At 41.6% G+C, this 72,089-nt stretch overlaps 1 long non-coding RNA gene across 1 annotated transcript; it reads left to right on the forward strand.

The window, feature by feature from the left end:
- The first annotated feature begins 8,779 nt into the window (after positions 1 to 8,779).
- Positions 8,780 to 45,027, forward strand: LOC130680675 (uncharacterized). The gene is made up of 2 exons (XR_008993782.1): positions 8,780 to 8,917; positions 44,226 to 45,027. It is a non-coding gene; the product is annotated as an uncharacterized LOC130680675 (long non-coding RNA).
- Positions 45,028 to 72,089: the final 27,062 nt, after the last annotated feature.

A 72,089-nucleotide genomic window follows, 5' to 3' on the forward strand; every position in this document is an offset into this window, starting at 1 on the left:
CCCACTCCCTTCTGCTGTTGCAGCTCAAATTATCTTCCCAGTTTTGTCTCTCATGCCTTCACTCCGAAGCTTTAAGTAGCTCTCTCTTGTCTACTAAAAATTGACTTTATCCTTCAGTCTGCCTTTCAAAGTTTCTATTGTCCTTCTGAGGTTTATCGTGTTCTGCTCATCTCTCCTTCCTTCATTCAGCCTCCTCTACGTGCTCCATAAACATCCCGCTCTCCAACCCACTGGTTTACTCACTGTTGCTGCAGCACATTGATTTTGTACAGCTCCATACCTTTGCTCAAGCTGTTTCTCCTGTCTAGAACATCCTCCCCGACCATTGTAAATGTATGGAAATCTAACACTTAACAGTTCTCTCTGACTTCTCTTTGGATCCTTCATTTGTCATTTAATCTCCTTTTCCCATGATCCCACCATGAGTCCTTTGTTTGGATTGCCTTCACGACCCTTATCTCATTCTACTTTGAATCAGAGTTACTGGACTACATACACATCAGGAGTTTAGGAATGGCTGGCATGCAGCACCAATGTTTCTTTCATGCCTGAATCCCCAGAATTAATCAGCTGTACCACTAAAGGTAACCAGAAATGCCAAAACCCACCTCTACACCCAATGTGACCCTGACAAAATGTGCTCCCCTGAAAAATAAGTGCAATGACACAGAGTAATGGCAACATTGTCACTATCACAAAGCAAGTGACAAATAGAATATGCTACTTGTCAGCTATTTTTTAAAATGAAGAGGACTTAGAAACCCGACAGGCATTAGAAATTAAAACTGTCTGTTCATTGTTGCAGAATATTACTAATGGAAGTTGTGTAGTGACCCTAGTTTTCTCACTTCTATGCTTGTTTTTCACATATTGCGAAGTTAATTTATATCTAGTGCTTCTAAACTTTTATCTTGCTGGCTTTCAGTCTCCCAAATTAAAAAATATATATATATTGAATTGTTCCTGACACCTAGCTGGCTTGATCTGGAGTGCATGCATAATTTAAGCTGATTGAATATTTTGTCATATTTGAGTGGAAAATACCTGAATCCCAAAACAGTAAAAGAAAATGACAGGTTCAAATGCCACTTGGCATCACATTCCATTATTTCTACCAGGTAATTAAGGTCGTCTAAGGAGGCTGAAATGCAAATTTGCCTTTAGCTGTGGAGTCACTCATGAGCATTCAAGCCCACAGAGGTGACTCTGTCTTTTGTTTATGCAAAGTCTTCCTCAGAAGCAAGATAAAATAAACACATTCCTCAGATTCTTTGCTTTTCTCTTTTTTTTGAAAGATTTTTTTGAATTAATTTATTTTCTAACCAAAGAAAATGGGGTTTGGAAAACACTTTCGTTACTAGAATTTATTTCACTTTGAAATATACAAAAAAGACACTCCAACAACCCTCCATGTTTGTCAGAAAGAAACAGCTAAAGCAGCAGCGAAATCACTCCGATTATAGCTGCTCTTTTGGTTTCCCCAACCCTCTCCCAGCCTTCTGCCTCCTCTGACCCTGCGTTACTGTCCTACCCACTTGGCAAAAAAGTGCTTGCCCTCCCTCGGCTCCCCTAAGGGCATGAAGACAGTGACCTCCACTGTCACAGTGCAGCAACCTGACGATAGAATTAAGAGAGCTAAGGAGAAAATCTACTGGAAGATGGGATGATGTAAACTAGAAAATGAAGGTAGAGCGGTAAATGATAGTCCTCACTGCCAGGAGGGAGAGAAACCTAGGATCTGGGAGCCACCAGAATGCCAGCACCTGTGGGCCTGTGCTCTCTGTGTGATGCATTTCACCAGGCGTCGCCAAGCCAGGTGGTCCGTAGGGCTCTCCATTTCCTTTTGTTTACTTTCCACGCGCATCAATAACAGTTCCAGTCTTCCTTCTCGGATACTTTGACACTGGGAAGCAGGTGGAGGACATGAGTGTTCTGGTCCCTGGGAAGGGATGGCTCCACTCAGAAATATGTGTCCACTTGCTTTATTTAGCAGATTTGTTGCATGTCCACCAAGTGCCCTGTACTGGCTGAGTTCTGAGGATTAAGCAGGAAAATAAGAAGGCCGTGCTCTCACAGAGTTTATATTCTAGAAGAGACAAATGGAAAATAAACATATGAACAAGCAAACAAGTGAGATCTGTTTATATAATAATGACTGTTATAGAGTTTTACAGGGTGAATTCTTGAAGAGTGACTGGATGGAGTGGTGGGAAGGCTTCCGGGAGGAGATGTTATTTGAATTGAGACCTGAATGGCAAGAAGGGGGCAACTGTGTGAAGATCTGGGGATTTCAGGCAAAGGGAACAGAAAGAACTAAGACCCTGAGACAAGGATGAGTTTACGGACAGGAACAGAAAGGAGACTGTGCACCTGGAACACAGGAAATACAGGAATGATCAGTAAGAAGTAGGAATCAGAGAAATTCCAATCTGATTGCCTTTACAGAAACTAAGAAAATAGAATATGGGAACCTGAGAAGTGGGGAACCAGTCAGGCCTCAGACCAAAGCAGGTTAAGATGCATGTTTCCCTTAAGAATTTCATCCACCAGCCAGTCCTAGACAACAATCCCTCATTCACCATCTCTCTTTCCCCAAGAAAACCCTGAACTACTGTGGCAATTCTCCTAACACACTCTCTCTATTCATGCCCTGGGTTTTTGCACATACTGTTACTTTGCCTAGAATGATTTTCCTCTAGTTATTGCTTAAAGATTTCGCAAGTCCATCCTTCCAAATTCAGCTAAAATATCCTCTCTCTGGTACGTATCCCCGCAAAGGTGGTGAATGCACCTGCAGAAGTTTGCATAACTGTTATAATGTCTCTCACATTGTACTGGGTTTTTCTCTCTCTATGTCAAGGCCAGGATTTCCACAGAGGGCAGAAGGCATTCTTTTTTTTTTAATTTTTATTTTTGTATCATTAATCTACAATTACATGAAGGCCATTATGTTCACTAGGCTCCCACCCTCACCAAGTCCCTGGAAGAAGGCATTCTTACTCTCCTTTGATTCTCAGTGCCCAACAGACTGCTGGATACATGGTAGGTGCTCAGTAAATGCCTTGTAGGGAGTAAGAAAGGAAGAAGGGAGGAGAAGGATGGAGGGAAGGAGGGGACAAAGATTCTCTCGTTGACCAAACTCTTAACAGATTCCTCTGGATTCTCTTCTCAAGTAGACCCTGATTTTTAGTCTTCTGTGTTTGTTTTTACATTTTCCAATTTTAGCAAGAATCCTGATGACTTGTTTTAGCTAGAATCCCCCATCCTGTATATCTGTTCACTGTCCATATTTAATCTGGTTCCTCCCCCTCTGCTGTCCCCCAGGTGATGCCTGATCACCCTGGCCCGCCATCAGAATCCCCCTTTGCCCCTTATGTCTTCTGTTAGTAGTTTCCCTTCACTGCTTCTTGGGTGTAATTTCCCACTTTTCTTAGTTGTGTTGAATGTTGAGCCCAATCTATCTCCCCTACTGCAAAACCCCATTGCAGTGGTCCCCGCAACTATCGCAGTAGCCCTCCTTGTATTAAGTCAGCCTTATTATCTTAGCAGTGTCATGAATAATTTTTTTTCTTTAACAGGGAGAGGAAGGGCAGGGGAAGGGAGGAAGAAAGAAAGAAAGGAGGAAATGTAGAAGCGAGGGAAGGGAGAAAGGAAGGATTTAAATTTCAAAATCAAGCAAGTATCCCTTTCTGGGATATTTTTAGTAAACAGTTGGAAATAAGAGCACCAGAAAAGATATTTTGTAATAAAATAAAAGTTATCCTGATCTAGGAAATTCTTCTTTTGCCCGGCTGAGACCACCAAGGAATATAAAATCCTTTTTCAAACTTCTTTCCAAGGTACTTTCATATGAGTCACAATTCCTGCCAATCCCAAATTATAGATCTGTATGATAGCAATTACGGGTATGAAGAGCTAGAGGAGAAGAATGACAGCAGCTGAACTTTGGGGGAAACAGACAACCTCCACACAAGGGCTAAACTCTGACTAATAATAGAGAGACTGAGACTCTACAGGGCACTTCCAGGAAGGAGTCTTTCTGGGGCGGATCATCAGGGATGCGGAAATGGACATTGCAGACATGAGATGAAAAATAAAAGTGAAGCACAGGGCCTTAGAGTGGAAGATACTTGTCATCCTGAGGTTTTACTTCAGTGAGAAGAGTGGTAGCAGAAGGGGGCAAGGGGCCAAGCCTCTGGAAGGCTTCCCAGAGTTTAAGCAGACCCTGGGCGACGGTGGTGCAGCCAATCATAGCAGTTTTCAACCTAGGCATCCCATTAAAAATTATCCAGGAGCTTTTAGAAACTATAGTGTGTGTGGACCCAGATCACTTAAGTAACAATTAATGGAGCCACAGAATCAGAATTTTTTTTTAGAACTCTCCAAATGATTCTATCAGATACAAGTGATTAAAATTCTTTTACTCAGCCCCATTGCAAAAGCCTTTTCATATGCATTGGTTTATTTAATCTGGTTTATAAAGAAAGATAAAAGCAAAGGGGAGACAAGAAGAAAACTCAGTGTAGGTCATACAGCTAGTGGCAAGACTCAAACCTGGGCCTTCAGACCTTCAGACTCAAGTTCACCATGTCGTCAGTACATCAGGCTGGTTTGGGGAACTGCTGCTGGGGAATGTCTTGGTGTTCAAACTGGTCTGGAGTGATTCTGCTCTGCCTTTACCTGCTTTTCTCCTTGATTAACATCCCTCTTTTCTCTGCAGCTTTTCCTCCTACACTGCTCTCATTCCCTGGTGCCTGTTCCCATTCTCATTCCTGCTGGGATGATCTGAGGGTGACTAACGGCTCGGTGGGCATCAGTGCTGTGGGCGGCCTCCCTGGGGAAAAAGTTCTCTGTAAACAAACAGAGGGAAATGAGATAAAATGCAAACAACCCATGCGTCCGGGTGAAGACTATATGGGAGTTTCTTGTTCTAGTCTTGAAAATTTTCTGTAAATTCAAAATATCAAAATAAAAAGGAGAGGAGGGGGAGAGAGGAGGAGGCCTGGGAGGAGAAGACATTGGCAGCCCTTAGTACAGATTAAATGTCCTCGCTGATGAGCCCATGGCCTGAAGGGCTGGAGGCCTGAGTCTGCCTCTGACTCAGCCACTCTGCTCCAAGACCTTAGCCAAGCCACTCTTGTGTCCAGATTTTATATTCCTATTGGGGAAATTAGAGGGCTGGAGTAGATTATCCCCATTCTGTTTATTTGTTGCTGCAGAGAAAACCACCCCAAATCTTAGTGCCCTAAACCAAAAATTTCTTACTACCTTTCATGACTCTTTGGAGTGACCAGGCTCAGCTGGGTGATTCTCACCTGGGGGACTCTCAGGGGATATAGACTGATAGAAGTTGGGTTTGGCATTACCTGGCTCCAGTGGGCTGGACATCCACGGTGCTTTGCTCACATGGCCTGCTGTTGATTCTGGCTGTTTGCTGGGAGCCAGATGAGGCTGCTGCCCCCAAATACGTACCCTTTTGCTATTTTATTAAATAGACACAATGACACTTTCCTCAATTAAAGCAGGCATGCTTTTCCCCAAGGATGTGAGTCCTTCATAAGCTAGAAGCACTCACTTGTGCTGCTGTTTGCCTTGCACTGACCGTGGGTGTTCCCAGTGCCGACTGCCACCGGCCGTCACTGTGGGTGCTGCGCCTGATAGTCCCTGTCTGTTGGCAGTCGTCTAGTTCCCACCCATTCCCCTGAGACACAGCTACCTGAGAATCCCGGTGTAAGAGAAAATACTTTAAAAAAATTGTGTGGGGTTTGTAGTTCTAAAAACTGTGATTGTTCTCGGACACCAGTCACTGTCATATGGCCAGGTGGGTGCAGCCACATGCCCAACCACATCCTCACACTCTCCCTGCGATGGGTGATGAGCATGTGCTTTGCCTTAGGCTTGCCCGGAAGCCCTTCAGAGTCAGAGGAGAAGCCCACAGGCAGAGAGCTCTCAGGGCCCATTTGAGAAGTTGTGCTTTTTTAGTTTGTTTGTGTACTTATTTAATCAAAGTTACACACTAATATTTAAAGTCAATGATTCCATAAGACTTGTTTCAGAAAACAGCAAAACAGCAGCTCCTTCTCCCTCCCCACCCCCCGCATCTATAGTGCCCTCCTCAACTGCTTTCAACTCTTTCAGCTAGGGTTTGTTTTTTTTTAACTTTATTCCACATAATTCAGTTTTCTCTCTTGTCCATTATTACATATACACATCCCTCTGCTACCCACATCTTCTCAAGACAGTTACATCCTAATTTGGGCCAGGTCAGTGTTGCATGTTTATTGTTATGGCTCTGCACTCTTCCCAGATGAATGAATCATGCACTGTTTACTCATCCCTTTTCTTATCTAAATAACTTTTTGTTTTCATTAGAACAGTGATTGTCTTGTATTTTTCAAAAATTTGCTTATTTTTCTATGTAGATAACACTAACTCATCCAAACCTCTGCCAGCTACTCAGATCTCATCTCAGAATATTCAGAAACATCAGTTATTTAATCAATTATATCTTTTTGAAGAATTCTTTTTTCAGCCTGTTATACTACAATCTGCTGATTTTGACCTTTTTAGTGAAGGCATAGTAGCATCTTAGGACCTGCCTTTTCCATCATTATTAGGACTCCTTTTTTCTCTTCCAGTGTTGGACTCTCTGTTTCTATATCCTTATCTTCCTTTTTGATTTTTTATTTATTTGGTTCACTTTCTCCCTTGCTTAAAGGAAGTACAGAGCAGAGGAGAGCTCTCTGAAAAAGAGTATAGATAGCAGGTAAAATTTGAGAATTGCATCTCTGAAGATGCCTTTGTTTTCTTCTAACACCTGATTGATAGTTTGGTTGGGTATAACATTCTAAGTTAGGAATCATTTCATTCAGAATTTTGAAGGTCCTCCTCCATGATCTTCTAGCTTCTGGCATGGCTGTGAGAGAAACCTGAAATTGTCCCAACTCATGAGTCTTTGTATATTATTGAAATTTTTCCTCCCTCTCCTCCCCTCCCTTTCATGCTTCCTCTTTCTCTCTCTCCCCTTCCTCTCTCCCTTCCTCCCTCTATTGCTGTATTTTTATCCATTGTGCTGGGTACTTGTCAGGCCCTCTCAATCTGGAAACTGTTATTCAGTTCTGGGAGTTTTTCCTGAACTTAGTAACTTGTTAGTTTTTCTCCTTCCTGTACACTCTTTTCTGTTCTTTTGGAAACTCTGTTATTTAGACACAGGGCCTTGAGGACTGATTCTTTTATTTTATCACCATTCTGTCTTATTTTTCTATTTGCCACTTCATTCTATTTTATAATAGACACCTTCAACTTTAACTTATGTTTCTTCTACTGATATTTTATATATCTGCTTTCATATTTTAAATTTCCAAGTGCTCTTTACTTGTCTCTTAGTATGCTTTTTAATAGCATCCTCTTCCTTTCCCATGGACAAAATATCACCTCTTGACTCTTTGAAGATATGTTATATATATATTTTTTTTTCCAGGGTGTCTTCTCTCTGAATAGAATCTCTTTCTCTCAGCTGCTTATTGTGCTTGAATTAGTCTCTGTATTTCAAGTTAGAGATAAATGGTAATCCATGGCTCTGCAGAAAAACAAACTAGTCTAGATCACAAGTAAAGTTTCTTAGAAAGTCTGCACTCTTGCATGGGACTTGTTGACTGTAGGCTCTAATGGTGAGTTTGGGTCATTTTATATCAGTATCTGTAAACATTTCCTACTAGGCTGATGTGCTTCTGGGGAAGAATCCTCCAGTCTTGCACAGGAGGACACAATCTGGTTCCTGGAATCCTTGGAGCTGTGGTAGCAAAGTTGGCTGGAGACCTCACTATTCAGGAACATGCATTTTCTTATTGTCCTTGTTTTCAGAAAGGTTCCCTACTCCCCAGTGTGCCTGGTTTCCTCTAGTCCAGGGAGCAGCAGTTTTCATCCTATCCAGAGAATACCTTTCCAGTCTTCTACCAGAGTAGGGGTGGGGGTTCACCTGGCTGCAAGAATTGAGGAAAGGAATCTAACATTCTGTGCCACAAACAGACTTTTAAGCAAGCCAGTTTACTCCAAAGTCCATAGGTACTTGGTGTGAATTCATAAGTGTTTGAGGGTTTCTGCATGCAAATGTATTGTTTTTAGTCTTTCACCAGCTCTAACTTAAGATCTACTTTTACCTGGGATGTTAAGTTAGGTAGCACCTATTCATTTCCATTTCACCTTCTATAATTGTGTTGCTCATAAATTTTTCTCTTTTCACTTTCTCCTCTTGTGAACTTTTGCCTTTTAAATATTTCTCTTTATTGTTGTTTATATGAATTGTGGGAATGGAGCAAAGCAGTGTACACATTTTCAACCCACTATTTTAATCCCGGGGTTCCTTGAGGAAGATACTTTGAATTGGGAAGTTCAGGGGCAAAAACAGAATGATTCAGATCACAGTATTTCCTCAGACTTAAAGGGGTTGGATTTTGAGGGTCAAATCTGCATTTCAGTTTGCTCTCCCAATTTGTGTTTCTTGTGAAAGTATTGAGGACATCACATAATTATCATTCTCTCCCCTGTCAAGGTAACAAAAGCCATGATTCACTGAGTGGTTACTACATGTTACTGCTGAGCCAAACACTTTATAAACTCATGTAATCCTCGGCATAGGGTAGGGTGGTTTTATTACTCTCATTTTAAAGATAAGGTAAATAATACCTGGAGAGATTAAATAACTTTCCCAAAGTCATAAAGTTATAAATTGAAGGGATCAGGATTCAAACATAGGTCTCTCCAGCTCATTGCTGCTATATTATGAAGTTTCTGCTTATTGCAAGCTTTCTGCTGCTTCAACTTTCTACTACCATCAGCCCAGTCCCTACCCCCATGGCCACTGCTGTGTGTCTCCTGACAATATTAACTTCACAGAATGCACTGAATAAGTCTACCAGTAAGTAAATTTCAGAATGTGAGTGCAAACTCTCTATGTTTGGGAATGCTTCCTAGGAAGTTTGAGGGGCATAACATACCTTCAAGGAGAGCATACTCTATTTACAGAAATAGAAACAACCTAGTTCTGTGCTTTTCTGTTCTTTAAATACTTTCACTATTTCTTTGATGACCTAATTGTTCTTCCAAGACTTTCCATCTCTACTAGGGTACATTTTCATAAGTCATAATTTCTAGAAAATTACTTCATCAAAGTTTTCAAATCTATCTGCATAGACTTACAAATTTGTCTCATTGGTTTTAAAATTTCTTCGGTTTTTTTATCTTCCTTGTCATTTCTAAATTTATATATTTATAATTTACTTATTTGTAAAAAAAAATGGGTTAGTGAGTTTTTTAAACATTTTGTTGATTTTTCCCTTTTCACAGAGCCAGATTTTACCTTTATTTATTTCTACTGGCTATTTTCTACCATTGATTTTTCCTTTGACCCATATGAATTACTCCTTTTGGCTTACTTTCTTGTTCTTTTTCTAAATTCTTGAGTATTTAATTCACTTACTTTAATATTTAATTTTTATTCATATGAGCATTTAACACTATAAAATTTCCTCTGGTGGTATCTCTTTAGCTGTATTTCATAGTTTCTGAAGTGTGATGCGGTCACTTTAATTATTTTTCAAGGAATTCTGCAATTTTGTTTTGTATCTTTTTCTGAAGTGAGAATTGTTTAATAGCATTTCAAAAAAATGTCTGGGGGCGAAGGTCTTTTTTTTTTTAATGTGGTTAGAGAATACTGTTTCTATTTTTTTCTCTCCCTTGAAACTGAGGATTTCTTTGTAACCTAAGATATATTCAGCTTTCCTTACTGTTATTCATGCCCACTATATTTACCAACTAAAGACTTGACTTATTTTCTTCTTTTAGCTGATTTTAATTATTAGGGTACCATTTTCATTTGTTTTGTGGATGTGTTTTTTGGCATAACTGCATTGCCTATAGCAGGGGTTGGCATAATATGACCAGGCGAAACCAAGCCCATCACTTGTTTTTGTAAACAGTGTTTTATTGGAACACAGCCACACCTATTTGGTTACATATGTCTGTGGCTGATTTTGCTCTACACTGACATAATTGAATAATTTTATCAGAGACCAGATGATATATAAAGTCAAAATTTTTTACATCTAAGTAAAATATTTATTATTAACTATTTCAGGCTTGGAAAGTCTAAAATACTGTCTTTAGACAGGTAGTTTGCCAATCCCCTTTCTGTAGGTACATTACTTTGCTCCTTATTCTCTTTTATCTTTTAATAACTTTGTGTAGGATTCGACTACATTCCTTTTCTGCTACTTACATTACATGTTAGGTGGCCAGCACTGCCCAGTAGAACTTTCTGCAATGATGGAAATGCTCTGTACTGTATACTATAATAACCACAGTGGATAGACTGACTAAGGAACTAACATTTCAATTTTATTTCATTTTAAGTTAAAATTAAAATAGCTAGGTGTGGTTCATGGTTACTGAATTGGAAGTTATGTAACTATACCTTAGAAGGGAAAGATCTAGAAAGTCTTTGTAACTTCCTAGCTCTGGAGCACCTTCTTTCGTTTTTGGGAGAATGGGAAGTTTGAGCAGGAAATTGTTTTACAGTCTCTAAGATCTGCTGACTATCCCCCTCTTCCCATTTTAACTGAGCTTTCTCATTTCTTTGTCACCATTGTTCCTGTCCTGCTCAATTTGGATTCTGCCCTCAGTGGTTTCTCCTCAGTTCTGAGTTTTTGCCTGGAAGGGCTATTTGGTTGGCTAGTTTCAATAGTTTACAGGTCCAGACAACTCTGGCACTATCTGAGCTTTCCATGAGCTCCCGTACTCCCCTGCGAACTTGAGTCTACAAAGCTTCCTCCCAGTTTTAACTGTTGTCCTCAAATGGCCAGTCAAGCTTTCCAGTTAGTGGTTGTTGGCAATTTGGAGGTCCTCTGGTTCCATAGGTCCAGCCTATTAGAGGTTCCTTTGAATTCCCTTCATGTTCTCCCACACAGTTGTTGATACATTGTTTTTATTGGGGGTTTATGGGGACAGGGTATACGTGATTTCTGCTGGATTTCAGTTTTTTTATAGCAGTTATTTGCTACATCTCTTTTATGAGAATATTTAATAAGAACACAAAGCTGTACCATCTTCCCAAAATTCTCTTTTATGATCCTTGTATGTGATATATTTTATCCACCTTTCCATTTGAGAGTCACAGACCTAGTCCTACCATCTCAATTCACAAGAGAGAGAAATTGTAGCTTAGAGAAGAAAAGCAACTTGCCTCAGGTCACAGAGCCAGGTAAGTAAAAGCCAAAGCCAAAACTCATATCATCAGTCTTTCAGTCTAGCATTTTTCTCTTGCACTCTACAAGTAGAGTCTTTGTGAGCGGAACCATCTGACAGCCTGTCTTTCAATGTGGTCCCATAGTCAGTTCTCTGCTCTGAGAGTTGCCTCTCTCCATTCTTTCCTGGGTTGGTTCTGCCTCCTGTCTGGGGACTGTATGTGCTCCTGAGTCTCAAGGTGTCAGAATGGAGAAGGAGCACAAGCAGAGAGGTGACTACCTAGACTCAGTTCTGTGCTTGGAGATCATGGGAAAGGGATGGTTTTAAGAGTTTATGGGAATGTTCTGGTCTTTTCGCCTTACTGGCCATATAACTCTCAGAAAAATAACGGATTCCCTCTTGTATTTGCTTTGGAAAATGTATATGAAAGTGCCTAGGATAGAGTTGGCTCACAGACATTGCCTAATAAGCATTATCACTACCTCCTCCTTTTAATACCACCAGCTCATTCAGTGAATAAACAAGACAGGTTTCTGCAAAGTCGCTCTATTCCATAATAAAGATTGGACAATAAGCTAGAGCTTACCTCATAGCATGTCTACTGGAATCTTGAGATTGGGAAATGTTAGAATAATCAGAAAGGCAAGGAAATCCAATATCCTCTTTTTCCCTAAGTTTTTCAACTCAAACATTTGAATCAGGGGCTCCAGACTGGATCTATCCTAACTGCACAAGTGGTAAAACCCTAGAGGTCCTCAGGCTTGGTTACCTGGACAACATCCCCCTTACTGGGCTCAGTGCCTTCAAGGCCTCCTGGATACCAGGAGCCAGCATCACCCCCAGTCCCTGAAGTACAACCAAGTCCCTGAGAAGGAACATTCTTGGAAAAGGAAGAAGAAATCAGAGGAACATCATGGTTGTTTAGAAGGAGATGCAATATGGCACAAACACAGGAAGATCTTTCTATATCCTATTTTTCCTCCCTGAAGTACAATCTCAATTATCCCCACAGCATCCAACAACAAATTCATATTTTGCTCTGTGCATGCAGAGGCTGTGGTTGAGGGTATGCGTCTGGCTTGGGCAGTCAGCCATCGCTATGACAACATGCTTACTTATTTTTTTCTGAGTGAATGTTATAACTAACTGTCACATGAAATCAGACACAACAACTGACATCACTGTCAGGCCTTCTACCCCTAGCTGCTTAAGGTTTCTTGGTGGCAGGAAGCACTAATGGGAGTCTTGGCCAAGTGGGTGTCTCCAGCTCAGGGCCAGCAATTCAAGGAAGAGAGTCTTAATGAGAAGCAACTTCTCATTAAGGCGACCTAGCTCTAATTAGATCCTGCCTTACTTCTGTACACATAAGAGAAATCAGATTCATCTGCAGAAGGAACTGTGTTATTGAGAGGTGATTGACTCAGGAAAATATAAATGGTTTATTACTCCAGGCACGAGGACCCATCAAAGTGAGGTGGCACATGTATGTGTAGGCTAAATTTGGTATAAGGATGGGTATGCTGGTTAGACTTTATCTGAAGCCCACTCTGGAAAAGCAAAAGTAGGCTTGGGAAACCAACTTCCTGCCCTGTCTGCTTTGTGCCAGGCATTCTGCTAAACACCATTTGCAAATGCACTGTTCCTGCAAATCTCATCTGTAATGTAAGGTAAGGCAAAAGAAGCCTGCAATGGAGACTATAAGAAGTACAGATTATGTATCCTTATCTTAAAGATGATGAAACTGTGGTGTAGTGAAGACCAGGAATACTTTATAGCTGCCAACATACTCCAGAAATCCATGTCAAAATGCCAAAAAGGGGCAGAAAGAAATAGATAGGAATAATTGGGATTTCCCAATTTATGCAATTTCCACAAAGCTACTACTACCTCCTGGCCACCCAGTGGTCCATGCAGCAGTGGTTGGTGACGGTGAGACAGGGTATAGGAATCCTGGAGGGGAGGAACTCGAGCCAGGCCAGCTACTGCAATGATAAGATAGCTTATCACCCGTAGATTCACAGCAATGGCAAGACTGATGAGACATCAAGGTCATGTGCTCCTATCCTTCATTTTGCAGAGGAGAAAGCAGCCCTGTTGGTCGTGTTGCAAGAGTCACTTGCTGTTCACAGAACAAGTTACTAACAGAGGGAGAAAACAGATTTCAAAAGCCAGAATGCTTTTCCTAATAGGGGTGTTATATCAGGGTTTGTCATGTAAACTTTTTGCCCAAAGGAATGTATGACTGGATTCTCTCATCGTGGGATTTTGGGCAATGTTTTAGGTAAGAAATATTTATTCAGAGATGCTTTCCCTGCCCTTTTCCAGCAACACCAGACAGACAAACACTTAATCCATCTACACATATAATCTGTCTAACTTCACTGTGAGAACATAAGTATTCTATACCCCAACCAGGAGACAAAGTCATGATCACCATCCATTTCATCCTTTCCCAGTCCAGTTTCCCAGTCCAACAAATTGACTAAAGACCTGTGATATTATATCAATTTTCCTTGTCAACTGTCAGGACCAACAAATGCCTACAGACGCAGATATGATCATATAAGAATTGTACTTTGTCTTTTCTTAGAGTTGCATTCCATTTTGTTAGACTTTACAGATACACATTGGAAAGAAATGTTCTGTTCCCATAGTATTAGGATCCTTTTCCACTTTCTTTTTCTCTTACTTTTTACTGAGAAAGTTTGGAACGAAGACATTAAGTTATTTTTTTCTCAAAGTAAATTGATGAAGGGCAGACTGGATAGAGAGTAATAAAGCTTCATTTTATTCTGTCTCTATTCTTAGATTTACATATTTTCTTCAACTGAAAAGAGAAGCTAAGCTTGAACATCATTCCTGATGTTAATTCAACCCTGAGAAAGCTTCTGAACCTCTGTTTTTTAATCTGTTAGTTGAGGGTAATAAAACATACTCAGTGGTGGGGAGGTTAACAGGATTAAATTAAATCACATTTATAAAAGGGCATTGCAATATGTCAGATACACAGTAGATGATAAATATCTGCTTAATGTGGTGAAATGGGCTGAGTGACTAATGTGCCAGGCACTGTGATAGGTGTAATGGGGTTAGAAAAATTAATAAAGACATTAAAACAATAATTAATACTAATAACTACCATTCATTCAAGAAAACTCTTTAAGCACCCAACAATGTATCAGGTACTGTGCTAGCAATGGGTGATCCCTGCCCTAAAGTTGCAGAGCAGACAGAAGCAATGCGCATAGTTTTGACTGTGTTGGGTTAATCTGGGGACAAGTTCAGGTGGTCCAAGCTTGGTGGATGAAAAATGGATCATTTGCCTTGAAAAACTAATGATTCATTAGTTGTAATTCAATTGATTTGGGTAAATAAAAACCTTCAGCAAAGTCTCTTGGTTTAAAATACAGCATTTTCTCCTGATTTGAAATCACACCAGGTATAAGATATATAGAAAGACTACAGGCACAGTAAGGGATTCTTACCCCTCGTGTGTGAGTGTTGTGGTAGGGTAGTGGGGTATTTCCCAAACTCATGTGCCTTTGTTCATTTAATGATGAATGCTTCATTTTATGTCAGTATTTTTATTTTTAAATACAGGGAACCAGCTGCAGCTAATAAGAAGATGATGCAGGATTCCAAAATCCATAACCTTCCCATTTCTTGATTCTGCTGGCATTGCGCTGGGAGCCCAGAGATGGAACAATTTGACTAAGAGATAGTCAAGACTTCTCCAACTTAACAACTGATGATTCTTCCTTTCATTATTTGAGAACTGACAGCATCCAACAGCATAAATGTCACCTTGATAATAACTATTGGAGCCCATTAAATCCAGAAATGTACTTTTTTTATAGTCACTGCAGAATGAGGATGCAGGCAAATATGATCATTACTCAATGGCAATACGAAAATCAATAACCCATTACCTGTGTTAGCTGTAGTCCCGGACTGGGCGACCTCCTGAAGGAGAGCCTGATGAGTTACCTTTGGGGTGTGAGTCAGAACCTATATAAGTAGGCTGGAAGTAAATGAGGTAGATATACCCACAGACACTGGACCAAGCAACAAATGGTAGTAAATTCTGGCTTTTTATCTTCAAAGATAACTTTATTTTCCTCACATGAGTTCATACTGAGTCTTCAAGCTATTAATTAAGTAAACATTAGGTTTTCCCATTTGTATTCATCAGTAGTATGCAGAATTGCCAATTGGACCTTGATAATGTAACTGTGTTAATTTGATGTAATTCCTGGCAAAAGCAAAGAAAATCGTTATTTTAGATGGCTTTTGTGTTCTCATTACAGGTATATGCACAGCTTTTCTGGGCCTATTTATTTTTAAACCTTTTTTCATATATGTTGCATAGCTCATAATTGTCTTACTTGTCTTTATAATGGATAGAACGCATAAAGCAGATAAGAATCAAAAAGGACAACAGCCTGAAAGACTCCATTACTGCGTTTATGGTCTTGTAAGGATCTAACTTAGGTAAAATAGTAGCCTATATATCTCTCTAAAGACCTTTCTGACTCAAAAATGCCAAGAAAAAATTCTGTAGCTTTATGTTTTGTTTTGTTTCCAGGGAGAAATAATTGCCCTCCCTCCAGTATGATCTCCATTAGCTATCATAACAATTCCGCAAGGCTCTTTAATATTGCTGGTAATGAGGCATCCTTAGGTCCTAGCATTAGGTTCATTCAGTGTCTTGCTGGGAAGGCAGAGTGGTAAAAAAAAAAAAAATTAAATTAAATGCCTTCTCATTTCCACATCATGAATTGCAGCCAGAAGCAAAAAAAGGGGGGGGGGGATCCCTCAAAACTCCACATCCTGCTACCTAAGCATTTAAATAATTAGTTTCTTGAAGATTGGCCACCAGACTTGTCAACAGCTACAAAGGTCTTAATACTTATTTTACAACATTTCCCTAACTCACTGCAAACAGCCTATAGGTTGGCCATTAATTGGGTATATTTTATTTATTTATTTTCTTTGATTGAAGGAGGAAGTATGGAAAAGGAAAAAAGAGAAACTAAATTTGCAATTATTCTTTACTAAGCCCTTTTTAATGTTCTCTACAATGAGAAGAAAACTCTAGGAGTGGGTGTCTACACCAGCTCCCTCCTTGCAAAACTCTCGCTTAAGATGCTACTTTTCACTGCTTCTCCTAATGACCATATCATTTTGATTTTATTAGTTTGGCTTTTTTCTAACTTCCACTAATGGATGAGTTAACACATGACTCACATATTTATTTTGATGTTTGGGGATGCAGAGATGCTTTTAAAAAATTTCATCTATGTAAGTGTTTGGACCACTTTGCATTGAAGGCCATATTTTATTATCCATAAGAGAAAGTTGCTCTGCTGAGGAGACCAGTAATACTGGTAAATTGGTAGCTTTTTTGCCTTCCTAGGGGTCTGCAGGACATTGAATGGAGGAGTTGTATCCTCTGCTGAAGTTATTCCCAGGGAGAAAGTAGGGTGTCTGAAGTGGTGCAGCTGGGCATTTGGGTCACAGTTTCCTTTGGCTAGAGCAGTCTGATAGACCAATTTCTTAAAGATACGGTATTTAGAATAACTAAAAACCTATATCAATTAAGGACAAGGGCAGAAAAGTTGGAAATAAATTCAATTTTAACTTTTTAAAGCACATATTGTATGCCAAACTTGGCAATAGGGTGCCAGGGATAAACAGATCAATACCCACCCACATATATTTAGAATTTAACAGCATAGTATGTACATGTACACAGCAGTTGATATATAAATAGATGTACCCTTAGAGAAAAATGTTTTGGTTCATAAGATGAAGTGAGCACACACTTCCCTGTCTCTTCCTCTGGAAGCAGCTAACAGTTCTAGACACCATGCATGGAGCATCCCCCCAGGTCTCTGAGAAGGCCTAAGTGCTAGCAGGCAGTTGGGAGAACGGGCGGTACTATGGAACTGACAGTGCCTTTACAGCTCCAAAGTGAGATGCTGTATTGCAAGCCGGTGCAAACAGACAGCCCTCTTAGTGAAACCCTCTCTTTCTCGTCCAAGGAGCAGGAAACTGGGCCCCTGAAGGACAGAGGGAGTGTGTTAAGTTTCCTTTGGCTATGGTGGTGGTGTTGCTTGTTTTGTTGGTTTCCATCCTCTCCTTCCAGCCCCAAGGCCAACCCAAAGTGGCAGCAGTGGCAGCAACGGCTGTGCCAATAGCAGAAACGGTTGCAGATGCCTAAAATTCTGAGCCAAGAGACTGGGAAGAATTCCCATCATTTTTCCTTCCCCCTCTCAGTCTTCTCACCACTTAATTTGGGAGTACACAGCAGGGTAGGTAATTCAAAGCCTCAGCTTTCTAGCCAGAAGACAAGGCAGGGGAGTTCCTCAGAGCTGAAAAGCTCTCAGGAAATTGTGCAGTAGGGCAAGCTGGAGGAAAAGAATCTCATGTAGCTGTGTATCAACTCCTGGGCCTACCCTTAACCTACATATGCATTCATCTGAACTTAAACAGTATTCCACTGGCTTTGAGAACCGATCTATCAAGTAGAGCACTGCCCAGGCCCTGTACTGGTCACTGGGTGGTACATAGTAGGGTAGATATAAATAACATCATGATGGCTTTGAAAACTGAATTGACATTTGAACCACAGGCCCCAGAAAGCCAGTTGAAACTTGTGGCCTGAACCTAACTCAAACAACTGACTACTTAAAAAAATCAACATTCAATATTTTTTGTAGGACTTAAGACCAAGAGTCCCACAACATAATACTCAGTATGTCCAGGACACAATCCAAAATTACTCAACATATGAAGGACCAGAAAAATTTCAATGGCTTGCAAGGAAAAAGACCTAACTCGAGATGACACAGATGTTGAAATCATCAGACATTAAAGAAACTATTTTAACCATGCTCCAAGAACTGAGAGTGGTCACTGTTATAATAAATGGGAAGTGGAAAGAAAGCTGCAGCAGAGAAACAGAAGATATTAAAAGTAACCAAATGCAAATTTTAGAACAATACAAATAGAAATACAAGAACCAAAATAAAAAATATACTGGATATGTTCAATAGCAGAATAGAGATGGCAGAGGAAAGGTAGATCAATAGGTATTATATAATCTGAACAAAAGAAAAAGAAAGATTGGGAAAAAAATGAACAGAATCTCTGGGACCTGTACAACAATATCAAAAGGTGTGATAATCATATTATCAGAATCATAGAAGAGGAGGAAAAAGAATATGATACATCAAAATTTTTGGAGAAAGATGGTTGAAAACTGTACAATATTGGCAAATATATATATAGATTCAAAGAGTTCCAAGAAGTATATTGAACCCCAACAGGATAAACTTAAGGAAATTACATGCTCAGATACATTATAATAGAGTTGCTGAAAGCAGCCAGAGAAGAAACGGCACACTATAAATAGAAGACCAATAACTTGAATAACAGAAGAGTTCTCAGCAGAAACAATGGAAGTCAAAATGCAGTGGGATGACATTTTTTAAATAGTAAAAGAAATTTGCTGTGAACCAACTTTTTCATATTATATTATATAATATGAACAATTTTCCACTTCATTCAATACTTCTTAAATATTATGATTTGCAACAACATGAAACTTTGTTTTTAATACTTTATGTATTTAACCATTTTCTAATAGATGAGCATTTGTGTTGTTTTCAAACTTTTGCTCATAAATAGTGCTGTGATAAATATCATTGTACATAAATTATTATACATACTTCTGTTTATATTCCCTTTATGAAATCCTAGTAATATAGTTACTGGATCAAAGGATATAGTTAACCTTTGGGCACTTGATATGCATTCTCAAATTGCCCACCAGAAAGATTTTAATTAAATTATCACTAGTACTGTATGACAGTGTCTGACTATTATTAGTTTTCAAAATCCTCATGAATATAAAAATTGAAATTGTCATGCTATGGTTTCATTTAGCCCTTTTATGTTATATGCAATGTTAAATATTTTTCACATGTTTTTCAGAAGTTTGAACTTCTTCCCTTGTGGCTTATTTATTCATGACATTTACCTTATATTGATTGATTTTTTTCAATAATTTTAATCAGCTCAAACTCTGAACCAATAGTGTGAATGAAAGCCAATACATACTAACCAACCATTCCCCCAGCATGTTTTAACTGGCTCAATTTTTTTCTTCCTACTTAACAACTCTTTCTCTGGAGAATACACACTTCAAAAGATAATTTCAGTGCTCACCAACCCCAAGCCCCTCCTCTATAGTCTTTCCTCCTTCCCCACCTGTCCATAGTCCATACCATGTGCTTAAAAATCACTCACAGCTCTCTTTTCTTGTCTTTAAATTCATAAAAGATATCTGGAAAGTGTGTGTGTGTGTGTGTGTGTGAGAGAGAGAGAGAGAGAGAGAGAGAGAGAGAGAGAGAGATATGAGGGGCTCTTCCCACTTCATAAATACATTACATAAATGGTTCTTACAAGGCCCTATTATCAAAATATAATGGTAGTGATACATTATGTCTTTCCATCAGTTTTTGAGGAAGAATCTCCTTAATAAGGATATAATCCAGGTGACTTAGTATGAAGCTGAAAACATCCTAGAAAGATAATGTCAACTTATTTTTTAATGTTTTATGTTTGCCTTTATCTATAAATTACAAGGATTTTTAACAAGAAAATAAAGATGGTCTCTCAAGAGGTGTTACCAGATTTTATACTAGAATTCCAGGAGTATGTAGGGTTGGTTTATTTGGGGTTTTTTGGGGGTGGGGGGAAGTACTGTATCCTTCCTTTCTCCCTCCCTCCTTCTTTCCTTTTTTTATAGTTGGGTTTTGAAACATGAATTGGAGTTTTTCATATTAATGAAGAGAAAATCGGTCCAAACATCCACATCCACATGTGCCAAGGCATAGAAGCATGGCCCCTAGTGTGACTGGGAAAACACAAGCGGTTCATCAGGACCGGAGTGTACCCACGCAAGGCAGGCAGAACCCCGACCAGGGCTGAAGGGGACTCGCTCATTTCTGAAGCCTACATCTCTGTGATTCTTCCTTCATTAAATTAGGCACCCATCTTGAACATTTTCCCCACTGGAGTCCTTTCTCTGCCTTTTGCGTGTGAACCCTGTACTCTGAGGAGTCACCTCCCTTTGAACACTGCCCAGTCGTCACAAGTACTGTCCCTAGCAGATCCATCACCCACTCGCCCATGCAGTCTACCTTTGATCCACTTCACTCTCCCCTTGTTTGTCCAACTTCTTGCCTGCTTCAATCTTTCCAATTCATCATCCAATTTTGATCTATCTCACGAGTCTCCCATGTCCTTCTGCCGTGACCTGCCTCTTCATCCTTTGTAGTGCCTATGTAACTTTCTACTTCATGATTCATTTGACTGTTCCTATGAATAGATTTCTGGGAACAAGGATAATCTTCTTTGGCCTGCCCTCCCTACTTATTCATGAGTTACTGCCTAAAAGGAAGCACTGTTGGGTCCAGTCATGACCCTAGACTCTAAGCTCTCCAAATTTAGGGGAAGACAAGGACACGGCTTCCCAATCACCCAGGACATTTGCTTCCCAAGTCACTTCAGTCTTCTTTTGGCCTCCAAGCCTTCTGACACTGCAGATATGTCATTGGGTTGGTCTCCCATACCTCCACCTTCTAGCCCTCACGCCTAATATATCCTGCAGAGTTCTCTTTCTAAAAGGCAATTCTCCTGATGCCAGTTCTTAGTTTCTGCACTCCCTAAAGCTCCATATAACACTAGAACACAGAGTAACGCAGAGAAAGGCATTCAAGACCCTCTGCTGTCTGGCCTCAGTCTAACTTTATGGCTCTATATTCTATTATATGTACCACAAATTCTTCAGCCCACTCACTACCTGTTATTTCTCTAATACCGAAGGTACTTCTATGTCACAATGCCTTTGTTCAAGCTTTCCTCTCTACTGGAGGCCATTGCCTGTCCTGTAAAATAAGATTTTGCCTGTCAAAATCATTTTTATGAGTTAAGACCTAGCTCAAATTATATTTCCATGAACTCTTCCGAAAATGTATTCCTTCTGTCTACTGGAATTCATGTGCACACATGCATTTCTTCTGTATTAGATTTTCAAAATATATCAAGTTATAACATGTATTAGCTTTTTACGTGTTTGCTTGAATCCCACCCTAAATCTCTGACTAACCTTGAGAACTCATCTCTAGAAAATCTGCTTTACAGGAGTAAAGCTGTCTTGTCGTGAATACTGCTCTATTTTATTGGTTAAGAAATTCATTTATAAGGTGTTGGTGAACACAGAGATGAATGAGACAATCTCACTCTGTCTCATTCTAATTATAAGATTAAGAAGCCAGACAGGTACACACATAGTCTCAGAACTGTGATAAATGTCCCAGACATGCTCAGAAGGCTAAGGAAGCATACACAGAAGTGTGGCTGAGTGCCTGGAGAGCAGAGGGACACCTGGCCAGGAATGGCTCCAGAGGACTGCGAGCGCCTGGGTCCATCCTGCAGGATGGGACGGCAAAGGGAGACCAGGGCACTGCGGGCAGGGTGTGCCCATTAGGTCCCTTGTATTTGGTTACAGATACAGAGAGCAGGGAAAGGGTGACTTTTATAATGAGGAACACATTTTCAAAGGCTGGGATAGACTGGGTCTCAGAAATAAGCCAGTACCAAGACCCTGAAAACCACAAGGTATGTTTCCACACTGACTCCATTTTCTCTCTCACTACAGACTGACTGTGTCTGCTTCTGAGAACATGGGTAAAACAAGGCTTACATTTTTCTGGTCAAGGGTTGCATTAGTTATCTATTGAGACAGAAAAAATCACCTCAACACTTAGTGGCTTAAAATGACAAGCATTTATTATTTCACAGTTTCTGTTTGGTAAGGCCCATATCGTGGCTTAGCAGGGTATCTCTGGTCCAAGGTCTCTAGTGCAATTGCAGCCAAATTTTTGGCTGGGTCTGTGGTCTTATCTGAAGGTTCAGCCAATTGGGGATGGGGCACAGAATCTGCTTCCAAGTTTACTCACATGGCTGTTGGCAGGTTTCAGAAAGCCCAGTTCCAAATTCACTTCTGACTGTTAACAGGCTTCAGTTCCTCGTGGGCTGTTGGACTGAAAGCCCCAGTCCCTTGGTGAGCCACACTGGCCTCTTCCAGTGGTGCTCACAACAGGGCAACTTGCTTTCCCCAACATGAGTGATCAGGGCAGAGAGAGAGAACATGAGGCCCAGACAGGACTCACATAGTGGAAGCCACATTCTTTCTGTAACCTAATCGGGCAAGTTACATCTCATAACTTCAGCCACATGCTACCTTTTAGAAGTCACTAAATCAGGTCATACAGAAACTCAGGGACTACAGAGAGACATGAATACCAGGAAATGAGGTCGTTAGGGTCTGTCTTGGAGGCTGCCTATCACAGTGATCAAGTCAGGCCCAGGGAGGACTCTGGCTCTTCTGGGATAGGTGCTTATCTCTGTACCAATCAGCTGTGCCCACAGAGTCAGAGACATTTTTAAATATACCTGCTGAACACCTGACACTATCAACAGAGGTGGAAATTTTCAGGGAAAAGGGGCTGAACTGCTAATTCTGATTGGATGGAAGTTCTCACTGACCTCCCCCTTCTCTCTCCACATACACTTGAAAACATGCTCACAGATAAGCACACACATATATACACATTCAAACTCCTGACCACCCCCCTACCTTGTATCTGTTGTGCATATTAGGACTCAGAACTGCATTTGTTAAAGATTTTTAAACTTTGAGGCTTATATTTGAACAAATTGAGGTCCAGAAAGAGGCATGATTTGACCAGGATTGCAGAGCACGGCAGTGGCAGAGCAGGGCAGGAGGTATGGATTGGCAGAAGATTGTATTTCATCTGGTGGCTGAAGATGATGCCTGAGGCCTTAGGAGTGCACTTCAAGGAGGAGGAAGTGTTAAAGCCTTGTCTGTGGGGTTTACAAGGAAGAATGGAGGGAAAGTGCTGAAAGCATCAATAACTGATTTTAGTAAAGGAAAATAATGGTATGATGGTGCCAAGACTAGGTTAAGGGAAGGTCTGTCTGCAGTATTTGTTGGTTGATGAGACAGAGTGGGAGGAAATTTAGCGTTTGAGGGAGCAGAGGGTCAAGAGACAGTGTGAAGCCAAGTGCTGGGAGAGAGCTGGGAAGGGTGGGCCAGCCCTTCCCGTGCATATGGGAAGGAAGATAGGGCCCTTCTTCATCCAAAGGAATAAAAATGGAGAAAAGAATGGGAAAGAGTGAGAGATGTTCTGGCAAAGGCACAGGAAGGTGAGGAGCCTCAGGGCAGACAGGCTGCCTTTCCACGGGTCAAGAGACAAGCAGTGTCCTGGGAAGACTGTGGGAAACAGGGCTGACTTGGAGACTTAAGAGCGTGGAGGATCTGCACAGCTGCTGCAGGGAAGCCACTGGGAATGAAGAAACAGGAAACAAGGGACTAATAATGAATGGTGAGGTCTCAGCTAAGGTTGGACAAGGGGACTTTTCAGTAGGCTTATTTGTGTCCCTTTCCTAGAATTTCTCTGACCATCCAGAAACCACCCCCCAGCCTAACTCTGTGGAACTTTGGAGTACGTAGAAATTTACTGCTGCTTTTGCTTAGACCTGGGGAGGCTGAGAATTTACTTACTGGTGGTCAAATGGAGAGTATTATAAAGATGGGGACCAGTTGTTCTTCCTCTTCACTAAAGATAAAAAATAAGGGTGCAGAGACCGAAAATAAATGGAAGACAGTATAACAGAAAAATATTGTCCAGCTAGATTCAGGAAAACAATTCTTTCCCTATAATAACTGATCTATAGAACACCAATTAGGTTACAGGATGACATACTTAATTCTTCAGTTGGTTATTTCTGTTATGTGTTTAAGAATAAGTGAGCTTCAGCTGCAGCTTGAGCTATTTAACCAAATGTCAAGGAATGCATTTGTGGAGCTATTAAATGCAGGATGGCGTAATGGTTATTATTGTGGTTTTGGAGACACACTGTCTGGGTTTGAATCTTGCCTGGGCCACTTAATAACTGCATGACCCTGGTTGAGTTATGATCCTTTCACATTTTATTTTCTTCATCTCTTAAATAGTGATGACAACAGGACCTGTCTCGTGGGGTTGTTGTAAAAAGCCCTTGGCACAAAGCCTGATAAACAGCATTCGATAAATATTAATTAGCTGTTACCATGTTTTAAAAATCAGATTGCTAGTGAACGTCATAGAAGCACTGGCTCTCAGAGGGGAGATCTTCTGCAACCACTTGGTTTTCAAACTACTCCTCAGAGCCCTAGAGTGAAAGAGAGATGCTTCAGTGGCTCCTATGGGAGCAACGGGGTCCAGAGTGGCTGTGATCCCAGTCCCTGTCCCTGCTTCAATAAGAATAGCTCTGCTTCTATCAGTATAGTTGGTAGGCTTCTGCCTATATCAGAAAGAATCTTTCAACATTGAAACATGAAAACTTAACTTTATAAATAAGGAAACTGATGCTCAGAAGCAGAAATTATTTGCTTAAGGTTAAAGGCTAGGTTTTCAGTAGAGCAAGATCTAGTACCCAGAACTTGTGCCTCTGGTTCTGGGCTGTTCCTACCACAGCTTTCTATCCTTTGGACCCCATTGCAAAAAGGCATATGTGCTCTTCCCTCCCATGGAGGTGGCTCAGTCACACTTCCACACAAGAACCTTTCCTAGTTCTCCAGACAGTTGGTTATTTCTTCCTAGAGTTTCCCACTGTGCATCTTCCTGGAGTTTTAAATGTCCATTTTTCTGTGATGGATAAAATATGATCTTACTTTCAAATGGAATCACAGTTTATCCACGTTGGACTCCCCAGTGCCAAGCCCCGAGATGGGCACATAGTAGGTGCTGGGCAAATAATGGATGTGAATACCTGTTTTAAATCACAAGCTGATGTACAAATGTGATGAATAATATATGTTGCCATTTATTATGGTGAAGGAGCACCAGATATCCCAGCTACTGCCCCAAATGAGCTCATTGCTTAGTCTGCTAAGAACTTTTGCAAAATTTCTCTTTGAGAATAAAATGTGAGTCTAAAGTGCCACATTTGGTTTAGTTTTTGTCACATAAAATGTCTCTTCGGTTGGAGTGGGGGTGCAGGGAGAGTGGGAGGGACTGGTTAAGGGCAAGCAGTGTCTGAAAGAAAGTTTCAACAACACCCACCACTCTGCACATGTAGCCTAAGCCTTTCTTCGTTCTTACCTACATGGCCTGTGTGACTCCAAAGACCCTTCTTCCTGTAAGCACATTCCACAGCTGGCTCATTAGGGGAGACCTTTTAATGAAGGTATTAATAAAAGAAGCCCCAGTGCCAGAGGGGGGCCTGTACTAACGAGGAGAGTGTCCGTCAGAATACCCACACAGACAGCTCCTGCTGTTCTCCCCAAGGCAGGGTGCAGGCAGCTGCCAGTTGCTGCTGCCCCCCACCCCCTCTCCTCCCCACCCAGGGGTCTATTGTTAAATCTGCTTCCTACACAGCCAGCCCCGCTGAGAATGTGTGTGCTGGCCCCACGCTGGCCAGGACCTGGGGAGGTGGTACTGGTGAGCCACCTGGGACATTGTCTCCTGCAGACAGCATTGCAGCTGCACACAGCACCAGGGCAGATGGAGGCACAGCAGTGCTTGACCTTCCACTGTCAGTCGTCTGAGTTGAGCGGTGAAGATTCCCCCCTCCTCCCTTCCTTCTCTGTCTTTTATTAGAACCTTCCAAAGTAATCAACCATTGCCCCTACATCAGTCAGTGTTTTCCATACAACATATATGTATATACATATTTTTATGGAAAACACTGACTGACATATATATGTTATCTGGAAAACACTGACATATATATACATATGTGTGTATATATGTGTATATATATCATACATACACATGAATAAATGACATACATAATATACATATATATATGTCATACATACACATGAATAAATGACATACATAATATACATATATATATATGTGCAATTTATTTCAAGGAATTAGCTAATGTGATTGTGGGGGCTGGCAAGTCCAAAATTTATAGGGCAGGTCAGCAGGCTGAAAATTCTGTAGTAGTTGATGCTACAATCTTGAGACTGAATTTCTTCTTTTCCAGGAAACTTCTGTCTTTGTTTTGAAAGCTTTTCAACTGATTAGGTAAGACCCATTCACATTATTAAGAGTGTTTTCCTCTAAAGTCAATGGATTGAAGATGTTAACCCCATCTACAAATTACCTTCACAGAAGTGCCTAGATTAATATCCGAGCATGAAAGTCTAGCCAAGTGGGCACGTGAAACTATCATACCATCTTTTACCTCTTTGAATCTCCTGATATTTCTTTCAGCTAAGCAGGGAAGTTAGCAATATCCCCCTTCACAGATCTCAAAAACTGAGGCTTCTTGACATTATGTCTTACTCACTTTCACATAGCTAAGAAATGTTATTGCTGAATGTTGAAGTTAAACTGCAGTTTTCTGGTAAGCAGTCTTCAATCTTACATATGAGATCATACTGCCTTTCTCATATTCATTCCTTTATTTAATAATTATGTGTCAGTCCCATCTCCACCATGTGCTAAACACTGACTTAAACAGGACAGACATGGGGTCCTGACATTATGAGACTAACCCTCTGCTGAGTGAGATGGACACATCGAGACTAAAGACACACACACACACACACACACGCATGCATGTGCATGTGCAGAGGTGCTCACAACATTTAAAAGGCTTCCCTGAAATGATTGATCACCTCTGGAAGAGGCAGGATTGTCATCCATAACAAAGAAGCATGAGATTTAAAAGGCAGTTCAGAAAATGCGACAATTTTTTTCAAAGAGAACACAAGCTAAATAAACTCAATGTCAGTTTACTTTAGAAGAGTCTGAGACCCATGTCTGTGCTGGAGGGAAGCTGAGTCATCGGCCAGAAAAGAGTGTCTTGGTTTTTTCCTTTGGCGTGAGGGAGGCTGCAGGGGTGGGAAGCAGGTGGGAATGAACATGAGCAGAAGCAGAATGGTGGCTCCAGGACAGGCAGGTCAAGCAAGCTATTTCTGGCTTCTATCCCCAGGCTCTTTGTGATAAATCACATGAAGGGAAATAGAGACTACCTCTCCGGCTGACAAAAACATTTTGTTTACTTCATAAAATCACTCTAGTATTTTATGTGGTTTTCTGAAGATCCGGAACATATATCTTAATCCCCTTGTTAGGCATCCCTACCTCCTACCATCACCAAATCAGAAGTGGTCCCTCCTTCAAAAGTAATACTTGCATAGAATTTCACAGGTTACTAAATGCTTTAAAATATACTATCCCATTTAATCACTGAAAAAGCATGCAATATTAATGCTATGAAATTCTCATTTAACAGGAGAAATTGGGGCCCAGAGAGAGGTTAAATGACTTGACCAAGGCCTTTATAGCAATATTTGTCAGGGCATTAGAACTCCCAGTATTTCACCTGGTCCTTACTGCCCAGTCACCCAAATCAAACATGAGGAGTGTATCAGTTTATTAGGGCTGTGGGAGCAAAGGACCACAAACTGGGTGACGTGAACAACAGAAATATACTGTCTCACAGTTCCAGAAGCTAAAGGTTTAAGGTCAAGTGTTGACAGGGTTAGTTCTTTCTGAGGCTGTGAGGAAGACTGCTCCAGGCCTCTCTAGCTTCTGGAGGTTTCCTGGCGATCTCTGGGGGTCTGAGTTCTTTGGCACTTCACTCTGATCTTGCCTTCATGTTCACATGACATTCTTCTTGTGTGCATGTCTGTGCCCAAATTTCCCTTTTTCATAAGGTCCCAGTCATATCAGATTGGGGGCTCACTCTACTCCAGGATGACCTCATCTTAGCTAATTTCATCCACATCAACCCTGTTTGTAAATAAGGTCACATTCTGAGGTACTGAGGGTTAGAACTTCAACATATGAATTTGAGGGCGATACAATTCAATCCACAACAAAGAATGTTCCTTAAATCCATCATTTTACCACCTTGTGAAGAGGCAAAGCTGAGATTACCATACCTATTTAATGGATGAGATTTAGAGTCATCAAGGTAAGGTGAGCTGCTCAAGACAACCGAGTAACAAATCTGCTCCTCCCTATTGCTCAGTTTTCAAAGCTGGGCCTGCAAGCTGCATTAGGGCACAAGGACCCTCACTGATGTCCAAGGCATAGGTTCAGGGAGGATCGGGCTACAGATCGTGTATGCTCATAGCAACTGCTGGCTGAGAGAAAACAACTGAATTAATGAAATTTGTAGACTGTGAAGCACACTTGGAAAATGGAATTTTAACCTGAAAAGGAAAGAAAAATATTGCTGGGCCTGTTGTCAGCCTCCAGATACTGGGGAAATGGCACCAGATAGAGGTCATACAAGGTTAGCCAGATAATAAAAAGGTTAGCTGTACTCTTTGGGTACATCAACATTCCTTGTTGTCATACTACATAGAATTATCAACAGAATTTCTGTAATCCAAAATAGGATCAAGATATTTGAATGAGATTATCTTAGACCAGAAAGCCTTCCAAAATTACCTAGATTTTTCTAAAGGAAACAAGGAATCTTCAGCCTCATCATATAAACACAAATAACAGCATGCCTGGTAGACAACTGATTTGAGTCACAAAGCAAGATGAGTTTAGAGCATAAAGCAGAGCTTAGCCATCCATAAGGCAGTAGAGAAAGACTGTGGTTGTTGGTGGAAAACACAGATCCCCATCCATCCCCATTGGCTCCTTGCTCCATTACTTTCTGATTAGCTGAGAGGCAACATGATCAGTGGCACCAGTTAGGCCTTTTAGGTTACACAGATCTGTGTTGTATGTGTCACTCACTAGCTATGTCACCTTGGGAAGAAATTTAAGCTCTCTGAACCTTGGTCTCTCTATCTGTAAGACAGGTATAAAAACACCTACCTCAAAAGACATTAGGATTAAAGAAGATAATGCATATTAAATGCCTGGCACATAAGTACTCTTGATGTGAGTTGATTCATTTTTCTTCCTCTTTCTCTCTTTTCTCTATCTTCCTTAATATAGTTATTGTCATGATAACAAAGGAAAGTAGCAGTGATTTTCTCTTGTAAGCATCCTAAAGGTGAAGCATATCCTTAAAGGAAAGTAAAACCCTCTTCCTGAACCTTTTCTGTTGTTGAATTGCTTGAGATTTTTGTGACTATTTCATAATCTCAATAGATCTGAGGTTGAACCAGGCATCTTTCTGGCAAGTTTGTAAATATGAACTATGGCATTTCCAGAAAGGATTTCTAGCAAGGATGTCCCAGTAATCTAACAAAATGTGTGCCTAGCACTCTGGCGTACCATCCACACAATGACATACATTGTTCAGGCCACACAGGTCCTGTGGGGCTTTATCTCCTTGAGCCTTGCTCCAGCCCTGTCTGCATTGGGAGGACAGGCTGTTACCACCAGTATGGACTGTCATAAATACACTGAGTCACAAAGCAGCTTATTGATATTGGAGCCGAAATTTAAACCTGGGCTTTAAAGGCCTCCTAGTCTGCTACACCACATTGCCTTCTGGCCTGGAATTATGAGTCCAAACTCCATCCCAGAATTTTGCACTGGAGACAGAGTGCATCTCCAAGCCAAGACCATGCCTGGTACCCATATCTGTGGTCCTGTGTCTGGGCCACTGGGATCAGCCCCTTGCTCTCCCCGCCCTTGCCCCTCACTCACCTCCCCAAAGAGTCAGAGCCCCCTCCCCAAGAAGGAGGGAAACTTAACATGGATTCTCACCTAAATCCCAGCCAGCTTTAGCTTTTGTTCCTCTTCACCAAAAAGAAATGTGTGCTGCTATATTGAATATAGCTGTTTTCTTGATGATACTGAATGGATAAAGATCATAATTTTATTTAGTCACACATTCACTGAGGCCCATTATGTGTCAGATTGATTTTGTGCAATGTAACACTAATCCAATGCAGACATTGCTTCTCAGGAGCTCATAGTCTAGCACGGAAGATAAGATACACATGGTGATGGTAGGGAGAGGGGAGTCTGAAACGGCCATACCAGCCATCCTCAGAGTCCCAATCTAGAACCTGAGGGGCATGGGCCTCTTTTTGATCATCCTCAGTTGGAACAGACTTCCTTCCTTCTGTAAGCGAAGGTATTCTATCCAAGCATCTGGAGCCATACTGGGTAATAGCAACTTTAGCAGCAGTGTACGAAGGTGTCTGTGCTACCCGTATGTGGCTAGTGAAGCTAAGGAAATGAAGTTTCAATTTTACTTCATTTTAATTAATTTTTAATTGTAGCTAGTAGCTACCTCATTGGCAGCACAGTTTGCAGACCAGAAAGGGGACATTTCTTTATGACCATGACATTTTGAGGGGCAGCTGGACATTTTGGGGTTTATGGGAAAGCGCTCTCTCACTGCCCCATTGTCTGTCCAGGACATCTGTCCCCACTGGGTTCTCCTGGAGTGCACACCAGGAGGCGGAGATAAGCAGGCTGGGCTTTCTGACATGTCACTAAGCCAAGGTGGTCAGCCAGGTCCTCCCCACACCTACAAGTGGCTGCTACTAGCAATGCTCCCTTCTCCTTTGAGTGATAAAATTAATAGAGTCTGGCAAGGTGCAGCTTTGGAAAGCTGCCAGCCTTCCATGAATGAGAGATTTGAGTTCAAAAAGCCCCGAGGACCTGGCTATCAGGGTCAGGTGGCAGCCTGAAGGAGGTGTGAAGTAGATATAAGGAGATCTGTGATCCAGCCCCAGGCTGTCACGAAGTCACTCTGTGACACTGAGTAGATGTTCCCTTTGGCTGAACCTTAGTTTCCTATTCTGTAAGCTGGGGGGTTAGATTTCCTGATTTGTCAGCCAGCTTAAAGTTTTTTAAAAAGTTTATTCTCAGAGACAGCAATTTAGATAGTGAGAGTCTAGAGATTTATTTTCCCATGCGATGCACAAGGCAAAACTAATTTAGCGGTAAATAAAAAATGAGGATAGTTGAAAGTACATGGTGTTATTGGTGGTAAGCAAGTGTGGTGTGAATTCAGGAGGAGAAACTGACAAGGAACAGATAAGAAAAGAAAGTGGAGAACAAAGAAAGCAGGGGCCATAAAGGGTCAGAGAAATAACAGGAGAATCACCAGCCATGCAAGTCAGTAAAGAGTGACGAAGGCAGCCATCAGACCTCTGTGAACTGGAGAGAGCAATTTGATGGTGGTTGAGAACAGCACATTTTGGCCTTTGATGCAGAAAATCCTGACTTCTTCAATCATATCTAAAAGCACAGAGGAGAAAAATACCTGTGGGAACAGCTTTGCCTCATGCATTCAGTAAATATTTACTGTGCACTCTGCTCAAACCTGGCTGAATATCAGAGTCACCTGAGGAGCCTAAAAAGTACTAAATAAAAACCTGAGTCCAGGCCCATTCCCAGAAACCCTCCTTTAACTGGTCTGGGTAGAGCTCTATGCTGGTGGGTAGTTAACTCTCCCAAGATGATTCCAATTTCCCACCACCGCTGAGAACCCCAGGTTTCCTGCGTGCCAGGCTTTGTGCTAAGCCAGGACCTACAATAGGAATTAGACATGCATGGCCCCATCCTTGCCAGGTATCTATTTTCCAAGGTAAAAACCCAGTCAGGTTTGTGGGGCAAGAATTACCTCTATACTGTACATGAAGAAAGTGATACTCAGAGAGGTGGTTTATTCCCAAGGTCACATAACTTGGAAGTCATTAATCCAGACCTCAGTTTTGTTACTCAAACCCCAGTGCTCCTTCCTTCATACCACATGACCTCAAGCAACAGGATGTAAAGAAAGGTGACTCCAGTGGTCCCTTGTCTGTAATTTTCAGACACCTGAAATGTTCAACAGGCTCTAAACATACCTATAATTGTCATATCTTTATGCGTCCATGGGTTGAGGCTTGAGATCCTGGGAGAGACCTGACGTGGATTACAGTAGGGAGGCACCTTACTTGAAGTACCCAAGATGAGGAAAAACACTGATTTATGGATACCTAATATTTGCCAGGCACTGTGGTAGTTGCTAAAGACACAAAGAGGAAAGTCAGCCCCAATCCTCAAGGGTTACAAAGCCTGGTAGGAGGAAATAAGTGCAATATGACCCAATCATGAATATTCTAGAGCAGGGATCTGCAAACGTTCTCTGTAAAGGACTAGATAGCAACTGTTTCCAACTTTACTAGCCATGTGACCTATGTCACAACTATTGGATTCTGTCATTGTAATGCAAAAGGGGCCATAGATAATCCACAAATGAATGAGCATGGCTGTGTTCAAATAATATATGATTTACGGGCACTGAAATTTGCATTGAATATGATTTTCATGTGTCACAAAATCTTACTTGATTGCTTTTCAATCATTTAAAAATGTAAAAAAATCATTCTTAGTTTGCAGGCTATATACAAATCTAAGCCTGGTGGGCTTATCTGGCCCCTCAACTGCAGTCTGCCAGCCCCTATTCTAGAAGTACTGTGGCAGGGAACATGCTGGAGGACACAGTCATGTCAACTAAGCTTGGGGAATCAAGGGAAGCTTCTCAGAGGAGGTGGCACTTTACCTTCCCCCAGTTTATCTGGCTGCCCTTTAGCCAATGGCTATTTTCCTACTTGGAACAGAGATTCAGATCACCTAAAAACTGACTCCAGTGGTAGCTTTGAATTTTCTAGATGTTAAGAAGCAGAAACAAAATCAGATTTAAAAAAATAAGTTTCTCAAGTATTTTCATTGGATGCTTTCTCTGCATTGGCCTATGGAGCTGCAAAGTTCTCTTTTGATAAGGGAAAATGACCCCTGCTTTGGTAGAAGTGAGGGGAGATAAGGATGAAAACATTTACTGAGCATATTCTATGTGGCAGAGACTGTTTTAAACATTTTATTTAAGTTTTCTCATTTAATCCTCACACTTACCTACATGTCACTATTACCTCCATTTTGCAGAAGAGGAAACAGAAGCTCAGAGATGTAAGCCTTCTCAAAGGTGTAAAATTAGTATGAGGCAGAGGTGGAGTTGGGACTCAGGCTATCAGATTGTAAGAAACAATTTCGCTTATCATGCCTCCTTTCCTTGTAAAATGATCATATCTTATGAACAAGGAGATTTACAAACAGAACTGAAATAGTACAAAAAATTCTAGAAAGATTATAAACTAAGCAAGTACCCTGGAAAACTAACTTTCAATTAAAACGGATTTTGAAAATAGCATCTGTCATTTCACTTGTTCACCTGCCTGTATGAAAATTTCATCCAGTGAAAAGATCTAATACAGGAGTTGGTAGGAAGAACAATAGTTTTTAGAGAGCCCATCTTTATGAGGGTTTTAATATTATTGGAGCCTGAAAGATTTATATTTCCGAGGATGGTTCTTATGGGGTGGTTTAGGAATCAAACCTTTATATAAACGAATTCCACTCCAGTAATGAAAGTCACTATTACTTTTACTTCATTAACAGTCTTCTTGTAACGCAGGGAGCGGGCAGGTAGCACTGCTTCTGGTTTCGAGGCCAGTTTCTGTTTCATAATCGTCAAGACCAGTCTGCATATGTTCCTTTCCTGGAAAATCAGGGCCACTTGATACTCACTAGAAAACTCACAGAAAGAGAAATCCTTCAACAGTGACAGCCCTGCCCCAAAGAGGAGCAACTGTCCAATGCTGAGAGCCAGTTAGCAACGTGAACAATCTCAGGTCTTTGTCACTCCTCAGACAACAACAGTTGGGAATATTTGCTATGTACCTCCACAGTCCCTGTTTCCAAGTCTTCTGGCAACAGCTCTCTGCTTCTTCAGGGATCCAGTCCGTCCTCACCCTGCAGTCCCTGCTTTAGGTGAAACACAGGACCCAGGAGAAAGCCAGTCATGTTTGCACCCTGGACACGTGGTGGGCACACGCCCTAAGCCAACCCATTCAAAGTGAATCTTGAAAGCTTGCTGGTAATGCCGGGAGAAAAAGATACTTCCTTTCCACTTGATTATTACCTGATGGCCATATTGATACTTTAAGGAAATAAGGAAGGAGAACAGAGAAATACAGAAGAAACCAATTTTCATGACATCAGTGAGCCCTGTATCAAGTTGCATTTGCTGTGTCTGTTAGATGAGCCAATATGTTCTATTTTTTGCTTATATTTGAATTTGTCTTTCTGTTGTTTACAACCAAAAAACTTCTAGCTGAAACTTCCATCCCCCATCTTCTAATCCAGCCCCAGTAACAGAGTCCCTGTTTTGATCTCTGTCACAGGTTCCCTGCCCCACGTCTCTGAATCATCCGCCAGCAAGTGTCCTGGTTCCTCTGCTGCCGGGCCAAACCTTGCTCTGGCCATTTCCGCCTCTTGCCTAACCCGGAGATTGGGTGTTTAAAAGGACCTGCTCCAGACTAAGCAGTGAAAAAAGCCATCTTTTTCTCTTTTCGTTTTACATCTATTATACAAGAAATACATATTAATAATAGAACATCAATTTAATACATGGCTGACTGGAGAAAAGTTTTTGTTGTTTATAACCTTTCTTTACATAAGAAATGTGGATCCAGGAAACTGAAGATCTTTTACTTGCTGAGGGTAGACAAAAACCTTCAGCCTCAGTATACTGGCCTTAGACATATATAAGGATGATAGTAAAGAATGGGAAAGGGTATGCAAGCAGGGAATTGCTCTAAGAAGAGGAGGAATTAAGAGGCCTCAGAGAGCAGTTGCCCCATGGAGTCAGGAGACAGCAACCAAGAGGCTGTATGGGGGCAGGTGAAGTATGTGTGGTAACAGGTATGGAAGAAGAGGCAGGTCTCACGGGGAGTTGAAAGGTGAACCCCTGTGCACTGGGGAATGTCAGTCTTCTACTCCCCCTTACCCCCCTGTGGATTCCACAATATTCCACATTGCTCATTTGTCCTTACGAGTGAAATGAATTTGGAGGGAGCTTGGAGAAAAGGGAACAAAGGGAACAGGAGTGAACCGCAAGCATGGGTTTACACCTATCAGGCATTTGGGCTGAAAAGGAGTTGGGACGTAGATACTGTTGGGTAGGGACTAGACAATCGCTTTTACAATAATTCGATTGAAATCCCAGCTGAACTGAAGCTCCAATCTTGATAGGAAATGGATTCTAGCAACCCCAAGCTTTGAGAGTAAACTGTATTTGACCCTAGAGGTTTCTGGAAGGGAAATGGTCTGTGTCCTTAAACCTATTTGCATCTACTAATTTACATTGTAAATTTTTTTGTCATTATATATACTTCTGCCACATAATTTTCAATAGTTTAATAACATCCATTATGTAGATGCACAAAATTGTATTTAGCCAGTATCTTTAGCTTATCATTCAGATTGCTTATATGATTTGCTTAAATAAACCACATTGAGATATTATAGATGTTCTTGTACATTTTCCTTAGGAGAAATTCCTAGGAGTAGAATCTTTGGGTTAGAAAAAATTAGTATTTTTAGGGCTGTTCAAGATGCATTAAAACAATGAAATGTATATATGTATTTCCCCACAAGCAAAGACCTTACAGCTGCTTGTAGTGTTAGGGATCAAAATTGAGCAGAAGCTGCTCAGGCTCACACATTTACTTTTGGGAAAGCCAGGGTGCTCAGGCCCTCATTTTCTCCACAGAGGATCTTACCTGATTAGGATGAATGTGCAGACTAAAGTAGTCATCTCCATAGGCAGTCTCAGAATGAGCAAACAATGTTGGAATTCTGAGATCTTGGTACATCTTCCATGAAAGGCCTGTAGTCTCTCTCCCTATGCTCCAAATTTCTTTATTTAAATTTTCACTGACAGTACTTTGTATACAGAAAAGGAACTCATACTCCTTGAATCTTATCCAAAGTCCCCAAACTAATAAATGTCAAAGAGATGGTAGAAATAGAAAATCATCCTTTTGTAAACTCCAATATAATAACTGATTAAGACAAGGATCACTAAAGGAAGCTAAAACAATCAGGTGAAATATAGGAGCAGGATATCCACACAGTGCCAGAATATCCCCACATGAATTGCTAATTCAAAGGGGAAAACTTATCATTGCCTTATTGCTTGACTGATACAACAGCTAAATCTAATGTATGAACCTGGCCTCACATATGGTTGGGATAAAATAAAAGAAAAATAGCTATAAAAGACATTCTTGAGATAATTAGGAACACTTGAATATAGACTCCATATTAGATGATATTATGTAATTGTTATTCATTTTCTTGGAAGTGATAATGGTATGTGGTTAAGTGAAAGATTGTTTTTATTCTTAGGAGATGAATATTAAGATATTTATAGGTAAAGCGACTGGTGTCAATTCTCTGAAATGGTACGGAAAAAAAAATACAGAGAAAGAGAATATACGAAGAGAATATATGACAAGACGTTAAAATTGCTGACTCTCATTGAAGGTTATATAAGTGCATTATATTATTTTTTCAACCTTCTCTGTGGAGAAATGTCCCAAACCTCCCCTTCTGTGGTATCTGGTGCCACATGCCGCCCTGTTTCCAGCGGCCCCCAGGAGCACCCATGTCCTTCGTGCTTCCCTTCTGCCAAACAGACGAGAAGGGCCTCCCCCATTTCTTTGACTTCATTTTTGTCTCTTTCTAATTTTTTAAGAAATAGACTTAGTGTGTTGCATTACCTTCTTTGGTATGATAAAAAGTTTTTTTTTTTTTTTGAGAGGGCATCTCTCATATTTATTGATCAAATGGTTGTTAACAGTTAACAACAATAAAATTCTGTACAGGGGACTCAATGCACAATCATTAATCCACCCCAAGCCTAATTCTCATCAGTCTCCGATCTTCTGAAGCACAACGAACAAGTTCTTACATGGTGAACAAATTCTTACATAGTGAATAAGTGATAAAAAGTATTTTTATTTTTAAAATGATTTGCCCTCTAAGTTTCAAAGCAAAAGTTTCCCTCTTAAGCTCTGTTTAGCTGCATCTCAAAAGTCTTGACACATTTTCATTCTGTCAATTCTAAAAGTTCGACTTTAATGTTTTATTTGCTCCATGAATTAGTTATGTATATTTTTATTTTTAAAAGAATGTGGGCTTCTAATTATGTTGGGTGATTAATTTCTGTGCTCTGTGGTCAGAGAACATGGTCTGACTTCTATGTTTGTTGAATCCTGGTTTGTGGAGGAGTTTATGGTTAATCTTTATAAATGTTTTATATGTGCTTGAAAAAGTGGGTTGTGTCTAATTTGGAGATTCAGGGCTCTATCTAGGCACTTGCATTAGATCAAATTGATAAGTGTGTTATTTAAGTGCTCTATATGTTTACTAAGCTTTTGCCTACTTCATCTAGCAAATCAATAAGAATCAAGAAGGAATATTAAAATCTCCCATTATAATTGTGGTTCTGCCGGTTTCTTTTCATAATTTGCACTATTTCTCTTTATATATTTGGAAGGCATATTTTTCAGTACATGGGAGGTACAGGGTCAAGGTCATCAAACAGGAGGACAGTCTGAGAGCTGTCACAGTCTAGAGGAGCCTAAGGAAACATGAGGACTAAATGCAGGGTGGTATTCTGGGCGGGATCCTGGGCCAGAAAGGGGACAGTAGGTAAAAAAATTAAGGTAATTTCATGTTAATGTAAAAAAATTAAGGTAAGGTAAATAAAACATAGAGTGCTATTAATAATTATGTATCAATATTGGTTCATTAGTTATGACAAATGCATCATACTGTGTAAGACATCAGTAATAGTGGAAACTGGATGCAGGGTCTAAGGGAACCCTCTGTACTATCAAAGCAACTTTTCTGTAAATCTACAACTATTCTAAAATCAAAAGTTTATTTAAAATTGAAGTTGGGCAGGGTTTGTGATACCTCCCAGAGGAAAGGTAAATCCTAACCCAGGAGCCACAATTTTTTCACAGATAATGCCCTGCAGATGTTGATCTCAAAACTTAAACTTACAGAAACAAAGGAGATTAACCACGGAGGGAAAGAGAGAGAGAAGAGTATATCAGAAACAGTAGATCAATAGCTCCCAAGAACTTGAGATCATAGAATTATTTGTTATAGAGTATAAAAATTATTTTAAATAATTGAAGGCCTTAAAGAAAGAATTAAAAACGTGGGGAAATTATTAGAAAGAGTGGTTGCATTACACATTTTGTTCATTTATAGCAACAGTTATGAGGCCAAAAAGACATAGAACTGATCTTTTAATGGACAAATAATGAGAAGAATTTTCTCTCAGTGGTGTAAACAGCCATGAATCTTTCTCTAATACTGAGTGTTCATTATCAGACACCTAAGGGCTTAAATGCCAGCTTTTGAAACACATGTTACAAGACTTGCATGACAGCAAAATTCTGAGTAACACTAATGAAAAGTATGAAAGCTCCACTACTGATCATACGTAAGTTTGGGGAAAAGGGATGATGGAAGATAACGTTTTCTAATTACATAGAAAAGTTCTGGGGTTTTTATTTGGCCTGTTTTTTTTTTCTGAAAAGGAAATTTACTGTGTAAGAACTAAATGGCAACAGAGCTATTTAATAAAGAGTTTGCACAAAATCACTAAAGTTTGCTGCAATCTTAAGCAAATTTGCAGTTAAAACTCTGACATGCTGAAGAAGGAATTGTAATTCTACTTGGCTTTCTTGTGTACCTAAAGCTTTTAATACCATGATCTCGGGAGTCTAGAAGTATCTGCTCACTTGTGGAACATGACAGCTGATATTCTCACATGTTCTTTTGAGCTTCTTGTCTGCAGCATGAGTCAGATCAGAAGACAATAGAAGACCCTTTTTTTAACAAAGGGACAAAAAGCAAAGGGAGGAAAGCATCCTTTTGCTGTAAAAAAAATTCTCCTCAGAGTCTTATGCACATTCTATGTGATCTAGGCAGCTATGACTCAATTAAATGATATTAACTGCCCAAGCCAAGAATTGTTTTATTTTTCCTCCTTTGTCTAAAATATAACTCACTCACAGGGGAGCCAGTTAGTCATCATTGTAAAGGGCAAAAGAAATATGCTACAATCTGATTAAATTCAAATGCTCAGGACGTATCACTCAGCCAGAAAAGCATCTTGTGTTCCTATTAGAATTTTCCTACAGAGAATATTATCAATTTATCACCCTTTACCAGTTTTCTTAGGTAAGAAATGGAAACTATTTTCATTTTCTTACAAAAATTAAGAGGAAGAAAGAGTTTGTCCAGGCAAATAAGACAGCAAGTAAAAAAAAAAAAAAAAAAACAGGAACCCCTGCCTAGACTCTGAGATTTCTTTGGGGGATATCTGGACTTGAATAAGAGAATGAAAGTAAGTGAATGTATCAAATGTAAGAAGCAATTGTAATTCCTCACTTGCTCATTCCCTGCAGAAAAAGTCCTTCAGTAAGTGGAGGCCACAGAACTACTAACATACTCACCAGCTCCAGCCTTCATTCCTCTCTGCGGTTTCCTCCGTATTCCACGCTCACTACCCTCCTCTGCTGGACCGTGTGGAAGACTCCTAAGGGCCCCCCTTGCCTCTCCCACCCCACTTCAATCTGTTCTCATTAGAACAGTCAGAGTACATTTTTTTTTAATGGAAGCAAGAGTTATTTTCTTGCTTCAAACCCTCTGTTTCCCATTGCACTTGAAATAGAATTGAAACTCCTGCTTCCAGGCCAGCCAGTCTGACCTCAGCTCCTATCACACCCTCCACCCACTCACAACTTCCCAGCCACACCTGCCTTTCCCTTTCACAGTCAAGCCTGTTGCCACCTTGAGGGCATTGATTTGGGCCCTTCTCTGAGCCTAGAAATTCTGACCTGAGATTGCAAAATGCCTGGCTCCTGCTTGTCATTCAGGTCTCAGGTTAAACGCCACCTCCTGGAAGAGGATGAATCTAACCTCCCCTGTCTAAACTGCTGCCAGGCTTCTTTCTCTCACCTCTCTGTTTTACTTTACTTTTCATACTTGTGATTACTGGATATATTTTTTAGTCTATTTATTATCTATTCCCACCTGTCTTCCATTAGAATCTTAGGGCCACGCAAGCAGGAAACTTGTCTGCCTTGCTCATTGATAAATCCCCAACATCTGGTATAATATTTAACACAAAAATGGGTGTTGATAATTGTTTTTTGAATAAAGTTGATGACTGAAACAGTGAGGGATGCAATTATTCTAGAGACAGAGACCATAAAAGTTGGCTGGGTCCAGTAATTATTTGCTTTTAAGAATAGAATGAATTAGAATTGTTTAAGGAAATCCTATTTAGGTAAGTTGACACATCAGTTGAGGGCATTCTATTTTCCTTTAACTCATGGCCAAAGATATTGACAAAATACCTTTTTGACAAAGACAGCTGGCTATCCACCCAAATTCAAGACCCATTTTCCTTACTGCAGGATTAATGCTGGGAACTGACTGCCCAAGCAGGGACTCTGCTTCCCAATTCCCTTGACATACCACCACTCAAGCTTGTAGTTCAGTGTGGTATTTTGATGAGTTTATTAAGTAGAATGGATTAATCATAAATGCAATGACCTGAGCCTTGTTATCCCAGGGAAATAAACCTTCAAGCGCATACTGAGAGGTCTTTCAGCTGGTATTTTGGGCTAGGATTGAGGGTGAGAAAAGCTTAACCCTTGATGGTCTCTGAAAAGGACAAATGGACCTTGGCCTATGAATGATATTAATGTTGCCAAAGTCAGGATCATTGAGGCCCCCCTGCCAGTCTGTGTGTGAGAGCTATTTTTCTGCTACTCCCTGCTAGCCAAACTCACCCTCAATATCCATCGCAATGACCTCTCTTTGGAGATAATGGAACAGCCCTGCTTCTTCTTTATTGTAAGACTCTCATAATGTGTAAATTTTTTGCAGCAGCAGGCACACTGACCACGTAATTCTCACAAGTTGATTTCCTCTGTCCCCATGAAAGCAGCAAGAGGCAGCTTCAGCCAAGGCTAATGTGGCCCCTTGGACAGCCTGGACTTCAAGAACACTTGGGGCACATCCTTACGTCTTCCTCCAGTGAAGTTCAGAGATACTATAAAGTTGTGACACCACATTTTAAGAGACATCATGACCAGATGAACCAGATGGTTGAAGAGATTCAACCAGCATGACTTATGGCTGTCATCAAGTAAATGTCTAGAATGTTCCAGGGAAGAGGGACTGAGCTTGGTCAGAGTGGTCACAGTGGATAGATAGGTCAAGGACAGATGGATGGAAGCCACACAGAGACTGATTTCACTCCAGAGGAAGAATGGCTTCCCTGGGGAGGAAATGAGCTCCCTGTCCTTGGGGTTGCTCATGCAGACCTGAAGGACCAATCAGAGGACATGAAGAAGAGGGAAACCAAGGTGGGTGTTGCAGAGAGGAAATTTGGGCTCAATATCAAAAATAACTCTGAGAATTAGACTGAGCTATCTGGAGAGGTAATGAGTTTCCTGCTACTAGAAGTATTTAAGGAGATATTAAGTGACTGAGAGAGAGCTTGAGAAAGAATTCCTTGGCTTGGTCAAATGTTGAACTATATGGTTTCTGAGTTACATTTTACTTAAAGAGGCTTTAGTTTCCTTTAATTCCCTTTAAGCAAGATTACTTTTATAATTATTTTTAATTTTTAAAATTAATTCATGCACATACATGCATCTAATTAAAGTAAAAAAATTATTAAAAAGCCATGAAGATAGTAATGTCTTGCTCTTGCCAGCCCCATCCCCTTATCTTTTCTTGCTACTTACTTAGCATTTACAACCCTATTTCTGACTAATGTATAGGAGTGGGACTTAGAAAGGTATATGGGGTTCCTTAGGTTTAGTATACACACTTTCCCTTTATCCCTTCTTTTGGACCACGCTTCTCACACAAACTTGCTTTGTCCCTGATGTTCCCAACTCATATTTCTTGATTTATCAATTTTAGATATTTTATGTTGACTCTCCTGTGTGAAAGACAAGGACTTACCTTTCCCAAACAAGGCTCATTTCTTTTCTCTCCAATCCCCCAAAATAGTCATGGCAAAATTTTGGTTAAATTAATAATCAATGTTTACATTATTATAACAACACAAATCTCACTGGAGGCTGACCATGAGTGATACTGAGCCAATAGCATGCTCTGATCATGCACCTTTTCTTGTACACTTCAATTTTTCCATTTAATAATTGTCCTATTTTCCTTTTGCCTTTTTTCTATGCATCCCCCATTAATTTTCCCCAAATGCTCCAACAATCTCTACACATCTATTTACATTATTTTTCAAAATCTTAAACATAGCAGAGCCATTCTCCATGAGAACCTTCCTTCTATCCTCCTGTTCTAATATGAGTTGGCTTCTTCTCTCCCTCTGGGGCAGCTGCACTCTAGGACTTCTTTTAGTCATTTTCCTGTTTTGGGTTCACTGCGTTCTGTAGTCCATGTCATTGTCTTTTTTTGTTTATTCCTCATTTTGGTGATACATATCCTCTAATAGATTCCTTTACCTACCTCACCTTTGACTGGTAGTTTGGGTGGCATAACAGAGATAGGTTAATTTTCTCTGTATCTACTCCTCCTTTATTAGAGATAGAGCCCTGTCATTTTAGCTAGGCATATGTCAACTCAGCAAGAGTCTATATTTCCCAGCCTGCCTTGCAGCTTGGTGTGACCATGGACTAGGTCATGGCCAGGGGCCATGAACAAAATATGTGCCATGTCCACATCCCATCCTTGAATGGAAGGTTCCTTTCCCTTTCCCTTTCCCATGGGCTGGTGCCTGGACAAGGTGGTGGTGATAGCTTTGACCACCTTTTCCCAGAGGCTTACCTTGAGAATATTCTTTTTATGCTTCCATTCTTGTTTCACCTCTCAGGAGATGTTAATTATAAACTATTCTATTTTAATTTTCTTATGCTCCTTTATTGCCTCTGAATTAATTATTATTATTATTATTGTTATTTGTTTGTTGTAATCTCTCTCTTAACCATGTTTGAAGCCTTCTGAGATGTCTGGGATCCCTGGCTACCCATTCATATTCCTCTGTGAGTGTGGACACATCAATTTCTATCTTTCCTGGGGAGTTCTCAGGCATCAAGCCAGCATTTGCACTGGGACAGTCCAGATATCAATATCCATGGGTCTTTCCTCTGAATCACTTCAGCATCCTCACAGAAGAAAACATTCTGCCTTGAGGCTGGGGCCCCAAGGAGTGGGACTTAGAAAGGTTTATGGGGTTCCTTAGGTTTAGTATACACACTTTCCCTTTATCTCTTCTTTTGGGCCACACTTCTCACACAAACTTACATTGTCCCTGGTGTTCCCAACTCAGGAATTTAACAATTCTATTTTCCAAGAGAACAAATCTCAAGTTTCCAGTATTGCAGGGCACAGATAATTTCCTGGTGCTCAGGGATATGGAAAGGAACTGGAGCTCCAACTCTTCTCTTTCCGACTTCCAACTAATCGTGCTTTCACCCTCAGCAACCCTTGCCCCACTTTCTGACCCAGGACTGAGACTCTTCGGGAGTCCATAGGGTGACTCACTTCCTATAGTACCCCATCCCACAGGCCCGGGTACCTGCTTTACCCTGCTTTCAGGCCTCCCGGAATATGTTGACATCTCTTATTTCCTGCCGGCTCCTCCATGCTCCTTGTCCTCAGGACAAGGCATGCCAGTAATCAATCCATTATTTTTAAGGGTTATTTTTCAAGGTGACATTTGAAACTCTAATTGCCTTCTGGCACTCTCTCTTGGATTTGGCAAGTCTGTGTTTCTTAGTAGAGGTTATTTCCACACTGCTGCTGTGTCTTTGTGGAATCAAAAGCTACTAGGAGCCTCAAGAAACCCTGCACAGAGCGGTGGCCACAGCAGAGAAGCGGAGAAAATGAGAAGCTTCTCTTGGGATGCAGACTGCCAATTGTTTGAACACCCTAAGTGTGAAAAATCATCTTAAGGTAGTTGTAAACATCAAACTGATAGAAGGGCCTCTCAGACTTCCCACCTCACCCAGAGAATTATATGTGTTGTTTTCTTATTGTTTACAGGATTGCAGGAGAGCTGCTCTGGTTTCTGGCTGCTGTGCTGCCATCTGACCCCGCCTCAAGAAGGTGCTGGAGCAGCCCTGATGCACAGAAGTCTCGACCAGAAAATCTTCCATAAGAACAAACACTCCGGCGCTCAAACACACTTATTTATTTAAACTTTCAAAGTCTCTGAAGTTAATAAAGTTCTTCCTGGGGAAAGCCAGCTTTTCCCTCTTTCCCCCACTCCCTCTCCCAACTTCAGTGCCAATACAGGGACATTAAGGACACCACCATACGCTGAGTTGACACCAGGAAGCTTCCCCATCTAAAACTGACAGAGAACTGCTAAAGCTAGGAAGCTTTTCTCCTGTGGGACTGTGAAGTTCTGCTTCCTTCTCATTAATAAGAGAATTTTATTTCCTTGGCAAAATGGAGCATAGCTGTCAGTTATCCATGACAGGGAAATCATAATATTATTCTAGTTTGCCTTCAGCACCCCTCCATCTCTTACTGAGTTAATTTAGGTGCAAATCAGCCTATTTTTGGCTCTTCAAATGTGTTAATCTTCATGAAGAAAAGACAGAATAGTACAGTGTTTAGTATTTCAATGTCAGGATTAAAATCCTGGCTTCCCCATTAACCTGTTATGGCACTTTGAGCATTTCACCTATAAAATGTGTATGTTTTCTAAGAAATACATAACAACAGTACCTTTTCAATAGGACACTGGGGAAGGTTAAGTGAAAAAGTGCACATATAGATCTGAACATATAGTTAAGCATATAGTAATTGTTCAATAAAAGTAAGTTATTGTTGGTATTGGGAAGATAAAGAAAGCATGTGTGTGTGTGTAGTTATGTTGGTGTATGATATTGAGCTGCAGAGGTTTAGAGGACTTAAACTAAGGAATATTATGACTGTGCTGGAATGGACTTTCTGATGGTTCTAGTCCAAAACCCACCAGAATTTCTCCAAAACTCCTGAGGAGAAGTCACACTGCCTTCCAGAACAGAGCTCACTCTGTGTCCAAAAGTGCCCTTTCATCTTTAGAAAGCTTAGCTGTTAGTAAATTATTTGGATCATAAGCCAAACATACGGTTCCCCATCATTTTCATCTTTTGGTTTATCATGTTCATCTGAGCAGCTTTTGAGGGCACATCATTCAAGTCTCATCTGATCTTGACTTCATGCTCCTCCACACAGTTACCTTGCACCACTCCCACCCGGAGATTTTTCTTGGCGGAGGCCCTAAGTTGAACACGCCCAGTTCCTTCTAGGGCTTGTCTCATGCCTTGGTCTCAGGACTCTCCATCCTGGACACTGTCCTCTCTTACGAGTGGTACCCAGGCTGAACACACAACTGAGGAGTGCAGTCAGCAAGGCAAAGCACAGCTCTCCTCCTTCTCAAGGAATTTTAAATCTGGGCTCTGTGAGCGTTCCAAAATGGCCGTGTGAAAGGAATCTACATGCCAGCCCTTCCCGCCAAAAAATCTGAAATACAGGATTGTTAAAACTCCTCTGAGTTGGGCTAAAATCTATTTTTAAGGTGGTGCCTGTGCCTTTGTTTATTATAGTGCGTGTTAAGTAGCTGTGAGACAGACTGGAGTCCTGAGGAACTGGGGTTCTTAGATTCTCTTTCCAACTCTGCTTTAAGAACCAGTCCAGTTACTAACACCAGATTCAGGGTCAAGTTTGGTCTCTGACCTGCATCAAAAGCAAATGTTATAACTTATGTGAACTTATTTACCTCTAAGAACTTCAGTTCCTCAAATCTTAGAAGGCGAGTCAAACTCCAAACTCTCAGTACGACAGTGAGAGGCTGTGGATCAATGCTTGTGACACGTTCCACACAGGATCTGTAGCCAGAAGTGCTCTGAGGTACTGCCCACCTACCTTTTTCCATTCAATATAACCTCAAGATTATCCATGTTGCAGCCCATTTTCAAAGCAATCTATTAGAAAGTTAAAAACTGTTAGGTGGTCTGACTTTGAGTAAAATAACTGTGGCATAGAGTTACAAGTCCTGGAATCTATGTCCACCCAGCTCATGTGACCTGGGGGAAGCCCCTGCCTTAATCAGGGTCTCAGTTTCCTTATTTATAAATGGGGATCCTGGTTATGATTGGAAGATTCCTCTTAAATCTGATACTTTTATTCTAATCGACTCTCTCTCTCCTTGCAGCTTACATTATTGTTTGATATTTCCTGGAAGTATATTTCAGAAAGCTAAGTTTTGTTTTAACTCTAGAAATGTGTTGAATGGAGAGAATAGAGTTCCTGGAAACATTCAAGCAAATGCCCCAAATAGTAATTTAAATGATTTCCTCTTATTCCTTTTATAACTGTAAGAACTTCAGAGCTACACAGTATGTTAGTATGTGTGTGATTTCTACTTCCCAGTGAGCAGTTATTCTAAGTGGGATAAAAGAGCAGGTCATTTATCATTCAGGCCCCCTGAGTATATCCAAGTGCCTTCCCAGACAGTTGCTGAGAAAGAGGGAAGCCCTACACAATGGTCTGGCAGGACTCAGGTAGCCAAGTCTCCTAACTAGCAAGCTTGCCTTGCAAGGTCGTCTGAATGATAACCTCATGGTGATATTCACACATCCAGGCAAAGTGACACATGGTAGATGCAGAGGAAGAATAAGAAGCCAATGTTTCTCTAACACCATCCACTTTTCATCGTGTTCATATCCACTGCAACAATACTGGCCTTAATATACAGATCTAAAATTTGCAAAACAATTTTACTCCTAGTAGTACACAGGAGCAATAACCCTGCAATATAATGGGGCATGGCAGGAATGAGCAGGACTGAGACTATTATCATTTTGTCTTGGTGGACAAAAATAGACCTAAATGAAGACAGTATTTTGCAAGATTTCATGGACAGTGGAAGATGGAAAGAAATGGCAAAATCAGGACTTGAAGTCAGGTCATCTGGTTCCAAATCCTTTGTTCAGTCCAGTAGACCACGTTGCATCTCACTATTACCAACTTGCCTCCCACAGAGGTCTGAACACAAAGGGACTAGTGGAAAAGGACAACACCATGAAAAAGACATCATGGTGAAAGTGGGTAATTCCAATAATAAAGGGAAAATCTGGATGCCAGAATGACAGGGAGGTGATCACTTACAAAGGAATAAGACTTAGAGTAATAGCAGAATCCCTATCAGCACCACTGGGTATTAGGAGACAATGAAAATTTGGTAAATTTTAGAGGGAAAAGGATTTCAACATAGAACTCTATACCCAGTCAAACCATCAATCAAATTTAAAAGTAAAGACACTTAAGACACTTCTGGACATGTAAAAATCAAGAAGTTCACAGATTGAATAATATTATTTGAAATGTGGTTCTCCACCAAAATAGAACAGAAATTTAATAAAGAGGGTGAAATGGGATATAAGAGTCAGTGGCAGGAGAGAATAACTGAGGATTAAGGGAGGCTAGAAATCAAGCAAGAGAGGATCTATTAGATGTAACATTTAGAAGATCCTCCTTTAACTTGTTAATGGCATAGATATTTCCTTCCATATGACTTAATCTATACTTTCTATTCTATATTGAATAAAATTTATGTAATTATAATATTGTAAATTCCAGTCATTTGTTTTCTTTTATATAATCCATCTGTTATATAATCACATTAGTGTTTCTACAATTGCTGAAGAGAATGTAGATATAATAAATTTAAATATTATGAAAGTTACTAAAGAAAAAAGAAAAATTTTGACAGGGAGGGGTATACTATTGTCCTTTTCTTTACAGTGAAGATTATAGCTGTTTAAAGTTGATAAATCATAAAATAGAGTTTAGTTGTATTACTTAAATTCATGAAGACAAGTGACAGAATATCCAAAAATAATAATCAAGCTAACAAAAATTAGGAAGCCAAGGGGAAGAAAACGTGCATAGTAATGTGAGTAATCTCCTCAGACCTCATATCTAGGAAATATTAGCTCTGTCTAGAGTTAATACATCAAAAAATAGGTCCCTGAGAATGTTATATAAAGTTATAACCATAATTGCTATTAAAACTAAAAAGAGGGCATATTGACAGTAGCTGTCTCAGGGGAGAAGGATTGATGATAATGTGTTGGATGATTTTACTTTTTATTTTTGTTCTTCTGCACTGTTTCAATATTTTTAAATTCTGTGTATGCATTAATTCTACATTTAAGCAAAGAAATTCAGTCTATTTTAATATCTAATAATGTGGATAAAAATCTAGATGATGGCTTTACTTGATGCTGGTCTATACTTAAATCCATACAGAGAAAAGAAAAAGACAAAAAAGTCAGGTTCATCTCCTTTATTTTAAAATGAAGTTCATGAGGCAAGAGAAAGAAAGTGACTCCCTTAAGGATGCTTTACAATGCTGACCATAAACTTGGAGTAGTATTCTGTTCATGAATTGAGTTAAATAATTTTTGTTAAGTGGCCAACATTGTCCCAATTTCAAAGCACTCTCATTGTCAAAATTCGGTAATTTTGGCATAGCCGAGCACCCTCTTAACCACCTGCTCTCCAAAGGACACTTGAGTCTGACTTCCTTCTCTGCCCCTTCTGTCTCCTCGGTTACTTAATTATAAAATGAGATATTGTCAGTGCCTACTTGACTAAGCAATGGATTTCCAAGAGTTATAAACCTCCAAGTCTTTGGTCAATGTTATTAACACCATTTTTATGCTTTGCTTCTCTGCCATACTACAGAGAAGAGCCTACGTAGAATTTGTAGGGATTTACACATTAGCTAATATTTTTTGCTGTGTCTCATGAAGCCTGTCAAAGTGACCCGGGCAGAAGTCCAGGCCTCTGTGACCTGGCACATGCAGGAATACGGATGGATAGCCCTGTGGTAGAGAAAACTGAAGCTAGGAAGGTGTTAGACTCAGTGAAAGAGATTCAAAAGCTAAGCTGTTGAGGCCGATGTGACTGAAGAAGCAGCGGCAGCCCGGGCAGGAGGAGGAGGCGGAAGAAGAGGACGGGTCTTTGAATCATGCTTTTTTCTGTGACCATCGGAGGTCCTACCAAAGGGCATTTTCCCCTTTGTTCGTGGACTAAGCAGAGGTACTGAACAGGGACAAATGCATGTCCCAGACTATTTAGCTTTTCTTCCTTTCTTCTCCTCACCCCTCCTTTCTTCTCCCCCTCTTTCCCCTTCCTCTCCACCGTTCCTTTTCCTTCTCCTCCCCCTTCCCCTCTCACTTCCCCCCACGCACCTGCTGCTACTACTTCAACCCTATCAGCCTCAACAACGTAACTTTTTAATCTCTTCTTTGTACTCAGTCTAATACCTTCCTAGCTTCAGCTTTCTCTACCCAGGGGACTACCCACCGATAGCCCTGCATGTACCGAGTTAACCGACACTTCATCCTGCCCCACAGAGCCATGTGCCTTACCACCAACGTGGGCTTGATCATATGGTTCCCTCTGCCTAGTCCACCTTTGCCACCCACTATGCCCAAATCCTAACTCACATTTGAGTTCTACCTCATGGGTCAGCCTCCCCTATTAAACCTTCCTTGATTCCCCCAAACCCAAGCAATCACTCCTTCCTCTGCTTGCTATAGCTTTTCATCTAGTCCCATCTTTCAGCACGAGTCTCTATTGACCTCATGCTGGAGTGACCTATGCATGCACCTCAACATCTGACCATTCCATGGGAATCCATGTATGCATCTGCTTTCTGCTTTCCTGTTACACAAGATCTGGCACATAGTAGGTGCTGAATAATATCTTTTGTGTTCTATTGACTTGCCAAGGCTTACATAGCTAGTAAATAATTAGGTTAGGACCAGAATCCAGGTAGAGTACACTGGGGCTCTAGTGTACTCTGCGTCACACCACATGGCCTCCCACACTGCACCACACATTCAAGGAGCCGTTCTGAGCAGTCATGACCCATCCCAGTTTAAAATCAATTCAAGCTGACAAGGTAAAGCATAAGGTATGAAAATGTCTTTGCGTGAAGCAAGAATTAGGATTTGCCATTTTGATATTTCATACGTTGTGAAAACATGTCAGACTCCATTAGGCACCTTCACCCTCCCTTAAAGAAAGGACAGAAGATATTTGGTGAAGTGTCATGGCTGCTACCTGTTTTTTAACCTACTGTCCTCAGGTGAAGGAAATAAACTGTTTTCTAAAAGTGGCTTGCACTGCAGAAAACCTTCAGAAAGCATTAGGCTTGCTACATGTACTTCCTGATTTAAGAGGTGTCTTCGGAAGTCAAACATTGAAAGACTAATAATAAACCTGTCTTCCTGGATCAGATTAAAAAAGAAGAGGAAATATTTTTTTATTGTAAGTAATCATTCTTTAGCCAAGAAACTTCAGCATGGTTTTCATCCTTTAAAACACTGAAACCCTGATCCAAATCAAAATTCTTGTTGGGTTTCCTTTCCTATTTCACCCTGAGAAGTAATAAACAATGATCCATAAACCTAAATATAATGAGAACCACTGAGGACAGTTTAGATAAATGTAATTTTTCACTTTACATTCTGGGTCAAGCAAAACATCGATAGCAGCTGTACATTAACATGAACTGTTCCCAGTCAAACCTAGATTGTCTGAATCACTACGCTTCTCCAAAGCCCAAACAAGCTCATATCTTCATCACCTGTCTTCCTCAATTTGCACAACCCACTTTCATGAGATCTCCAATACCTGATATAATTCAAGTGCTGTTTGGAAAATTGAGGCTTGAAGGAACACACTGTCTGAAATACACATTGATTTGTATAGTGTAACAAAAAAATATTTTATCTAAGACTTCTTAAGGAAATTAAGTCCAGGTACTTGGTATGAGAGGAATCCTGAGTCTTTGCATAACAGGTAATATCTGGACACTTGTAACTGCACCAGTCTTTCAGAGTTCAGATCACTTAAAGCCTGAGGGATAAATCTACAGAAATATTCAATCAGCTGTGTCTTCATACATAGCACTTGTGGTGTTTCCCTTCCACCCTCTATGTTTATTTAACTAAGACACTTTTCCCTTCATTTATCTGGAACCTCACTCTCTTTTGAAAAGAGTATTGCTGCTGTAAGTAATACAAATGCTCATTGGAAAGCATACATCTCAAAGGAAACGTATGAAGCAAAGCCCCATTTAGACACCATAGTTCACTAAATAATGTCACCCAAAAAGATATGTCTGAGTCCTAACCACTGTATATAAGAATTGTGAACTTATTTTGAAATAGGGTCTTTGTTGATATCATTGAGTTAAGGATTTCAGGATGAGATTATTCTGGATCTAGAGTAAACCATGAATACAATGACTGGTATGCTTTTGAGAGAAAGGAGAGGAAAATTTGGGACACAGGCATAGAAGGGAAGGTGATGTGAAGATGGCTGCAGAGATTAGAGGGAGGCAGTCACAAACCAAGGGATGTCAAGGATGTCCAGTCACCGCCAGAAGTGGAAGTGATTCAAGGAACTCATTCTGCCTCAGAACCTCTATAAAGAGCCAATCTAGCCCATACCTTGATTTCAGACTTCCCGCCTCCAGAACTATGAGAGGATAAGTTTGTGGTACTTTGTTTGGGCAGCCACAGGAAACTCATACATCCATAGTGATATATACCTACACAGAAATTATTGGCTCAGCGGGAAAAGAAAAGTATACACATGTATGTGTTTGTATATTCACACACACTCACACACATACCTGTGTACACAGGCATCACAGGGTTATCATAAAGTCTTCTACTCCATGATAAGAGTGGTGACTGAAAGGAGAGCTCAGTAAGTACCTGTTCCATGAGTGAATAAAGTCCTTTATCAGAAATCAGCATGTATGTGCTGTATAGATATGATCAGCTGCAAATCTTCTTGAGGCTGGAAGAAGAGATCGCTGTGGCATGAACATGGAGTGTCCAGGAGTATCGTACTCACTCATACCGGAATCGTGAAGCTTCAGAGCAGCATTTGTTAAAACAAATGAGCCAACCAGACATGCTTCAGAGCAGCATTTGTTAAAACAAATGAGCCAACCAGACAACCCCACTCTTTCTAACTCCACCAAGAACACCTTAGAGAATAACATAACCCAGCACTTGGTTTACAAAGGGGCTTGAGCAGCTCCCAGCAGGCTTATCCTTGTGCAAACGGAGTCCCCAGGGGAGAAAGTCAGCCTGCCAGAAGGCCAAGGACTCTCCTCTGGGTTTCAGACTCTAAAAACTGTAAGCATCTTACATTTGGCATTTTTTCATTTTATTGAATCATGAGGGACTTCATTTGTTACTGTTGGATAACGGCGAACTGGATTCTGAGTTAATGTAAAATTTGAAACTTTTTATGTCTCCCATCAAACTTCCTAGTCTTATGTTATTTCAGGCCCCTGCCAAAAAGTCTTCATTTTACAACATTATTATTCAGTTGGTTTATGGAACATCTAGACTGTGCTTCTCTACTTGTCAGGCAAGCCTAGGAAATTTTACTGAATCCCTGATGAAGCAGCAAGGAACCTTATAGAGATATTCTCCAGAGGTTTTTAATCAAGAAGCCATGGAAACCCTAAGGTTCATGTATGGGTTTCAAGAATGTTATAAACCCCCTAAATTGTTTGCACACGTGTATGTGTATGTATTTGGGAAGGGCAGGTCTAGAATAGGTTAAGGACCACTGATCTACTCCAACCTTCTCATTTAAAATATTTTTGCAAATATGCTGCTACTCTTATCACTGTATTGAATACTTAGCATTTGCCAGGTTTTGTGTAGTGTAGGGGCTCTACCCGTACTATCTAATTTAATCCTCATAACAACATCCAATAAGTTATTTTTATTATTACTATTAATGAAGCGATTGAGACTAAGTAACTACTTAAAACTCTGTTTAAGTTAACTTAGTTGAGGTGACTCAGCTAGTAGGAGCAGGATTCCGATTTGCCACAGTTAAAGAGTACTTTCCAGTACACAGTAGCAATTCTCCCTAACATGATCTGTTCCTCTTAACTTTGTGTGATGTTACCGGTCACAGTGAACACCCCCTCCTGGAGTCACAGTTTATGACCCTCCATAAACTGGATCAGTGTTTCGCCTTCTTGTGCTGCCCATGACCCTAAGTTTGTGACACTTGGATGGTGGGTTGAGAGGGAGGGGCGGGGCACTGCTGCTCTGAGGAGCATGGCAGACACGTGGGAAAGGTCTGACTGTGGCTCTGGGAAGAAATGCCAGAGCAGACTGCTGGGCCAGGCCCTGCTGGACTAACACCCAGGATGGGGAAGACTTGCCTAAAGCACTAATCAGACAATAGCACAAAGTCAAAGAAATTGTAAAGACAGGGGGAAAGGACACCTAGCTCCTGCCTTGCAGGGTAACTGCAGGGAGGTCCCCCTGGTCCTCAGTTTCTTTCTCTGAAAATTGAGGAGATGGCGTCACGTGATTGCAAATCCACCTTTGCCTCACCACCGCAGGGATGACTGACCCAAGCTTCACTTTCTAATATGCTTCAAACATGGGTTGCAAAAGTGCAAAGTACTAGAACAATAAATCAGCTCTCACAAAGTTTTCAGGGCCACAAACAGAGTCTGGGAGAATATTTTTATTCATAAATCACCTCTTTTTTAAAAAGGCACATAGAAAGTTAACAGAAGTCATTATTGGTGAAATCATCAGAAAAAAATAGCAGAGTGTGATCAAGGGTAGGCAATTTAAAGTGATGGATTATCAACTAACTTGTCTCCTATCAATTTAAAAAGCTTTCTGACAGCTCACTTCCTATTTCCAATGCTTCAAACTCAAATAGTTCTTTACAAAGATGATTGAGCCAAACAAATTGACATAACTGTTTTATGAAGCCTAGTGCTCACTGTTGCCCCCTTTCTGACCCCCAGGTTTTATCTAACATTTCTATTAAGAAAGGGAATGGCCATTTAATAAGTTACTTGCAATGTGTCGAACATATATAAGGCACTGAACATGGGCCATCTCCCTTAGTACTCCCAAAAATCTTGTTAGAAAGTTTTTCATATTCCCATTTTTCTCATGAGTAAACTGACATTCAGCAACATTAAACAGATCATCGAGGTACAAACTGCTGAAACCAGAATTAGAAAATGAGACTGTAGCCACCAAATTTACCAGGAACTACATAGACGTAAAGCTCTTCATAATAAGGATAATCTACTTATTCATTTATGAACTTTTATTATCTCCCAGCATGGTGGGTTGAATTGTGTGCCCCCAAAACCCACATGTTGAAATCTTAACACCACTGCCCCAGAATGTGACTTAGTTAGAGAGAGGGTCCCTACAGAGGCAGTTAAGTTAAAATAAGGTCATTCGGGTGGGCCCTAATCCAGTATGACTGCTGTCCTTATAGAAAGGGAAAATTCAGACAGAAGCTGACATGCACACAGGGACAATACCATGTGAAGAGGAAGGAAAGATCAGGGTAATACTTCTGTCAGTCAGAACACCAAATGTTGCCCGCAAACCTCGAAGCTAGGTGAGAGGCATGGACCAGATTCTCCCTCACAGCCTGCAAAAGGAACTAACCCTGCTGGCACCTTGATTTCAGACTTCTACCCTCCAGAACTATGAGGCAACAAATTTCTGTTTCCTAGGCCACCTAGCTTGTAGTACTTTCTTGTGGCAGCCCTAGCAAGCTAATACGCTCAATTAGTTGGATATCAAAGGTGAGTTCTGTTTCATGAGCGCCACACTCACAGCCGTGGTATTCCCTCACATTCAGTGCAGACCTCCTCCCATCCATGGTTTGTGCACACCACAGCCCCCAGAGAAACTGAGAAATGGTGAGTATTATTTCTCCCATGGATAAGTAATTGGAAGCCCATTGGCCTAGGCTTGGTCTCTTTCCCAGCTCAGTTGCCAAGTGGCAGAAGCAAAGTTTGGACCCCAGGACTTCTGCTCTGGGTCCACTGTGAATGTCACTGCACAATGCTAATTCCCTGGTACTACATGAGGAGACACAGAGCAGAGCCATGTTCCCTAAAATTGCAGTGTTCCTACCCACTTTTGCACCTTTGGTACTTCCATCATTTTAACTCGAAAGCTATTCAGAACTTTGAGCATTCCCTGAGGGCATAAAGCGCAAAGAGATTTTAATGACTGTTTCATTTCTTAGAGGACTTCCTCCCCAGTGGGGATGCTGGGGTGGAGACTTTGTGTTTTGGTCTGGCCAGGGAAGAAATTAAAACGAGTCAGCCAAAGCAACTACTCCCAAAGCCATAAATGGGGCCTACCCACCATGCCCCTGCTACTGTGATGGGTGCTTGGAAGATGCAGGTGACTAAGGCAGTCCTTATCCTCAGTGGCTCATAACCAGAGACAGGTAAACATATAAAGAATTTCCCAGTGGGACACTTGACTGAGAGAACGGCTTCTGAGAAGGACTGATGGCTACGCAGAGTACCCATCTTAGCTCTCTCAAGTACCCTAAAAATTACACAGCTCCCCTGGAGAAGAAAAGCTTCCAGACAATTTAGAAAGTTCAGCCCCAACATGCCGACTAAAAAAGGAAATCAAATAGCTCCCTTCCAAATTTATAACTTATCTCCTTTACTCAAAAATAGTCCTTATCCCCACCCCAGTGATGGGGAATTTGTTTACATCCTATCAATCTTTTCAATACTGTTCTATAGTCCGAATGTTCTACAGTCTTGCATGCTTACTATGTGCCATTTGCTATGTGCTAAATACTTTCCATACTTGACCTAATGTAATTTCATGAGTAAACTCAAGGAGGTTAATTAAGTTATCCATGGTCATAAAAGTGGCAGAGAATGAAAGTTCTCTACCCAATATCCACTCTACCCTCTTACATTTTTTTAAGTGATCCCAATTTTGTTCAGGGCAGCAAAATACTCAACTAAAAACTATATTCTCCAGTCCCCCTTTCAACTAGGGAATTTACATGATATAGACACTTGGAGGGGGTGGTCTGAGGAAATTCTTTAAAAGGAGTCTGAATGAGCTGGCACATTCTACTGTTCCCCCTTCTCTTCTCCATGCTTCCTCCTTAGAATAAGGTTGTGATGGCAAGTGCTCCTACAGTCATCCTGAGACCAAGAAGAGTAAACCACATACAAAGGATGGCTAATGTAAAGTGACTGTTGACATTTATGAATGATGTGCCAGTGATGAACTGCTCATCATTTTTCACTATACTGATATAAAAATAAATCTCTGTGTGTTATTTATGCCACTTTTTCTTTGCTTTTCTTTTACCTGCAGTTACATTCATTCTGTAAGTGAAACACATGCAACTGGCCAGTGGTAAAATATTCCTTGAAGGTGTCTTTCTGTCTCCAAAATGTATAACCATCAAAATATCACCTTGGGTAGCTAGGAGTAAGGAAAGGGAGGACAGTGCTAGGTGTAAGATAAATTCTAACCGAAATGAGCAGGTGACGAGAGGCAACAAAAGGCCAGGCAATTTATTTGAGCACAATCCTGGGTGAGGTTCACCAGTCTGCACAGATACAGGCTGGAGAAGTCGCGCCCAACCAGATAGGCAGGGAGTTTTATAAGCACAGGGAGGGGAGGAGGAAGTGGGCCACGCCAGGGGTATGTGGGGAATTTTTATTGGCTCAGGGTTGGGCAATGGACAGCCAGAGGTCTCCCCCTTCCGGATGGAGGGGGTCTGCATCCGGGGTTTGTCGGGACGTCATGGGACTGAAATCCAGGAAGAGCTGTCCGTTCCTTCCTTATATGGCACAGAGCTATTTGGTGCTGTCTTTGTTCTGCTTGCACTGTCCTCACTTTCCTCCCTCTGGTACCCTCCAGCCTTACATTCCAGCCTTTTGGTCATAATGGGTGACGACTCATTCTGGCTACTTCCGGCTGACAAGGGGCATCGTAGGGGGGTTTTAAGGCTGGTTGATGGCCGGAGGAGGCTCAGTCGGGAGCAGCGAGTACTTGTGCAGTAACAGTTGATTGACTTTTATGTGTGATATTTCCGCTATGCGCTGTTGAAGGAACCTGAAAACACATGGGTCAATAAGGAGTATAAAACAGATCGCTGCAACAAGGCCCAGGAGAGGCACCAACCAGGCCATAATAGGGGATTGAAAGCAGCTGTATGGATTACTATTTGATATGCTGGTTCCCTGGAGTTCCTTTTTTAGTTCTGGTAGTGTTTGAACATTTTGCTGCACGAGTCCTGAGTCATTGATATAGTAACAACATTGTTTCCAGAGGAATAGACAGGTCCCTCCCTTCTCTGCAGTAAGGAGGCCTAAAGCCTGGTGATTTTGGAGAGTTACCTGGGCCAAGGAGGTGACTTGCCTCTGAAGGGATGCCAGAGAGGCCGCAGATGCCTGGACGGCTGCCTCAAGCTGCCGTTCTAGTTTTTCTAGGGCTGTAATACTGTAACCCAGGACACCGGCGCTCACTCCCATGACCAGAATGGAGGAAGTGAGGGAGATCCCTGCCACTAAATGCAGGAGGACTGATCTCTTGTGATGGGAATCTAAGGCCTAGGAGTTGGCAAACTCAACTCCCCCATACAGGGTCAGCCTAGGGACCAGGGTGACGAGCAGGCAAGAAGCGTTTGCAAAGTTGGTTTAGTATAAGGTCCCATTGCACCACAGGAAGGTGCCTGGTGGGGAGCAGAGAAGAGAAGGCTGCTTATAGTGATGTCTCAAGGTCACATTTGCTTCAGGTGTCTCAAATAATGGTACCTCCCTGATAAGTTTGGGCTTTGAGTGAGGGCCTGAAGGGCAAGATAGGTTCTCTCTTGGCAGTGCCTGAACTGCTACCACAGGGGCTTCTATAAGGGAAGTGCAGATGAAGCATTGAGTCAAGGAAATTTTGGGGAGAGTGTGCCAGAATAAATCCAGCCCTTCCTGTAGGAGACTTAACCAAGAAAAGGGAAGGGTCCTAGCATTTTGTTGTATGTGAGACTGTATGTGGGTTTCCTGGGTTTTAATGGCCCATTGTACTTCTTCAAGATGTTCAGGGGTGCTTACCTCCAGGTATCAGTGAATCATGATGGTCTGGCAAGGGTATGCTTGAAAATTATTTAAGTAGACACCCCCTGTAAAGCCCTCATTCCAGCAATTATGTAAGGGGTCCTTGATGTTTAAATACCTCTTTGCCCAGGGTGCCCAGCATTGAAAAGTAAGCATATGGCAGCTATCACCCAGGCGACCTTCTACACAGGAGGCCCAGGGGCACCCAAAATTTTCTTTGACCCACTGTGTTTTGCACTTTCCTGTTTGTTGAAAGGTGAAGCAGAGGGCCATGTGGGTAGGTGTCTCCCCATCATGGCACCAAACTCGGTTAAGAGGGAGGGCAATTATGGGCTGACAATTGTTAACCTCACAGAAGCCTGTCCCGATCATCTCCTCTACCTGTCCATTTTTTATGGTGTATCTTTGAGGTGATACTTGAGGTGATCGATATCTTTGAGGTGATCGATACTTGACGGGAGGAGGTGAGGCCACTCCACTATGTAGGAGGAGGAGTAGGATGAGGAGCCCATCAGAGTTGGATCTGTAGAGGTCCAACTTGTTCCACTTGCCAAACATCATTGGGGGGAGGGGCTCTTTTTAGTTGGGAAATATAGTACCACGCAGGGTGTCTCAATAGTTTGACAGCAGTGGGGGTGGTGAGGATTACAGTGTATGGTCCTGTCCAGCGAGGCTGGAGTGATCAAGGCTGGAGTTCTCTTAAAAGTACCTCGTCTCCTGGCTGAAAGATCACTGCATTTTCTGGGTTGTTGGATGACATAGGTTGGGGTAGGAGCTGGTCTGTGTGTTCCCTGAGAAGATGTCTCAACAGTGAAAAGTAAAGAAAGTAGGAGGCCAAAGGAAGATAAATAGTGGGCAGGCCTATGTTCAGTAAGAAGGGCCTGCCATATGTTAGCTCGAATGCGCTTAGTCCAGCTGGTCCCCGGGGGGCAGCACGCAGCCGAGTGAGAGCAATAGGGAGAAGATCGGGCCACAAGAGCTTTACCTCTAGAGACAGCTTAGTTAGTTGGTCTTTTAAGAGACTGTTAGCTCTTTTGACTTTACCTGACAATTGGGGGTGATAGGGTATATGGAAGTTCCAGGTGATATTGAGAGCCTCGGCTGTTAGTTGAGTGACCCGGGAGATGAAGGCAGGTCCGTTATCAGATTGGAGTGAAGTGGGGAGCCCGAAACATGGAACTACCAGCACTTGTGCCACCACTGATGTGCTCTCTCGGTAGGTGGGGAAGGCCTCGATCCACCCTGAAAAGGTATCAACCAGAACTAGTAAATACTGGAGCTTTTTATGTTTAGGCATATGGGTGAAATCAACCTGCCAGTCTTGTCCGGGCATCGTTCCTCTCATCTGATGGAGGGCCATCCGGGTTTTCAGAGCACTTCAGGATGAGAAGCAATGACAAGTAGTGCAGGTCTGGTGCACCTGATCTATTGCCTTGCGTAGATTATAAGGGGCAAATATGGGGGAGTGAAACCAGTGCATGGCCTCTGGCCCAATGTGTAGAAACTGATGAATTTTGGATATGATATCTCGGCCTTGGGCTTGGGGGAGGGCAATTTGTCCCCTGAGGTATATCCATCCCTGATCTCCCAATGTCCCCCCTTGATGTAGAAGCAGTCACCATTCATCATCAGGGTATTGGGGCAATAGAGAGGGGGAAAGAAACAGCACAGAGGGTTGGCTAGACCTGGATGTTAACTGTCGGGCTGTGGCATCTGCTAATGCATTACCCCTGGTTACTCGATCATTTCCAGTCTGATGTCCCTTACAATGCATGATGGCCACCTCCTTGGGGTCCTGTAGGGCCCATAGCAGGCGGCTGATAGCCCTGCATTTGATGATCGGGGTTCCCCTAGTGGTAAGGAAGCCCCTTTCCTTCCAAATTGCAGCATGAGTGTGTGTAATCAGGAAGGCATATTTAGAGTCAGTATAAATTGTGGCCCTTTTCCCAGCTTCCAGCTGTAATGCCCGGGTAAGAGCCACTAATTCGGCTTTCTGGGAGGTGGTCCCAGATGGGAGTAGGTTTGCTTCTATCACCTACGACAGAGTCACCACTGCATAGGCCGCCCTTTGCACCCTGTCACTTTCTTTCACCAAGCTTCCATCCACGAAAAAAGTCAAGTCAGGGTCTTCGAGGGGCATGTCTTGTAGGCCCTCTCTAGGTTTCCTAAGGGTCTCTACAATCTCTACACAGGAATGAGTGGGCTGATCCACCTGATCACTGACAGGAAGCAAGGAGGCTAGGTTAAGGGGTGAAGAGACTTGTAGGGTTACCTGTGGATGTTCAATGAACAGAAGATGGAATTCCTGTACCCTTGAAGGACTCAAGGAGGCCAGGGATTTATGACTCAAAAGATCCTGTAACCAGTGTGGGGAATACACAGTGATGGGCTGTTGGAGAGTTAATTTCAGGGCTTCTCAGGCCAGACTTCCCACAGCTGCCAGAGCTCAGAGGCAAGGCTGCCACCCCCTGGTGGTGGTATCTAACTGTTTGGAGAGAAAGGCAACGGGACGGTACCCCAGCCCTACTGGCTGTACTAGCACCCTGGTTGCACCCCTGCCCTCTCTGCTGTATATAGGGTAAAGGGCTTAGTTAAGCCAGGGAGCATCAATGGGGGGAGCTGAGAGCAACGCATCCCACAACTGATTGAAAGCAGAAGCCACCTCGGTGGGTGAAGTTAGCGGCCCAGTAGGAGTCTCTGTGGCAGCTGCATAAAGCAGTCTGGCCAGAAGGGCAAAGTTAGGCATCCAGTGTCTGAAAAATCCTACTAATCCTAGAAAGGATAGTATCTCGGCTCCTGAAGTAGGTGGCAAGAGAGCTTTAATTGCAGCTACTCGGTCCACTGTTAGGGCTCTAGTGGTGGGAGTTAGAGCTAGCCTGAAGTATATAACTTAAGGTAGAGACAGCTGTGCTTTGGCAGGGGATACCCAGTACCCATGTCTGCCAGGAAATTAAGAAGTGATGTGGTGTCTAGAACCGAGGTCTCCTTCGAGGGGCTGCAAAGTAAAAGATCATCTATATATTGGAGGAGAGTACTCTCGCCTATTGAGTGTCATGGGAGGTCCTCCACCAGGACCTGTCCAAAAAGATGGGGGCTATCTCTGAAACCTTGAGGTAGAACTGTCCAGGTTAATTGTCTAGACCAAAGGGTGTCAGGGTCTTCCCACGTGAAGGCAAATAGGGGCTGTGAGTCTGAGTGGAGAGGTATAGTGAAAAAGGCATCTTTAAGGTCTAGTATGGTAAAATGAGAGGTACCGAAAGGGACTTGAGATGGAAGAGTATATGGGTTAGGCACCACTGGGTGTAAGGGAATAACAGCCTCGTTAATTATTCGGAGGTCTTGAATGAGGCTATATGCTCCAGAAGGCTTTTGTACCGACAAGATGGGAGTATTGCATGGAGAGTTAGTGGGTACTAAAAGCCCCTGGGAGAGCAGACGATTAACAATAGGCTGTAGTCCCCTTCGGTGAGCCTGTGAAATAGGAAATTGAGGCCAAGAAGGGAAGCGGCATGGGTCTTTAAGGCATATTAAAACTGAGGTGTGGTGGGTTGCTACTACAGGGGTGGAGATGTCCCACACGACCGGATTGACAGCAGTCCAGGGAGTTGGGAAACTCAGGTCCTTGTCGTCTAAGCCCCCTTCGCCGACCAAAGCAATGAGGGAATTTCTGGGGTCCTGTAAGTGTTCAAAAGGTGGGAGGGAAATAGGGGCTCCTAACTTATAGAGCAAATCCCATCCTAACTGAGGGGTAGGACAGGAAGGTATGACTAGAAAGGAATGGGTAAACGGGATGCTTTGAAAGGTGCAGGCTACTGGGCCCATCTCTAGAGGCCTGGAGAGAGTTCCCATGACCTGAACTATGGAGACTTTGGCAGGATATAAAGGCCCTTTAAAGGAAGGGAGAACAGAGTAGGTAGCCCCCGTGTCCACCAAGAAGGAGACGGGCTTACCAGCTACCCACAGCTTGGCCCTGGGCTCGGCGAGGGTGATTGGGGTGTCTGAGTCCAGGCGTCTTCAATCTTCGAGGATGCCCAGAAGATCTGAAGGGTAGTTTTTCGAGGGTGTCTGCCTCCCGTGGGGCTCTGCCACTGGAGGAGGACTACCCCATAGTGGACAGTATACTTTCCAATAACCTCACTTACCGCAGCTGGGGCATGGTTTGGTCGGTCTGCGTGGTTGGTTGGGGCACTTCCGTGCCCAGTGCCCTTCTTCACCGCACTGAAAGCAAGGGCCTGGAGGTTCGAGTCAATCTTCAGGGACACCCCAACGATCTCTGTGAGCTGGCCTCAGAGCAGCTGTTATGGCACGAGTCTGTTTCACCATTTGGGCAGCTGACCTCCTCTCACTCTCGTCCTCTCAGACATGAAAAACTTTAAATGTCATATCTACCAGGTCTCCTAGAGGGGTTGGGGACCATCCTCAGCCTTTTTAAGCTTGCACCTGATGTCAGGAGCTGACTGAGTTATAACATGCATGGCCAGGAGAGAGGAACCTAACGCTGAGGCCGGATCAATCTTAGCAAAAGCCCCTAGGGTTTCCTTTAGGTGCTTGAGGAATTCTGATGGGTTTTCATCAGGCCTCTGGGTAATCTCTCTAAGCTTATTGTAATTGATGGCCTTTTGAGTGGTTGAGTTCATGCCCGCCAACAAGTAGCGAACCATGCGATCCCAGCACGCCTCATCCTCAGGAGAATTATAATCCCACAGGGGTTCCTGTAGAGGAACAGCCTCTCTGCCCATAGGTTCCCATTCATCTGTGGCATGGGCCTCATTGGCATAATGCTGTGCCGCCACTGTGACATGGTCTTATTCCTCTGGGGTTAGAGTGGATTGGAGGACTATATGTACATTGTGCTAGGTGAGCTTGTAAGCTCAAGTGAGATACTTAAATGTTTAGCAAACATTACGGGGTTGGAGGAAAAGGACCCCAATCGCTGTTCCACTTGGAACAAGTCTGCCAGGGAAAAGGGAACATGAACCTGCACCACCCCTTCAGCCTCTGCCACCTCTCTCAGAGGAGCCATCACATGAGCTTGAGGCTGCTGTGACTTAGAGTGGGTTACGGGAGGGCTAGACCATTTGGGCACTAGCCGCGGTGAGTAGGATGGTGGCGGGTTTGAAGGAAGGGATGGAGGAGGCAACACTGGCAGTGGGGGATACAACCTGGGAATTGATGTGGAACTTGAAGGCTGGGGACCAGGATATGGGAGAGTTTTATCCGTTTTTTCCAAAGTGGAGTCTGCACCTGTGGAGCAAGATGGCAGTGTGACCAGAAGAGAAGAGGAACAAGATGGCAGAGAGACTGGAAGAGAAGGGGAACAAGATGGCGAAGAGGTGGGAAGAGAAGGGGAACAAGATGGCAGAGAGACTGGAAGAGAAGGGGAACAAGATGGAGAGGCAGGAAGAGAACAGTGGCGGAGAGGTGGGAAGAGAACAAGATGGCAGAGAGGCGGGAAGAGAAGGGGGACAAGATAGACATTAAGGAAGGGAGCCGGCCCCTGTGGTGGGCCTGGAGGAGTGGGAAGGGGGGTAGCTGAGATCCTCTGCCGAGTCCATCAGAGAAGAACCTCCCAGTAATAGGAGGGATAGAGATCAGCGGTCCTTGGTGGAGGCCTGGGCCAACAAAACTTGGGAAGGAGTACACTTAACACACAGATCTGGGCGGGTGCACAAAGTCTAAAAAGCCTGCACATGTGGGATTTCACCCTATTTTCCATTTCTGTGGCAATAATAAGTCAGGTCGGTGAGGAGGCCAAAATTGAAAGTTCCCTCAGGGGGCCAGCAAGATTGGTTGTCCAAAGGATACTGAGGCCAGGCCTGAGAGCAAAGGAAGACTACCTTCCGTTTGCGAACTTCCTGGGACAAATACAAAGTAACCAAATTAGAAATGAGACACTGCAACGGGGTCTGAGCCTCTACTTTTGAGGGCTGGTTCCCCATGTCTGCATCACTCTCTTCCAACTAATCCCACTGAGAGGAGTGTCCCAGTGTCCCAAGCACACCAAGTTCTGGGAGCCTGGGTGAGGGATGTCTCCCATACTGCAGGGCCAGGGGCGGGCGGGATGCCTGCAGAGGATGGGCCGGATGCCCAGGGGCTGGATGCCCCAACCTGGATGTAGCTACGATTTTGAACGGACCAGGTGAAAAGTAATTAGGAAGAGAAACAGATTGGGGGAAACTGAGGGACTCACCGGAAAATAGTCCATGCAGCGGAGAGCAGGCTGAGGTCCCAGGTTGGGGAAGGAGAGGGCAGGGCCGCCGATGGCCAGTCAGGGCCCTGCGCTCACGCTCCTTCCCAGGTTTTGGCACCAAATATAAGATAAATTCTAACAGAAATGAGCAGGCGACGAGAGGCAACAAAAGGCCAGGCAGTTTATTTGAGCACAATCCTGGGCGAGGTTCACCAGTCTGCACAGACACAGGCCGGAGAAGTCACGCCAAACCAGACAGGTGGGGAGTTTTATAAGCACAGGGAAGGGAGGGGGAAGTGGGCAGCGCTGGAGGTATGTGGGAAATTTTTATTGGCTCAGGGTCGGGTGATGGACAGCCAGAGGTCTCCTCCTTCTGGATGGAGGGGGTCTGCATCCGAGGTTTGTTGGTACGTCACGGGACTGGAATCCTGGAAGAGCTGTCTGTTCCTTCCTTATATGGCACAGAGCTATCTGGTGCTGTCTTTGTTCCACTTGCACTGTCCTCTCTTTCCTCCCTCCAGTACCTCCAACCTTACAGTAGATTCATAAATCAGGATTAAACAGGGAGTAAACTGGACACAGGTAGAAGTGTCAGATATGGGGCTGGGGAAAAAGAGCTGAGCTGGGAAAGCCACAATCAGGACTCTACCCTTGCTTGGCCACTAAATGATGTTAATCTTGAGCAAGTCACATCCTGGACCTCAGTTTCTTCATCTTTCCAATGAGAGGTTAGGCTAGAGATACCTGTGTTCCCAACACAAAGGATCAAGTAGGCTATAAACCCCACACACCAAGGGACCCCACAAACCCAGTGATTAAAAATGAGGTTTCTGTGAAGCCCCTCCTTCAGGTATTTCATATTCAATTAGAGACTTTCTAAGATTGTTGTAACTCTTTCACCTCTCCCCACACTCCCACAGTATTCAGGAGACACTCACAAACATGCACAAAGAATGCACAACATGCCCAGGAGATACCTCCCCATGTGCAAGAATTCCACTCCACGTGCATAAAATTATCCTTGTGTGCATGAAGCCCTGTCCATACACAAAAAGTCCTCTGCATTCCCATTCCATCTTCATTGTTTGTCTCCCACATACTTACACAAGAATCCAGCCAAATCTAGCAGATAAGACAATTCCACTCGCACAAAGCTATAAAATAACTTTTTTATGTGAAAAGTTCAAAGAATTGTACAAAATTACACTTTCTTTTTCAAGTGTTCCAAGAAATGTACAGCTATTTTCCTTTCATTTATACAAATTTATTATTGGCAGGCACATTGAGATTTTTGAGCTCTGAATTCTTTTTGTAGAATGAGACAGCTTACAAAAACACAAAAGTATAAAACAATTGTTGAACAGACTTCAGGAAAAGAACAAAAAACAAAAACAGAAAGCCAGAGACTCTCAGATGAAACTAGTTAATGGACACCACATGATCTTACACTTTTGCCAGAAGCAGCTGCAAATTTGGTTCTGAACTTCCTAGTTGCTAAAGCAAAAATTCAGTGATAGTTTCAGAGCCACTAACTTTCTAAAAGTCACTCAGTTACATAGAAAATCTGTGGCCACATCAACCAGGAAATTTAGGGACAAAGTCTAGACCCTCAGAATCCTTCCCAACACTAAACTCTGCCCCCAGTAAGTCCACGGAAAACCTCTTGTAGGCAAAGCAACCAGGAAACTCAGGGACAAGACTCCCATATAGTTGTTAGCTTGAGAGTCTGTTGTTCATAAATAGATAACATCCCTAGGCAAATGTAAAATATAATTTTTATTTTAATAAAATGAAGAATTCATAGTACATCCAGTGGGAGGTCAGTATTAGGAAGGAGACAGAAAAACACAGATTTACTGACCCTTCAGAGTTCAATTTTGAAATAATCTCCCTAGAGAACCTTTATTGAACCAACCTCCTTCTTGTGCTCAAATTTCCACAGGGATAAGCCCTGAGGAGATTCAAGTTCCACACCAGCTCTTGGCTGTAATGCCTTGCCAATTCCTTTACTTGTTTGGCTAAACTCCAAGGACAACATAGGTCTAGCCACCAATGGTACATGTTTCTTCTTATGCCTACCTCAGACCCTGCACATTGATGTGAAAAAACTATACATCTCAAGCAACCAAATTGCTAGTAATTTACATTTAGTATGCACATTATGCATGGGCAAATTTGAAAATTACAACTCTTCTCAGGTGTTTTATTCCAGATTTCAAACAGCCCAGCCCAGCATGAAACCACAGGGAACTGAAATGAGGATGGAGGCAGAAGGTAGAGAAGGATCGACTTTGTCTTCTGATTAGCTGAGATGAAAAATGAGACACAAATGGAATGACAATAACACGGTTCATTAGCCTGAGAGAGCCTGTTGTTCATAAACAGATAACGGGCTCCCTTGAAGCTTGTGAGAGAGACTTCAGTCTGTGATGACCACACAGGGCTGGCAGAACCGTTTTCATTTTGAACTTCAAACATATCCCTAGGCAAATGTAAAATATAATTTTTATTTTAATAAAATGAAGAATTCATAGTACATCCAGTGGGAGGTCAGTATTAGGAAGGAGGCAGAACAACACAGAGTTATTGACCCTTCAGAGTTCAGTTTTGAAATAATCTCCCTAGAGTACCTTTGTTGAATCTCCTGCTCTGCCTACTATCAGAAATCAAGCTCTAAATTCCTCTTTATTTAATGACTTTATTGAGATATGATTAACATACAAAAAAGCTGTACATATTTAATTTATACAACTTGATTAGTTTGGATAAGCTTACTTCTATAAAACCATCACAACCCATGCCATAAACATATCCATCGCTTCTAAGTTTCCTAATTCCCTATTTGTTTATCTGTTTCTTTGTGTTTTTCATGTAACTCTAAGCAAATTTTAAAATGCATAATAACAGTATTGTTCACAATAGTTCTCTGGGTCTTATCTTGTATAACTGAAACTCTGTACCCTTTGACTAATACTGCTACATTTCCCCCTCCCTACAGCCCCTGGAAACTACCACCTTACTTTCTGCTTCTATGAATTTGATTATTTTAGATTCCTTATATAAGTGGTATCATGTAGTATTTGTCCTTCTGTGTCTGGCTTACTTCACTTATAATATCTTCTAGGTCCATCCATATTGTCACAAATGGAAGGATTTCTTTTTTTTTATGGCTGAATAATACTCTGTTGCATGTATATACCATAATAAAATATTAGGAAACCAAATTTGTTTGTCCATTCACCTGATGAGGGACATTTAGTTTGCTTCCATGTCTTGTAGTTGTGAATAATGCTGCAATGAGCATGGGAATGCAAATATTTCTTTGAGATTCTGATTTCAATTCCTTTGGGTATGTACCCAGAAGTCGGATTACTGGATCATATGGTAGTTCTACTTTGAACATTTAGAGAGACCTCCATACTGTTTTCCATAGCAGCTGCCTAAAGGAACTAGAAAGATAAGTAAAAGCTAAACCCAAAGTTAGAAAAAATGAAATGATGAAAATTAGAGCAGAATAAACAAAATAAAGGTAAAAAGTAGAAAACAATTGACAAAACTAAGAGTTAGTTTTCTGAAAAGATCAACAACAAACCCTTAGCTAGATTAAGGAAAAAAGAGAGAAAAACAAAATCAATAATCCCTTACCTAGATTAAGGCAAAAAGAGAGAAGACTCAAATAAATAAAATCAGAAATGGAAGAGGAGATATTACAACTAATGTCAGAGATATAAAAAAGATTTTAAGAGACTATTATGAACAATTATATATCAACAAATGGGACAGCTTTCATAGATAAATTATAGAAATTTATAACCTATCAACATTGAATCAAGAAAAAATAGAAAGCTTAAACAGACCAATAACAAATAAAGAGACTGAATCAGTAATCAAAATACTCCCCAAAAAGAAAATCCCAGGACCAGATGGTTTCATAAGTGAATTCTATGAAAAATTAAAGAAGAATTAATGAAAATCCTCCTCAAACCCTTCCAAAAAATAAAAGAAGGAACACTATCAAACTCATTTATGAGGTCAGCATCAACCTGATAACAAAGTTAGACAAGGACACCACAAAAAAGAAAAAATTACAAACCAATAACCCTGATGAATATACATGCAAAAAAATCCTTAATAAGATACTAGGAAACCAAATTCAATAGCACATTCAAAGGTCATTCACCATGACCAAGTGAGATTTATTGCTGTGATGCAAGAATAGTTCAACATATGTAAATCAATCAATGTGATATATCACATTTACAGAATTAAGGATAAAAAGTCACATGATCATCTAAGGAAATGCAAAAAAAAAGCATCTGACAAAATTTAATACTCTTTCATGATAAAATGTCTCAATAAATTATTTATAGAAGGAACTTCTCAACATAATAAAGGCTATATATGAAAAGCCCACAGCTAATTTTTTCAGTGATATAAAATCGGAGGTTTTTCCTCCAAGATTTGAAACAAGGCATGTATGCTGACTCTTGCTACTTCTCTTCAACATAATACTAGAAGTCCTAGCCAGAGAAATTAAAAACAAAAGCAAAATACATCCAAACAAGATGATCCATTGGCAGATGGTATGATCTTACATAATACCATATTTGAACGATCCTCACAGCACTTAGCCCATATTCTTTACTTTGCAGCCATTCTCCTGGGTATTTGCCTCCCCTAGAAGATGGTCAGCCTTTGAGAGAGGTGCTGGGTCTCTTCCATCTAGTTCCCTTGCAGCAACAGATTTGTGCCGCTCACCTTGCAGGCACTCTGTACAGATGAAGAAGGAAAATGCAGGTGATACTGTGGTATAATGGGACTCCTTCACAGATGTACAGCAGTTCCTACAATGGCTGCACAGACTTGATCCCAGTCCAAACTTCCCATAATCCCAGGGAGGTTGGCAAAGAATATCACCCTTTGCTTTAGGCAAAATGCTTTTATCTTCTACAGCCATTATTTTCATGGATCAATTCTGCAATGGGGTTTATTATAATCTCTATCTCATAAAGTTGTTATATAGACTCAGTGGAATAAAAAAATTAATGTATGTAAAGGCACTCACAACAGATCCTGGCACACAGAAAGTGCTATACCCTGTTGCCATTATTAACTTTTATTATTACTATCTTATTTAATCTGGAATCAGAAGACAAAGACCTTGGTTTTCTGCTTCTAAATCCAGGGTCCCTTTTAGCACTGTCAGGTCTCTGGCCTGGCATGAACCAGCGCTGTGCAGGCCACTTCCTGCTGCAGCCCTCGTGTCCTCATCTGTGTGTCACATGCAGTTGAAGTGGACCTTCTCCAAGAATACTGCCGGCTATGGCCGACTATGGCAGCTCCATGAGGGTACATGTTCTTCCTGAACAGCTTCCCTTTCTTCTCCATGGTTCACCTCTTTCCTCCCAGAGAAGGGAGAAGGCCTCTTGCACCTGAGGCCTGCAGCCCTTCTGAGTTCTTCTAAGTGGCCACCTGCTCTCCACTTGGATGTGAGACAGGCAATGTCCTGAATGGTCAGAAACACCAGAGCATACCCTCCATCAGAGAGGTGCTGAGACAAAGTGAATGTGAGGCAGACAGACACAAAGTAGCAGTGAGGAGGCCCTGGCCATAGTGTCAGTGCCTATGCCATGTCAGCTGACCCTGTTTCCAGGAGAAAATTGCTTAGCTAAAAGTGGGCCAGCGTGGTATGCACATTCCCAGCCAGAATCAAGGGGAGTGCTGGCTGTGCTGTGAATCCTTACTTTAGTTATTTAAAGGTCAAAAACAAAGCTAAACTACTAAATAAAAGGTAACTGCCATGTCTTAGAATCTGAACACAGACACCAGTTGCTGGATTTATTCTAACCAATAGTACATTTTTCATGCCCATTTGTCAAGGTGGACTTCGGTATCCCATCTCACAGGATTCCTCTCCTACCACCACCAAGCAGGAAGAATCTCTCTCCTCCATGTGAATAAACTCCCATGTTCTCTGTTCTTTTTCTACCCTTAGCTCCTTCGGCCTTGTTCATACGTTGTCAGTCTGTGTGTCTCAGCATCTGAACTCCATTATGCAGAATGACCTTCACTTCCTTGGGTGCCAAGGCAGCCCCTTCTCTATGCCTCTTCAGTACCATTTACCTTGTTGCCTTGTGGTTATTTGCTTACATGTCAGTCCTCTGCTCCCTCCTCCTATCACCATTTCTGAGCTCCACTGGAATCAAGAAGGTGTTTTCTCATCCTTGTATACCCAGTGCCTTGTTCAGTGTTGCTATTGTAAATTCCATAAGATCAGAGCGGCAGGTTTAGTCACCAGAAAATGTGCCCAACACACAGGAACTTGCTTATTACTTGTGAATTGAATGGAAATTCTGAACTGATGGCTATTTCTGAGGAAGTAAAGCTCCATTATTTTTCAAATGTACATTATAAACTTAGTAATGGGTTTCAAGGAGTACAATGTATGAGTAGGAGGAGTGGTTCTTGGGAACATTTGATTCATGATAATCATGTTTTATGAAAGGCCATCAGCCTTGCAAACTGGTTGGTCCTTGAACTTCATAAGTTATAGGCTGGGAAGGTCTTAGAAGAATGCATCTAGTTCAACTCATATCAGAACATCCAGTTCAATCATAGTTGAACATCCAACCTTTGTGTGGTCACCTGTAGGGATGAGAAAACACTAGTTTTCTTAAGGAACACATTTATCTTTTAGGCAGCTATGTTACAACATGTTCCTATATTAGTCGGTTATTATAAACAATAATAAGCGGATCCTGTGGCCCAAAAAAACATGTTTTATATGAGGGCAAGTAAGCACAGAAAAAGCAAGGTACAAAAGCCAACATAGGCATCACGAACATACCTGTGAAAAATATTTATGGGGGAAAAGGGGAAGAAGAAAACACATCAAAATTATACTTTTATCAAGCAGCATTAAGGCCATACTCTGTGCTGGGCATTGTTCTAGGTCCCATGGGTATTATATGAACAAAATAGATGAGCCCTAATGGCTGAGTTGTGGTGGTGAAATTGAGCTAAATTTTGTTTTTACTATATTCTACATTACTTTCCCTAGGCTTATATTGATAATTAAAATCCCATAAGTCTTAAAAAGTTTTTCTTATACTGAAAGTACATGAAAAGAATTTTCTGGTTTTTTTTTACTCCTAGAGATATTAGAAAAGTTGTCCATTAATAACACTTCTCATGAAGAAGATGCTGAGCTTCTATTAAGAAGAAGATTATTAACTGTGCCAAGGTGAGTGTGACATGTCTGCATGGGACCTACCAGCTGGGCAGCATTTCCCACTGGTCCAGGAGAAGAGAACCATCACACAGTTCTCTGGTTGAAAAGGGCCTTCCAATTTATGCAGATTACCTCAATTAAAAGAAGAGCTAAACCAAGAAATCACAGGATATAATAAGACTTTATAAGGTCAAACACTCCAGCCAGAGACCCAAGTGGCCCTTGAAGTCCTCTAAGGAAAACCATTACAGGTTTTTGGTGAAATCATTACAAAACAGAAGTTTGGCTCATTGAAAATGTCACAAATAGCCCATGATGGGCAGTCTGAGTGTCAAATGACTCTTCCTTCCATGTTTGGTTGCCTCCTAAAGGAAGCAGGCTGGGAAGTGCATGAGTACCTGCTCCCATCAGTCATGTGAAATGGTCCTCATGTATTGTGACAGATTGGTGTCCTCCCTGCAATATGGCTGTGAATGAGAAGCAGCATCCTTCCTGACGAGAACTGCCAAT

Source organism: Manis pentadactyla, chromosome 1 (assembly GCF_030020395.1).
Source record: "Manis pentadactyla isolate mManPen7 chromosome 1, mManPen7.hap1, whole genome shotgun sequence".
In the NCBI taxonomy this organism is placed as follows: Eukaryota; Metazoa; Chordata; class Mammalia; order Pholidota; family Manidae; genus Manis; species Manis pentadactyla.